Source organism: Tetrao urogallus, assembly GCF_951394365.1.
Source record: "Tetrao urogallus genome assembly, chromosome: 7".
Taxonomy (NCBI): Eukaryota; Metazoa; Chordata; class Aves; order Galliformes; family Phasianidae; genus Tetrao; species Tetrao urogallus.
Window position 1 is genome coordinate 22984737 of NC_136820.1, and position 70004 is coordinate 23054740.

Sequence of the window (70004 nt, forward strand, 5' to 3'; positions counted from 1 at the left end):
CTCCGTGCTCACTCCGCGCGGCGGCACCAAGAGGCCGGGCCGGGGCGGGCCCTCCCAGTACGAGGCCGTGGGGCCGCTCCTCCGCGGCGGGCGGCGGTTCGGCGAGATACCTGGGCGAGAGGCCTGCCTAGGCCTCGCAATGGGGGTGTGCCCGGCTGCCGGTTCCTGCTTCAGCCCCCGGCCGAGAGAGCGTGGGGCAAAGCGCTTCGAAGCCCTTCTGATCTCCCCGTCGTCAGTGGCTTTGCTTAGTGTTTTCTTTCTTCTTAAAGGGCTTTAGCCAAGCAGTTTTGCCTCTGCTGGGCGTAGGCATTTATAGAAGTGAGTTGCATCTCCCTGAGGGGGTCAGCCCTAAAACAGTGGGACTGACCCGAGGGGATGAGTCAAATGTGTGTCTGAGGGTCGGTGTGGATTGAGAGAGGCTGACTGTTGGAAAGTGGTCGGGGGAAGCTTGTGTGGTGTCAGCTGCGGTAGATGGGACTTTCCCCTGTACTTAGTTTTGTCTACACAGACTGATTGATTTTCTATTTTTAATGTGTCAACAAGGTGCCTGGCATACAGACACTTCGCAGACATGGTGATTATGTTACCTGCATTACGTGTTTTCAGTTTATCATTTTATCCAGCACTGAAGGTTATTTGTCCAAAGTTGAATTCTCTTAAGCCCTAAGAGTCTTAAGGGATGAAGACTTGCATTCTGGCACTTGAGAAATTCAGCTTTGCTTTCCTCAATGACAACTAAAAAGGTATACTGACACTTCTAATTTGCATCAAAGTTTCAGAGCATTAGACTAGTTATTCCGCAGTGTGCTGAGCTCCGAGATTCCCCCAGGAGGATAAAATTTGCTGAATGAGTTAAACATGTAAAAATACAGGACTTATTTTTGTACACAGGATGTTTATTGAGTGGTCAGCATTAATGATCTGCTTGAACTGTTGATAGGAGTTGATTAGCAGTGCTAATTTAGATTATTTTAAGGGTAGCATAGAATGTTCTGGGTCATTGCCTCATTCAACTGTTGGTTCTGTTTGGTGATGTCTGTGTGTGCCTTGACAAATGGCACTGGTATAGCAGCATGGATGATATTTCAGCCATTGACTTTAAGAGATAAAAGCTTGAGCTTATGCACATAATAACCAGTGGTAAATAACCTTGGTGTCTATTTGGAAGGCTAGATTCTGGTGTCCTTCTAGCTTCCATATATAAACTCATTGTAAACATGATGCTTTGAGATGAAGCATTCCATGCCTGGTATCTGCCCAGAAGACAAAGTTTTAAAATTTTGGGGTGTCCAGCAAAGTTGCAGGCTTTGATTGGCCAGAACGATAGTTGTGGGGAGGAGTTCTTTAAACAACCAGACAGCTGTGCAGTGGCAACAGCAGCGTTGGCAATTTAAAAATGAACAAGAAAAACCTTCTGACATATGAACTGGAAGGAATCATTCTCATCATGCTTTTTTTTTTTGGCTGTTCCAATTGTGACTTGGAATCAAAATCATCTTGTGAAAATTGTGTACATGCCTTCAAACTGTTTCACACTTCTCAGGAAAGTGCAGATTGTTTCAAGCCTACTAATGCATATACAGTATTCTGTGAATTCTTAAACTTTTTTTTTTTTTTTTTTTAATCACTTTATCAGTGAGAAATTAGGTGGAGTATATGGTCGGCTGTCAGGTAACACAATTGTGAGAACTGTGTGTGATTTGAGGCCAGATAAATTTGAATATCTGAATGCAGTACCTCCGAAAATAGAGACACTATGCTACTAACTTCAGGAAGGAGGAACACTGGACAGCCATTAAGTCTTTTATATTTTTATTTTTTCCTCTCTCTATCTAGTTATTTAAAAGCAATACACAGTAAAATATCAGAAAACCTAATTTGTGGACTTTGCTGCTTAAAATGACCAGGCTCATTTCTTTTCCACTTTCTCATTTCTTCACTAGGAACTTGGGAAGAAAATCCTGCGGTCAGTGACAGTTTTATAAAGTAAATATTTAGGAAAAAAAATATTAAGTCTGCGTTGTTGAGCCTGAAGAAGAGGCAGAATCTGGTTCTACATGTACTCTTATCACACAGTAAAAATGTAATGTAGTTTCTCAGAATCAATTTCCTACATCCTTGGACTGTTTCAACATATGCAGACTCCAGCAGATTCAGTCCAGTTCTGATACAATTGGGATATAATCAGTAATTTCAGGGGAAGATCGCAGTTCCTGTCCAGAAAAAGTACTGGGTTTTATTTTTTATTTTTGTTTTCATTTTTTTCCCCTTATGTACATCTTATTTCAGTTGCATCAGAGATCACACTGCTGGGTGCCAGACAAATATATTTATTTACCTACCTGAAGACCACTCCTCCCCTGTTTTTCATCTTGGCCACTGGAACTCAATTCTGCAGTCATATTAAATGCATTCTTTCTGTGGCGTTCAGAGTGCTTCTGCAGTGGCTGCTTCTCCAGTTGGCTGGAGTGTTGACCCTTGTGACTTTTCACTTGTTTCCTTCTTGCTTGTTCATCAGATGTCTTCTTTGCTTTTCAAGGCCTGCTGAATCTTGTTTCCACGTGACTTCCAACTTCAGCACTCAGTACTGGTTTTCTTTGAAGTCATGATGGACACAAGTTGCCCTCGTCCAGCTCTTGTGTCTTCACAGCTGTCTTCACCAATCTTGACTTCTGTGCAGTGACAGCTGTCCTGCTCTCACCACAGCATGGCAGCTGGTGTTCAACAATACTGACTGGTGCTGGTTAATGTTACCTTAAATTCAGACTGGGAAAAACATTAAATTGGATTTCAATGATACTTAGTTCACAAGATGTATTAAAATTAAAAATGGCAACTTGCAACCAAGCGGCAGTCAGTATTGCCTCTGGAAGCATAAGCTTTAGAAAAAAAACGAGGAGCATCTTCCTTGTCCAACTACTTATTAAACTGGCAATTACATCCTTCTGAGTTTGTCAGCATTTAGTTTAATTCTTAGCAAGCGAGTACTGTGTTGTAGTCACTGTCTAGTGACAGTTGAGGAGCTTTTGAAATTTGACCGAGTATGAAAACTTGGTTTTTCCTTCCTTGTCTACAACTGAAAATGAGCCCTTCAAAATGAACTCTGAGATGGTGGTATTTCTTGTTACTGCAGCCTGACGGATAACTCACCAGCAGCAAGTAGTACATTTTCTTTCAGTTAAACTGTATTTTATACGTAAAAGCTCTAGAGCAAACTTACTCTTGTTGAACTTTGATAGCTGCTAAGCCCTGAGAAATGTTTTCAAGGAAAACAGCAAATTAGTCTGACTTATAACAATAAAGATTGACCCAGCAGCTTGTTTTGACTTACTCCAGAATAATAATGAATTAGCCTTATTGAAACAGTAGCATGTTGTAATGTATATGTTCCTCCAGCCCTGAAAGAGGAAGCATGCAGTGAACTGTACTATAACATTGTTATTTTGTTGTTGTTCTCTGATAAATAGCTGTGGAAGGCTGCTCTAATGCTCTGTGTAGCTGAACTATGATTTGTTAGCAGGAGCAATTTGAAGTGTGCAGACAATTAACCAGGACGCAGAATTAAATTAGTTTTCTGTCCTTCTGTGAAACTTTTGTGTTGAAGTGCCTGTGGTTTGTGACACAATATCTATCTGGAGGATCAGTTGCAAACCTTTGGGAGGTAAAAATCCTGTCTTTCTTTCTTTTTGTTCTGTAAATGAAATCTTCCCAGTCCCTAATTGTTGTTATGACAACTGTTTTGATAACTGAATTCTGTGGGGCCACAGATAAAATTAGTTCAGGAATGGTAAAGTTGGGAAAGCTAACATTATAAAAAGAATGGCTGCTACGTGTTCCCAATATTTGTTTTTAAATGTTTTGTTAACTATTAGGGGATGATAATGTTTAAATTCTCAGAACTGTTCTTATTTAGGTGGCCACAAACCGCTTAGGTTGAATGCAGAGTTGTGCAGCAGTTCTAAAATGTCAGTCTGTACAATTCCCCAAAACAGTGTGGTAAAGGAAAAGTGTAAATTTCCTTAGTTCAGTAAAAATAGTAACAGCTTGTCTGCTTAGATAGCTGGAAGAGCTCATATGTTGGTAGTGCTCTCGGGGAATCAACTCTGGTTTAAATATGTTTGTTCCTTTATCTCCGCCCTAACAAAGATGACAAAGCATGTTTTCATTTGAACTAACATTAGGAGAATAGCTATTATTAGAAATGAGAAACTGGCAGTGTAATGTATAAGTTATTGGTAACACTTGAGAATTAATATTTTGAAGTCCCATTAACACTTCTCACTGTCACTTGGCCGAAAGCATCAAGGCTGAAATAATAGAAAAATCAATTGTAATTGGCACTTCCAGTTACATGAGAAACTTCAGGAAGCGCAAGACATCATGATCTTGGACTTAATTGCTTGTTCTCTCTTTAAAATTATTATTCCATAAATAATGTTTTTGATTTCTGAATTGGAGGAATGAGACATTATTTCATTATGTAAACATATGGGAATGTTTGACAGGAACACTCTAACCTTGTTTACATAAGTTCAGTAGTTTCACCTTAAAACGATGACAGTGTAATTATGATCATATTTATGAGCATTTATATGCATTTGCTTCTAATGTGAGTAAGTGTAGGTGGTGGGTATGTTCAGCTAGGGACTTCCTCTATTGCTGTCATTTATTTTGGATATATGTCAAATTCTATCCTCTTGGAGTTTGGAAATACCTGTCAAGCATTTTATTCTTGTTCAAAAGCAGAAATAGCTATAAAACCCTTGGAGAAAGAACGTAGATTTCTGATGACTTTGGTGTTGATTGGTTTGTTGAAGGAGATGTGTTGCAGAGCAAACACCATGAACCAAGTTTATCTGTGAATTTGTTTGGCATACAATAAACATTTTAAATGCCTGATGAATTTTTTGACTCATTTTGTTCAAGGGGGATTTTCTGAAAATGCAGGGACTTCCTACAGCAGAATATGGAATTTGACCTTAGTGGTTATTTCAATAATACATTAGTTTAAGGGACACTGATAAAATGGTTTCAAACATACTGAGTCTTGCAGTTGTGTGCATTTTCTCACACAGTGTACGTGAGATTTGTTAAGACTGATTTGAACCTCACTGGGTTGTCAGAAGGCTATCAGAGTCAGAGAAACCCTCCTCTGCTTGCTCACTTTCTATTGAAGTCTCACCTACACTAGATAGCACGGATGGCACACGCACTGCAGCTTGATGTGACTGGAAGAATTTTTGGTATATGGAACTATTAAATAGCAAGAACTTATTTTTGTTTCACGGATGGGAGGAATACGTACTTATTCGAGTGAGAGGTAATGCAGCCTAGCAAAAGTTGGCAGGTACCCGTTTTTGGGATCATTGATGTCAAAAATATTTAGTTTAGTATTGCTGATAGAGCTTTGGGTCAGAAGATGAACTAAATGCATTTTCTTTGTAAGAATGGTCACGAATTGGGACTTAGTAGAGAATGAGCTGCTGAAATGCAGTTGTACTCTTTCTACTGTGTGATTTATCATGATGCCCGTTCCTCTGCCTTTCTTGCTTTAATCTCATGTTTCTGGGAGGAATGGGGTGATCTGAATTGTTTCATCTGAATCTGCTTGTGTCACAGTGCTATTAGTATTAGTATTCCATAAATATTGCCATTTTAAGATCACCTATTTCTATTCTTCCATAAATGTTTGCAATCCTAAGAATTAATTTTACTCAGCACTTGTGCCTTATAAGGTGGTATGTTTTAGGCTGTCTCCAGCAATACAAGCAACTGGACTCGAGCAGGAAGTTTGCATTGCCACATATCTTGTAGGATGTTCTGCACTTCCACTTTTCCTGTTGACACTGTCAGACTGGAGTAAAGTAGAAAATACTCTAGAAGTTGACTGTGGATTTCTTCTTACAGCTAACTGATGATGAAACAGTGCTTTGGATTTGGGATACTGTCTGTCATAGCTCTTAATCAGTGCTGAAAGCTTGGAAAGAACGTGCCTGATATTCCTGGTCATCCTATAGTTAGAAACAGACATTCCAGACTGTGAGGATGAGTTAAAAATCTGGTGGCAGATGGGGCTGAAGAAATAAGTATCTGTCTTGTATAGCTGTAAAAAGAATGATTGTTTTGAAGCTTCGCTGTTCATAAAAATGATCTTTGACTTCAGGGTGTGATGAAACCTTGCTCGTTGCTATTCTAAGAACTGCAGCTGCAGGCTGAGGAGCAATGTCTGTGGTTAGTGCTGGATCTTCCTGGAGAAGCTGATACCTCTTCTTTCTGTTCTATTAAAATAACCCTTTGTCTATTTTCAGGGCTTTGCTCCATGTTGTAATATAATGTTACATATGCTTCAGAAAAAGACATTATATAATGATTTTTGTGATGTCTTGAAAATATTATGATCAATAATACTGAAATAGTTCTTCAAGGAGATATGTATTCCTCATCTACCTGCAACTGCTCCTGTATTTTGTGTGCAGTTTTTTCCCCAAATACCATGCAGAACATTTTTTCCAGCATACGTTGGTATGTTTGTCACTGGAACATAGCTTAGATTTTAATATTGAAATCTGCTTGTGGTGCCTAACCTCTTCACATAATTTGAAGAAGTGTGCTCTGTATAGTGTTTTGTATATTCCAGTTTGTATTTCTGATCACTGAAAATGAAATGTCCTCATCTTCTGTAAAATGTAGGCTATTAATATGGTGATATTCTATCTTGTGATTCAACACCTCAATTACAAATCTAATCCGATGATACATGCAGAACAACCAAAATGGAGTTACATTATGGTTCATTTACTTCTTCTCTTTAAGATTATTGGGGAAAATAAATGTTTTGAGATGTGTGTGTGAATGTGACTTTGATTGTTTTGATAAGAAGATATTTCTTTAAAAGGCTTCACTGCTGGAAGAATAAGGCTTTATTTTAAACTTTCACTCCCATTAGAAATTTCCCTTTCACAATCAAGATTCATTTTTCTAAACTGAGTTTAGTAGTTGTATTAAATAGTTACTGTGAGCGTACAGGTATTGAGTAGTGCCCTGTTTTGTGACAATATACTCTGCATTACCCCTCCTGTGTTTCTTGCTTGTGTTAATTTCACCTGCATGAGTAAAATTTATTTCAAAATTGTGTGTGTTCCTTTACACTATTTTTAAAGTTTGGACTTTGGATAGCATTGCTCTTCTGTCTTCAGTTGGCAGTTGTCCTACTACAGCTTCTTAAAGAATTCTTCAGAAGATTATGAGTTAGAAATAGAGACCAAAGGCAAAGTTAGTTTAAATAAATGTCCCTAAGTGCTTCTTTTACTTTACCGGGTATTTTCCTTTATTGAATTCTTCAATTAATGTTGGTTTGCGCTGGCCAGTCACTGTTTCTTTTAATTTTGCTTTATTTTACTGATGTTCTCTTTTCTTTTGTTTTCTATTTGAAATTGTTTTGTTTTAATAATCTCAACATGTTAACATTGGCTTGCGCTCTTCTTAATTTTTCTCGTGGCTTTTCAAGATTCACCCTTAACTGTGTTTTCCAGGGATCAAAGCAACCACACTGCTCTTGTATGGAACAATATGAGTTGGTCTTTTTTTCATACGAAGGCTTCCATCTTGCTGCATGGCACTTCATTTGTTTATTACTTGTCACTGACGTATGTTTCTTCTTCGTTTTTTCTACCTCAGGTATTTATCTTTGTGTTCTTGCAGGTGTTACTGAGTAAGCCATATATTTTTCTCTAGATGTGCTGCACGCCTAAAGAAATGTAAGATACTGAGTGTCATTTCCCATTAGACTTGCCTAGATCTGGTTTAGGCTGCTGCTCAAGGGACTGCTCCGTTCCCCTCGCTTCAACTGGCGTGACGCTGCTCCTTGTTTGGGGTCTGGCAGCTGAGCAGCAGCTCCATGAGGAGTGAGGTCTTCTGGAGAGGGATGAGGCAGGAACACAGAAGTTCCTGTCAATGGCTGCATGATCCAGTGGAAGTGCCCAGGGCCTGCCTGCATTTACTTCTATTTAGATTTAAACTAGAACTAAATCCCTAAAGAATTCCTGTGGTGTTTTGTTTTTTTTTTTTTTTTTTTTTTTTTGTAAGTGGAGATCATCCCTTTTCCTTCTGTGCTTCTGTACATCTAAAACTGTTACTTCCTGATCCACTTTGCTTAATATTTTCTTGTTCTTGATGTTGAACAAGTGACAGTGGCTGAGGTTTGTAGGTGCATTCTGTAAACTTGCACTGAGAGCTGAATACTCCAATAACTTCTTTTCATCTGTTGGATATATTCCATGCCCTGATGCTTATTTGAGAATGAAACGTTCTAGCAAGTTCACAGAATTGTCCCTCTGTGTGTGTTACTTGCAGATACTGTTACTTGCCGTCCTCTCCAGTACCACTGTATGTGCACCAGGGAGCCATCCAGGATGTAGCTGGCACAGAGACTCTGACCCACTGTGTGTGAGAAAGAAGCATGAGATTGAGGCTAAAAAACTCATCAGGTGCACAACAGGCTGTTTGTGGATACAGAGGCCAAGTGGACAGAGGCATGGGGCAAAAGAAATTGGAAGAAATTGTAGGAGGCATTTGTCTACTTGCACATAGATTTGTTTCTGAGCTACACACTGCAACCTGCTAGCATAGCAAATCATAACACATCACTTAGATAAACCTTGTGAAGCTTCAACATTTTGAAGGCAGTGAGCAAAATGGTTTTGCCAATGATGACATTCAGGAAGAAGTGAAAAGTGCACAGAATGTTGGGAAAGAGATGATCAGTGTGACCATGGTTTACCAAAAGGGTTGGTGAATCAAGTGCCACTTGGAATTAAAAAGGTAAAGCAGACAAGCCATAAGGACTGAAGAAGGATTGGAAAAGAGGATGTTAAACACATTGGGAAGAAAGATTAGGAATATTTCAAATCAGTATTTCCATTACGTAAATCCCACAGGAAAAAAAAGTCAATAATACTCAAAGGCTCTTTTCTCCTCCCCTCTGAAATAGGGACATTTTTGCCTTACCCTAGAAATGCTGCTTCCCCCCCATTTGGTCAGGCACTGTCCATTCTGCAAAGAATTAAGCATCAATTGATGCTTAATGAAATTGCAGTCTTCTTTTGATGTTGAAGAATTCTGAGTGATTTGGACACACGGGTCTAATTTTGTTTCTCTTTATGCAGCTGAATTATATCTTGTCCAGAAAAACAGTTGTAAGGAATTGAAATTTTGGACAATTGCTCTGGCTTTGTAATATGTTCTGTAAAGCATCACTTTACACAGCTATTTTGTCTTCATCCAGTAAGTGTCCTTCATATGAAGTTCGGTCTTGTAAGAGATCAGATGTAATCTCAGAGACTATTGGTAAATTGCAGTGTTTATATCTGTTTCTTTTTTGTAACTGGGCAAGAAAATTTAGGGCATTTAAAGAACTGCAGTAAGTTTAAGCTTAAGAAGGAAGGAGTGGTGTAACAGTAAATCTTTAGGGGATGGTTCTATTGGTCAGTGGATTTAAGCTGCTATTTAAAAATGCGCTGCAGTTGCAGCTGTTTGTTATTTTGTTTCTGGACACTGTATATTTGAAGTTCCTCTTTCTACATCAGTTTAATATTGCAGTTTAAGCTAATTATCCTAGTGTAAAAGCTTTAAAAAAAAAAGTTGGAAATTAGTACATCTTTGAGAAACAGTTTATGTTGGATGTTCAGAGGTTTTGTCAGATGATTTCTCTAGCTTGTCCCTCTGAACAGCAGCCCTGTCATCCAACTTGTTGTGCACTTACCTCCATTTGGTATTGCACAAGAACTTGCAACCTAGGTTGTAGGTACAGACGTTTAACAGCACTGGTCCTTGTACTGAACTCTGAAGGTCCCTGCCTATGTGCTGATTGCCTGTCTAGTTACTGGTGCTGGATGTTGCACCACTGATGACATCTTTGTGTCCCAAAATCTAGTCAGTTTTTTTCACCAAGTCTATTATCCACTTACCAGCCTGCAGCTGATTGGTTTGGTGATAAGAAGACTATGGGGGTATTCCGTTAAAGGCCTCGCCAAAAGAGAAGATATACGCAGCATGCGAGGCACTCTTGTCCTCAGCATCTCTAACCTCATCATAGAAAGCAGTGGGGTTGGTCAAGTACAATCTGTCCTTGCTAAATCTGTGCTGGTTATTTGCAGTTTAGCCAGAGCCTGAGATGAGTCTGACTGGCCTGTATCTTCCTTCCTGGCCCAGACTGTTCTTGAAGGTGCCTGTTTGCTGCCAGTATAATTTGAGAAATCATCTGTGTTGGCTTTCAGTCGAGCTTTGGCATTTCTGACTTCCTGTAGTCAAGTACAATTTGGCATTACAGCTCCAGCTCAGAGTTTTTCCAATCTGAACCATACATTACTGTTTATGGTTCACATCTTAGTCTTTTCTTTTTTTGGAGTGGTGGTGGATCTTTTAACCATATGATTTCCTTTAAGCAAACAAGTTCCACAAAGGTGTGACGTGAGTGATGGTAGTGGTAGCAGCTCTGCCCACCGGGGACAATATAGAAATTAATTCTTGGTCTCACTGTATCTATTTCTGGAAGAATCCTTCTGGCAATTAGAGTAGATAATGTGAATTATCTTCTTAACTTGTGTTCCTTCACATCCTTACCCTGACCTAATAAGGCCGTTAGCGTATCTCGTTATATTTAGCCAATCCTGAGATAAAATACTGTAAAGTTATGTTACTAATTTAATATTTTAAAGTAACTTTCTCATCTATATAAGGATTGTTGCTTATTTTGGAATGTTAGATTGCATTATGTAATTTTAAAATAAAATAACAATTAAAAAAAACACATCAAATACAACAGTACAGTACTATACTGTGTCCAAAACTGCTTCATCTCGAAATAAGTGTTGTACATGCATCTATTTTGGTGCACTGTCACGATTGTGCTGCTAATAGCACAGATATAGAATAATATTGCCAGATAAACAAAAAACTGCAGTGATTAATTTTATACCCAGGGTACTAATAACTGTACTGTTCTACAGTAAACAGAAAGAACTGGATTGTGCATGTTCCTATGTACACATTCAGTATTTACATATATGAAGAATATATATACAGTAGTTTAAACATCAAGAGACAGCCTACTTGCTCTCCGTTGGAATGAGACTAACGTAACAAATTTCTGTCAAGATATACATTGAGAATCACGAGTGGTAGAAATTGCACTCAAAGCAAAGTTGATGATTCTTTGAATTCATTAAGTGGGATCAGATTTCTTCCGTAAACAAAAGGGAACTTTCTAATAATTCCTTGCTCCAGTATTGGACAAGAAAGCAAAAAAGTAAAAAAGTATAAGCTGCTTGATCAGTAATCAGAACTGAGATGTACAGTAAGATAGTTTCTTGATGTGTCAGTTTACTGTTTTTAGCCACTTAGGACAACACTTTTCTTTACTTGATAGAGTCTGGGGCTTCCTCCTACTCTTCCTTCCCCAGAGTTTTGCACTAGCAATGTGTGGAATAGATGCAATTTTTTAGTCCAGAAGCTGAACACAGAACAGTGTAGATTATCTCATTGGCTTGAGTTCAAGCTTGAATTAGACAGATTACTTTTTCTTACTTTAGGTCAACTAAGATGATCCTGTCAAGAACAGACTTCTGTTTGTCTGCTCTTCTTTTGTCCCTGTTTTCTATCTGCTTGGCTAAACTAAGATATGAGTCAGTAAGAATTTATACATTTTTTACAGGAAGTTAAAAAGGAGTTTGAGAATGTCACTTCTTATTAGATTTAAGGAGATAGCTGAAAGTGGGCTAACAGCTTCTGTTTCCCATCAGCATCCAGCATGCTGAAGTGCCTCCTTTAAACATGAGCATGATTCCTGGTTCTTTTAATTAGAATACAGTATAGAATTGGGGTTTCAATGCAAGCATGCGATCAGAAAATATTTGTGTCTGTGAAGTTGGCCTCTTGTTTTTCCTACTTAGATAATATCTATTCCACTTTCAAGATCTGGTTGTGAAATATGACTTCCTAGCCATTGCAGTTAATTCTGATGTTAAATAAAATATCTGTTTAGTGTTGAGAATAAGTGTTAGAAGAATAAAGGTTGGCTCCTTTCAAATAAATGAATTTTAATCCAGATTTCACTTTGTTGTTAGGAATACTGACAGAACACGTGAGAGAAAACAAAACAGTAGAACCTGACTTTTCAGTCCAGGCTGTTTGACTGTGTTTTTTCACTTGAAAAGAAAATTTGCCATTGAAAATTCTTTTGCTTGTGACAGAAAGAATGAAAGTTAATCAAAATACTTATTTTTCTTCATTGACTTCAGTGCATAAAACACATCAAAATATAGCACATAATAGTACATATAGTGCATAATTTTGCCATTTTTCAGGGTAATATTGTGCAGTAAGGCAGTGGATTTTGTTGCTGATAAACTGAAATTGCAATGACATACAGAATAGCTTTTAAACTTTTTAATTACGGTCTAATTAAATTTTACTGTGCTATGTATTTTAAGAAAGTGCCAACATATATTTACATTTAAATGTTTGTACTTTTAAAAGTGAACTTCCTAAGTTAAGTGAAGAGGCAGGGCAGTAATTGTGACTTTAGAGTATAAATCAATACTTATCACCCATTCTGAGGAAGTTGATTAGACCAGCTTGTATAATGGAGCAGAGTAGGGGAAAGCATTACCCAAAATTCTTCTATCTCAAAGAGAGAGAAGCAGCAGGAAAATCTCAGCTAAGTAGGGTTAGGCATGATTGCTCTTAGATTCATCCAACTGTTAACCAATTAAACCTTTTGGCATACAAAGCATATCTTGAGCTGAGGGAACAAATGGGACCATAGTTAGCAGAGAAGAAGAATTTCCAGCTGTGTGACCAGGAAGAATCTGCAAGAATTCTGCACTTATCCAGAAGAAACTTAATGGGCCTAACTTTCGAGAACATTGCATAATATTCTGTATTTACAAGGTGATTTGTTTATGTCCTCTAATATTTTAGGCTTATTTTGGGAAAGAAAAACAAACTTATTGAACTTAGAACAATTAAAAGCAAAACAGACTACATTAAAGTCCTTCTCTTTAAGCCTTTTCCAAGAGTTTTCTTGTAAGTACTACAGCAGGCAAAAGAGTTGTTTTTCTTTTTTTTTTTTTTTTTTTTTTTAACATAGTCTGAGAGAGGAATGGATTGTTGAGTATTGCTTTATCTACCCAGTTGGGCTGAGGTGGGCAAAGGGCAAAAAGATAAGGTAGAAGGAGTTAGAAGACAGTAAGTGATAGGGGAAGTTTTTTCATAACTCCCTGTACCCTGTCTTTCGCTTGGATTGTTTAGATTTAGCATGTAGTAAGACTAACTACTATGATATCGGTGGTTTAATTTGTACTTTTTAAATATGAGATTGGTACTCCAGTTGATACTGCTTTCCCATCCTACTTGTCATGCTAGTGAGGGCACGGTAATTTGAATGCTAAAATAATGTTTTTAATCACTTGAGAAAAGTGACACTTGCCTTAATTATAGAAAGGTCTGTACGTGAACACATTCCATTTACACTTAAAATTGAAGTGAAAGCGCAGATGTGTAGAATTAACAGAAAATTAAACTTGACATCTACTCTCAGCAAATTTTTAATGTGAGCCCACAGATGACATTGAATACATTTAGCCAAACATCATATTAAGAAAATGAAGAGAAAAAAATAAATGTTAAAAGTGCCCAAAGAGCAAAAAGACTAGTTTGCTTATCAATGTCTGGCTAGGGACATAACAGCTGCTGCCATTTAAACACTGCTACCAGACAAATGCAGTTGGATATACACAGTAAAAGAACCATGAGTGAGGAAGTGCGATTTTCTTTATAGTCCACAATATTATGTGGCAAAACTTCAGTGTGAAAGCAGTCACAAAGGGTGGTCAGCAGCAGTGGGACAGCATCCAAAGCAGCTCTTTGAACACTGCAGCTGTAAGACTTCAGAGTTCTCTGCTGAAGCTTAAGATGCAGAAATAGATTATTTCTGAGTCCACCCTTTCTATCTTGCTATTCTTTCTTTCCCTCTGCCCTCTCCCCAGACTTCACAGCACAATTACAGTTATTCTGGGTCTGCAAGGCCAAGCATAAAGAATGAGGTGCTTGGGTTCCAGCAGGAATGAGAGGGCAGGAGTGCCTGGACCTGTGGGGATAGGAGTGTAGCTGCTTGGGGGGCAAGAAGAGAGCTGGGAGAAAAGAGCAGCTGTCAGGGGAGCACCTGGGGCTGTCTTGCACGAAAGGAGAAACACTTCACTACCTGTCAGTTGCTGTTTCAAACAAGAATTGGCAGCACCAGTTTTGAGTCCAAGCATAGCACAGCTGTACTTTCCTCACTGCATGTTTGCAGTAAAAGCTGTATCAGGGCTGAAGGTTTTGCTTAAAGCTGGGTTAGAGACAAAGCTCTGACAGCTTGTCTGCTGGAGTATGTGAAGGAGAAGCCTACTGAAACTACTTCAGAAAGGCAGTTAGTTATGGGAGTGGCTCATTGCTGTTACAGCTGGTACATTAAATCCTTGCCACGCTCCTGCTGACTTGCCTGCAAAATAATCTTGCTAATTCATGAGCAGTAAGCTATAATACCACGTCTGTCTAGGCAATAAACTGCACACAGCTTCAAGGTAGTGAATTCTGTGGATTTACTTAGGATCTTGTGTGAACGGTCAGCTCTGCTGTGTCAGCCAACAGCAACTTGCAACAGGAACCATCAGAATGTGGTGTTAATTAGTAGATAGCAAAAGCCAAAGAAAAGCAGAGCAGAAGAATGTAAGAAAGCAGATTTTTAATGTGTTTCTTTTAGTGTCTGTGTGTTTTGAAGAGGAAAAACAACCTACAGTGGGAAACATGAAACAGCCTACTGTACAATTAACAAATGTGCAGTTAGAGTGGCGCAGTTAGGATGGCATTTTACAGGTTTATAGTTAGAATGATTATCATGGTGGAAAGAGACAGTCAAAAATGAAATGCTCACCTGTCCTAGGCTTGCAGTAGAAAACTCCAAAAGGAACAATGTCCAGAAAGAGATCCTTCCTAGTGGCAGTCAGCCCTTAAACCTTAGACCTTAAAGGTCTAGGAGAGGTACAGCCAGGCTCCACCCCTTCCAGTTGCACAGCTGAATTGCCTTCACCTGTGCTTCCATGGCTGGCTCAGTTCTTGCCTCAGGTGATCAATCAGTGGTTCAGGCCATGACCCAACAGTTCCCATACACCTACTAAAAAAAGTAGGTATCATTAAGAGGTGATATCTCATTAATTCTGTCACCAGCATCTAATCACCCCTAGTGATTGATGCGGCTTTTCACTGTGCTGTTTCAGTTTACAGACAGCCCTATTCTGCAATTAATACATTGCTAAATCAATTCTATATCATGGAAAAAAGGCTACTGAATCTTATGTGGTGCTGCCTTAGCCCTTCATGTGTATGGCCTTACAAAGAAAGACTTCTGCAGTGTATTTGTAGGTCTTGAGGCTTCAAAAATGAGATGTAGTGATGGCAAGGTAAACATATGGCATCTGAAGTGAAAGTAAGCAAATGTGGGTAAAACTAATAAGGTGAAACCATTGCTTGTCTGGAATGCAGAGCCTTCATCTGTGTGCATGCATTGTATACATGTGTGCATCCTACAGGATTAAGGCCTGTATTAGTTCTATAGTGCTGAGTCACTGACCATAGTTGGTTGAAATTCAGTAACCAATACTTTGACAGTTCAGTTTAGAAGTTTGTCTTTTAAAAGGTTTGGGCAGCTGCTACTTAAATGCTGTTATGCCATCTCTACAGGCTTACACTTTCACCTAGGAGTGAGAAATATTCTCCCTACAATTAAATTCAGTAAGACTAGACAAAATGTCAGTAAATTTGTTAGTCTTTAAAATACAGCTTATTTGTAAAGAAGTTTGAAGTGGTGGGGTTTGATTTTTTTTTTTTAATACTCCTACTAGTTCCATATTCCTTCTTAGAAAGTACTAATTGGTAGTAGCTGCACAGAAATATTTAAGTAGTAGTTGGACTTTGTTTTTTTGTTTTTTTTTTTTTCCCCCTGATATAGCAAAGGAGACTTAGTTTTCAATTTTGCCCAGGAGTTGTACTGCTGGAAATTTTAAGAAGCATGAAGTTGCAGGAAGCCTTATTTACAGTCAGCCTGAATTGAACTGTTCTGATCATTCCATCCTTTTGAGTGTCTCAAAATCCTTAGATTATAAACCAAAAGTGTGTAAGAATTGGGCCAGTATCTGTTGTACTTACTGCAGTGTGCTGAGTTATCTGAGTTTTAAGAAATCCTATTAAAATACCAAATGAGATTTGAATCTCTGTAGCCATATGCTAAATTGCAGAGCTAGAGTGTAGGACAAAAGGTCACTGTTCTATCTGTTATGGAACTTTCTTTGTTAATTATGCATTCACCCATCTCTGAATATGCATCCCGCTATCTTGTTAATTAAGTTTTGTTAAGTCATTTAGAGTCCTTACCCCATATTTAGAACTTCAACTTTTTTCAAATTGTGCTATTAAATGTACTGATATTTTGGTATGATAAGATCACGATTAAAAGTTATGTTCTATGTGCATATCTTGTTGTTGTTTAGTACTCTGCAGAGGTTTCAAAATGTGTACATTTCTGAGGGCATGAATTTGAGGACTCATCTTTGTGTGTTAGAATGTAGACTATGAGAGCTCCTGCCACTTTCCTATTGTATGTAGCTGAATTAAATTACTTTTCATTGTTCATAGGATTCTTAAACTTTTTTTTGTCATTACGTAGTTTTTTCTGACTTCTGTGCCTCAGAGAAAGAGCTGAAATTTCCCTTCAGAGAAATAAGAAATGTAGGCAGGTGCCCCTCATCCCTCACATTAAAAACTAAAAAAGAACTCCCTGCAAGTATGGTGCTAGATCTTTGCTTGTTTTCTGAATGTCAAACTGAAAGACAAGTTTATTTAAATACTTTCTCAGTGTTACTTGTTAACATTGAGTTGTCTGTGTTTCTTTCAGGGTGTCATTTGATCAGTGGTAGGAAAGGTGTAAATTAGACAAAAAAAAAAAATAGAAAAGTTGAGAACCTTAGAGCTGGAACAGTTTTCGTGGCCTAAAAATTCTCATCAGCTTCAGTTTCACACTTTTGGGATTTGGCTGAAATGCACTTTCCTTATTGAACTATGGAATAGAATGAATTAACATTACATAATCTTTGTTGGCTGCATTGCAGCATTGTGAAAGTCCAAAACTGTGACAGTGCAGTCAGGTTGTCACTGTATTGCTTTTTTGTTACGTGTGCATGCATGCACACACAAACACCTATGTATGTGTGTACATATTTCTGTGTTAAGATTCTTGCATTGCAATGTATAACAGCGCATAAAGCTACATTCCCTTCAGGCTGTTTTATGGGTGAGTTATGTGACACACTAGTCCTAAAATCCACCAAACCCACAGCTGCTCTCACAGTTGACTTCAGCCATACGAAGTACTTTCAAAACAGCATTTTTCTTCCTTCCTATCTGTATAATCAATGAACTTACAGATGTTATAATTATGAAATATACCAGAAAGTTTTGGTAAGTAAATACTACACCAAAAGAGAATAATGAGAATAGAATGCATACCTGTGTCCTAGGCTCATTTTAAAACTCCAACGGAGGGATCTCCAGAAGAGATCTTTTCCCACTGGCAGTCAGCTCTTAAATGGGTCTAGGTGATAAAGGTGATAGTTGCATCTGTATTGAGAAATGGGAAACAGTAGTTAAAAGAAAAATGCTCTAACATTGGCTAAGGTGAACTGCTAGCTCACAGTGTAAATTGATAGCAAAATGCTTTTTTTATTGTAAAAGGTTTCTATTTCATCAAGAATACATCAATTTCCTGCCTAGTTAAAATTTATCAAGATTTTGAGTAATTATAAATATTGCTTTGGAGGTTTTCAAGCTGTGCATGTATTAATGACTCTTTTCCTATGTGTTCTTGTTTGCAGACCAGTCTTTCCATATGGGGATGGGGAAGTCTTGGTGTTGTGCTTTTCCTAATAACTTTTGGACCCTTTGCTATATTTTACTTTGCGTTTTATATCCTCTGCTTTGTGGGTGGGTAAGTATGCTACATACTGTTTGTATATAGTGGAGGTAGAATTTTAACATGCCTGTCAGCAATTTGCTCTGAAAATCTGAAATGACTTCTGTGTAATTGTGTGTGTTTAAGCAACTTCAATATGACCAAGTTATTTTTTCTTGAGATCTCAAGTTTATTAAAATTAGGATTTACATATATATATATTTATTTAAATGGTGCTTATACTATCTTTGCCAAGAGGAAAAAGATGACTGATTTTTAGTAAACAGATCTAAGTATTTTTAATAGCTACTAGTAGACAAATATTCACATTACACCAATGTTATCTTCAGTTCATTACTTTCTATTACTGTGTTGGTTCTTATCCCAGGTACTTAAGAAATCACGTCTTCCTTCCTTCTCGCTAGCTCATTTTCCTATGTAAGATGCTTCATTCATGAGGGAAGCAAACTGGTGTTTTTCTGTATGTATGGAAATGTTGTCTTGGTACGCCTTGAACAAGCGCATCAGTTTAGAATCTGTAGATATTTAATTTTGTAGACAGGAAGGATGTAATATAGTGCTAATAGAAGTAAAAATTATTACACTGTACATTGTAATGTCTGCCTTATAATCTTTATTTTTTGATGCCAGGCCTAAAAGCATTGGTAGGATAATCTTCCTTCCTCTTAATCATCCAAATGTTCTGCAGAGTAGTAACATTTCTTGGTTCTCCCACACCTGCTTGATTTCTAGTGAGGATTTTTGTCTTTTTTTTTTTTTTCCCCCCTCTGAAATACTGTTCTGACTTTCTTATTGGGTACAGTAAAGTATGTATGTCCTACTGAAAAGTACAATAGAGTTAAGTTGCTAGAACTGGAGATACTATTTGGGTTTAAACAATGTAAAACATAAAATCCTATCCATGAGAATTCAGAGTTATCAGTTTACAAGATTGATGAGTTAGTTAAAGGCATTTACTCAAAAATTAGCTTGTCTGTATGTTCAATGAACATTAAGATGTTATAATTACAAAATAAACAAAGAGAATATGACAAAGCAGATAATGATAACAAAAAGAGAATAGATAGAAAGCTTTCCCATATCCTGGGCTCACTTACAAAATGGCAGCAGAGCAGATCTCCAGAAGAGATCCTTCCCTACTGGTAGTCAGCTCTTAAATGGGTCTAGGAGAGGTGCAGCCAGGCTCCACCCCTTCCAGCAGAACAGGAGAATTGCCTTCACCTGTGCTTCCATGGCTGACTCAGTGCTCACCTCAGGTGATCAATCAGAGGTTCAGGCCATGACTCAGCAGTTCCCATACATTGTCTTATTGAATTTTGATACATATACGATCGGCATATTTTGCTGACTGTAGAACATCAGTGTACTTTGATTTGCTGTTGTAGCTAGTCAATGAACATTTACCATCCCAGATCTAAAGTCATCTTCTGGCAATGTTAAATTCAGTTAAAGCAGAATCTGTATCCATTTTCCTATTATTTGTTTACTTATCTGGATAGATATGAGGTCTTAGTTGTTCCAGTACAGTCTTTAGTTTAATATACGCATCTTCTTGGCTAAGTCTCTGCTCTGGCCCTTTATTACTCTGTTAATCTTATCAGATGTGTAATACTTAAGTTAAAGCCAGCATACAGCATACATTAGTTCTGAGTCGTTCAAATGGCTTTATTTCCAAAATTTTCCCGCATACTTTTCCTTTTTGAATTAATTCCTATGAGGCTGTGAAAAATGCTTGCTTCTGTTTTTCTTACCTTGATTAGAAATAATATAACATCAGTTTCATAAGTTCTGAAAATAATAATTTAATTTTGATTCATTTGTAAAAGCTCTTTTAACAATTACATTGCCCTTATTTGGAGCAGAGTAACAAATCTGAATCTGTTTTGTTATGCTAAAATTTTGAATTGTTAAACAATTTGGCATGCAGCTTTTTAGCTTTATTGCACTTGTTCATAAATGGTGGTTTATATCAATGGTTTGGGATTTCAACTAGCTGGCAGTCTGCTTCTGTCCCATTTTGCAGTTCAAACAGGAGAAAATGTTGAATTATAGTTGACTGCATCCTGAATATCAACTTGAATTTTTGTAGAGTATGCCAGTGAGTTGTGAAGAAAAATGCTGATGCTATAGCTGTATCAACATAATGTTTTTCTACCATTTTACTTCAGTTTTGTGGTATTTAGCTATTTTTTATATATTCTTAAATGTGCATTTCTTCCTACAAGCACAGCTAGCTTGTAGTGTGTTATTGTTATTTGCATGCATGAAACTGTTGCTGCATATGAATACAAGATTTAAACCAAAAATTGTCTTTGTTTAATTTTTTTTTTTTTTTAATCAGGACTCATTTCCAAAATATTAGGTTTTGTTCTTTGCATGTTTTCTAATACCTCTTCCTTCAACTTGGGATTTGAAAACTGATCACTTAGGAAATTCACTTAGCTCTTTCCACCAAACAAGAGGAGAGATTGTTTCTTTAACCTTTACAGCCAAGATGATTACAAGGCATTGAGCTTTACAACATTTTTTTTTTTTGCCTCTGCTTCAAGTATTGTTGCAATTCCATTCACCTTAGTCCTCAGCCTGTCTTTTACCTGTCCTCTCTTTGTATCATGTGTGTTTCTTGCTTTACCTTACTCTTTCTCCTTCTGTCATTGAATCTCAAAGCAGTGAAATAAGAAACAACGTTATTTGCGGTTCTGCCAGTAGCTGATGTTGCCAGAACTAAAATTTCTTAGACCCACAATCACTGACATATAAAGCAATTTGCTCTGTTAAAAAAGCATTATTATCGATGCTTAATCATATGCATGTGTATGTATTGCCTGCCTACACCTGTTAGTTCAATTCCAGGCCAGATTGAGAATGATGGTGAAGCTGCATTTTGACTTCCACAGAGCATTCTGCTGAGGTTGTTACTTTTCACACTTGATGGGAAAATGATAAATCTGTTGCCTTCGTCTTTCTGTCTTTCACCATTGTTCTAGTGTTAATCTGTCCTTGTGAGAAGCTGATCTTACAATATCTTTGGAAGAACTTCCAACTGGGAACTATGGTCTCATTCCAGTAATTTCTAGAAGACTAAAATGATTTTGCATTTACTGAATTTTATATCCTCTTGATTAATTGGATTAGCACTTGCGCTGGAAGCTTCTGATTAGCTAACAGCTATACCAAATAGTGAGGCTATGTATACTTCTCCAATATACTCAAGATTTTTAAGCTGAAGAAGAAAATGTATTAATTTCTGCTCTGGAGGCAGAATTTCTTAGCTTAACTAGCTTAAAAATGGAAATATATATAGGATGATGGACATACATTTCAACTACATTGGTAGCATATGAGTATTTCTGAATGAGTGTAGTTTTTGACACTTGAAACATGTCAAAATGTTTGAGAGAAAAAAGATTCATAATGTATAGCTTGTTACTTTCAAGGCTTCAATCCTTTTGAATTAACAGAATTATCTCACCCCTTCTTTCTCCTCCAAGTTGCTGATATTTGTTTGAAGTTAGAACTATTTCTTAGGGGAAAAAAAGAAAAAAAGGCGTTTTGAAAGTACTTTTTTTCTTTAAAAGTAGATGGAGATTTCTAGTAGAAAATTGATAGATAATAAATGAAGTATGTCTAAGTGATGAGTGAAAAAAAAATTACCGTTTTTAGCATAATGAAACAAATACTGGGAAGGTTTCTAAGCAAGTTTTTGTCCTTGAACTGAATTGAAATGATAATAGTGCTGTCGGTGCTATGATTTCAAAGCTATCTGGGAGCATCTAGAGCAGAAAAGCAATTAGAACTTCTAATTTTTTTTTTATTTATTGTCCTTCATTCATATGTAAAGAGTGTTTGTGATTGGCAGATAAAGAGGGTGCTCTAGGCCATAAGGAAACCAGAGTGTCAAGCGGAATATTCTTCTTTATGAAGTTACCCATAATAATTTTGTGTAGCTTTTTTTTTGGCCTTAACATATTAGAGTATAAATTACAACTCCCTACTTCTGAAGTACTAGCCACTAAAGAGCTTATGAAGAATGGTTCCCAGTTTATGGGTTAAAACCTTTAAATGTTTTATTTTTGTCTGCTTTAGATATGTTGGTTAGAAATTATATTCTAATCATACACGAAGAATGCTGTATAACAGGAAAAATCTATGCTAAAATAATGTTATTTCAGGACATTTCTAGGCTGGGACAGCTTTGTGAGATCGTACGGTCACAAGTGTTCATCTGCTGGCCTTTAAATTGAATAGTTAAAAAGCTATGCGTGTTCAGCCATCCCAAGGCTAGTCTTGAGCAGCAGTAACTTCTCAGTCTTCTTTATGCTTAACCTTTCAAAGGCTGCTTACTTCAGTTGTGCTATAATTGGCACAGCCTTTATGTTTTCAACTGTTCCTTATTAAAACAGGCTTTATGTTTTTGCACCCTGGTGTCATAAGCTGTAAATTATTCCTGTTGCAGAAAAATTGAATTTATTGTAATAGTTATTTTCTCTTGTGCATTCATTATATCACAAACAACAACAACAAAAAAATAAAAATAGTTGTTGTCCTGCTTAAGTCATGATTTAAATGTTATTGTGAAGTTGTGAGGGTGAAAAGATAATGAATTTCTAATATAAAATTTTAAAAAAATAAGTGGTCCAGGAGTATGCTTGTCTTTAGAGTTTATATGTTGACTTAATTAAACAAAACCAAAACCCCAAACCATTATGTTCAAATTATTTTTTCCTGTAGTCTTTTTTTCTTGTCTCTCTGTTCCTACGTGCCTTGGTGAGACTACTTGATTTTTTTTATCATTTCAGTTTAATGTATATTCTTATTCTTTCTACATTTGATATATCTATTTCTTCCCAGTGCTTTTGTGGTTCTTGTAAGGTTCTGGAACAGGTTGCCCAGAGAAGCTGTGGATGCCCCATCCCTGGAAGAGTTCAAGGCCAGGTTTAATGGGTAGCTGGGCAGCCTGATCTAGTGGGTGGCAAACTTGCCCATGGCTGGGGTTTGGAACTAAATGATCTTTGAGGGCCTTTCCAACCTAAGCCATTCTGTGCTTTTATGATAAGACTGGGAAACCTTTTGTTTAGTACTGTGTTGGTTATTTTGTGTAACAAGATGCATTGGAAGAGCCTTGCCCAATGATAACAGGTGAAAGTCACTATATACTGGTATTTCATAACTTGCTGTGTGATGTTTTCTAGTGGGGAGAGAAAAAAGACTGTTGTTCTATTTGGTGTTTCTTTTTCAATTTTAGGGGTTTTGTGGTTACTCTTTTATTTGGAAAAAGCAACTCAGAAAAGTACCTTGAGCAGTGTGAACATTCATTTCTTCCTTGTACATCAGTTGGTATCCCTAAGGTAAGGAGACTTTACTGTCCTTAATTTGTAGATCAGATTTTATAGCTCTAAAACTGTGAGTTCTAAGTTACTTAATTTTAGTCTAAAAATTATAAATGTACCAATTTTCCAAGAATAAATGATCCTGCCTTTTTGTTTTCAGTCAGCTGCAAAAGTATTTATGAAAGTACAATGCAAGATTTTTCCTTCTAGAAATACAAACAAATACAGCAGTTATGGGAAGTTTCTTTCAAGTATTGTTCCTAGCTTCATAATATCAAATGACTTATCTTTTGACTAACTTTAGGGCCAAAGAAAAATAATGGAAATGCATATATGAATGTGGAGGAGCAACGTGATCCCCTTTCCAACTTTGTTTCTGAAATTTTAACAGGCAGATCATCTTGGTTAGCAGTTCTAAATTCAGGCTTCCTAATTGCATAAATATGTGTCTGTTTAGAACAGGTTCGTAATAGCTAACTAAGATATGGAATTACTGTAAATTCCTAGTTTATGAACCTATGTGTCTTGACAGGTATATCTTGCCCTAATTGGTTTGAACTCCTCAGAATAGAAAAAATGCATGAACCTGAAGATTGCTAGTTATATTATGATGATTAATCTTCCATACGTTTCACCTGAGACATCCTTCAGCCATCAGATAGTCAATCATTATGATGTTTGTGATGAGGGGGTTTCAACTTTATTATCAGTAGCACATTTAAAGAAATGTGCATTGAGATTCAGCAGTACGTTTTCTAATTGAAGTTTTTTTGTGACTCATTCATAGCTCAGTTGGAAAGTTACCTTTTCTCTTAAGTCTCAGATGTATCTTAGAAACAAAAAACTCAAGTATATTCTAACCTGAGTGTAAATTCATTGGTCTAAATGAAAAGTTTAAGGCTTTATTGCCGCTTTTCGAAAAGGAGTAGGCAAATTAATGTTTCTACTTTCTGTTCTATTTAATGAAACTTCATTTTAGGGGACTAAAGTTCTTGGTGCTATATAGCTTTCAATGGTTATGTTGATTATGAAGTTCTGCTTATATCTCATTTGTTTTTTTATTTGAAGAGCAGACTTAGAAAAAGTGTTCTGTCTTTTTAAACTTATTTTATGTGTATGAGACGTTTTAATGTTCCTTCTTTGATCTCTATATGTGTCTATGCTCTAGTTGTTTTATAAATGATGTATTTTTTTTGTATGTAATCCTTGCAGTTTTTGTACTTCTGGTGTGAGGGTGGATTTTTAATGCATATATGCCATTTTTCTCAACTGACCAACCTCATCAGTTACTTTTTAAAGGGCTGTCTATCGAGTAGTGATGGTACAAAAGAGTAATTTCTCTATCAGCACATAATAATCAGAGAAAGATAAAGGAAGTGTGTAGGGGAACCTAAACTATCACCTGCATGAGGCTATAAAAAAGTTTTGTACATTTCAAGTATGGAAATAGAGTCTTACCCTCAAACTATCTTGTGCTGCTGTTCTCTCCCACCCTTTCACTGCTGTTTGAGTTTTATTTCCTTCTTACCTGTTATTTTAGTGAACTTGCTTTTTTACAGTAAACAAGAAATAATGTAGATCAATTTTTCACTGTTATTTACTATGTACCCTATTATTATTCTATATAGTACATACTATATCTATATAGTATTATTCTATATAGTACATAAGACATAAATGTAAGAAAAAAATTACATAAAGTTGCTACTGGAAAAAATGTACAAATATCACAAATAGCTATAGTTAAAAACCAGCTCTACTGGAAACTACAAAATTAAATTTTCTGATCTCTTTCAAGTGCATAGAAGAAATGAAACGTGAAGCCAGACCTATTAAGATTGACAGAAGATTGACAGGTGCAAATATAATTGATGAGCCTTTGCAACAGGTAAGTTCTAACCAGTACTATTTAATTTGTTTTTCCAAGTATTGAGTCTGTAATATTGAAATAGTTGTGAGGCAAATAGCAGTTGAGACTGGCAAGCAGAAAAAAAAATCAGGGATGGGCCAGGATATCGGGCAATATTTTGACTGTTTTTTATATATTGCAATTTTTCAGCATAGCAGTGGGAATGTATGTGAATCAGCAAGAGAGTTTTCAGCATTTATTTTTTCACTCACGTTTTTATAATGGTAGATAAGTTAATTAATGAACCTTTTAAGCAGATTGATATTGCCTTATCAGGCACATATTTTTTGCCCTGTTTTGTTTATTATTTCATTTTTCTTTTTCCCTTTCCAATTTCAGGTGATCCAGTTTTCCCTGAGAGACTATGTGCAGTACTGGTATTACACACTAAGTGATGATGAATCGTTTCTCCTGGAAATCAGGCAAGCTCTTCAGTACGCACTTGTTCAGTTTTCTGCCAGGTAAGATTATTTTATCAAGCAATTGGACAAATATCTGTGTGAAATTATTTTTAACAAATTATTTTAACAATTTAATAAATTATTTTTAGTTTATCTGTTGGCAGAGTTCACTATATTATACAGAAAGAACATTTAACATATTTTAAGATCATAATCTGAAAGAAGTACAGCCTTGCTGATCCCGTAAGCAATGAGAGGAAGTGATGCTTGTTGCCACAGTCTTTTCCAGATTTTGATTAATGCCTAAAATTACTGAACAGCTATTTTTCTGTAACTTAGACTCTGAGCAGTATGAATCCTCATTTTCTTGCATGCAAGTCAGGTTCGCATAAACAGCAGGGCTGTTCCCAAGATGAGTCTGTCTGAAAACCTTAATTTAAAATACTTGTATCAGCTTAGATAAGTCTTAAAATTGGGTCTTTCTGTTCAGTATGTATAAACAATGAGTAATTTCAAAAGGGTTGTAATGTGATGTATCATTTCTTTTTACAGATGTAATTTTGTCTTAAAGATACTTGCTTATTACTTAGTTTATGAAAACTGATGGTTTATTAGTTGTCCCTTGTTTTTCTGTTCGTAATCAAGAAGCAGAAAATCAGGGAGTGAACGAGTAGGAAATTGTTTATCTTTAGTATGGCTGAAGCCGCCTTTATTTATGTCTGTGTAAACTTCAATACTACTTTATTAAGTAATGATTTCAAGCATTTCTCTCACTGCAGTAATTATCTGTTTTCTCTTTAGTAAGAATTTGTGGGTCACCTAAGTATAAGAAAATTCTCAGCAATTTTTAAGGCTTTGTTGACCTCTATTGAAAATGCAGGTCAGAGCACTATTCTGGCAAGATGGAGAGCTAGGTTTAATACTGGGAAAAGTTCATGATAATAAAATCACATTGATCATGAAATAATGGAAACCATAGGAAACAGGTTTGAAAATTGTGAAACTAGGCTAAATAAGCAGTACCTTATGGGAAACAATCCTGTTCTTACATATGAAGTGGATTTGACTACTCCAGTGATTTTGACTATTGGATGAAGTTACTTCATTGGGTGATATTGAGCTTTGACTTTGTGTCAAAGCACGTCAGCTTGTAACTACCTTAATTTTTCCTCCTATACTATTGCATTTCTTCAAAAATAGCATTTACTCCTGTACAATTTTCTTTTTCCTGTACATTTCCGATCGTTTTCCTAGGGCTGCAGCAATTTATTATTATCAGGAGAAAATGATCTAGTGTATTTATAACAACTGCAGTCAGTTACAGCCATAGCAGTCTTAGGTTAGTTCCATAAACTTTAATTTCCTATACACTATGAATTTCTGGAGAGAATGAGTACAGCAGACCTTCCCCCCCTTTTCCCCCCCCCCTTTCAAAACAGTGCTGCGAAGCTGCCACCTAGTGGTTTTGTATGAGTTGATTGTACGGATGATGGAGCTGGATTATCAATGGTTTTGATTAACTTCCCTTTGAGACCCCTCCAGCACCTTACCACCTTGTCAGTGAAGAACTTCCCTGACATTTAATCTGAATCTTCCATCCTATAGTTTAAAGCCATTTCCCCTTGTCCTGTCATTACCTACCTGTGTAAAAAGTTGACTTCTCTCCTGTTTATAACCTCCCTTTAAATATTGGAAGGTTATAATGAGGTTTTCCTGCCACTTTCTCTTCTCCAGACTGAATAACTCCAGCTCCTTCATCCTGTCTTCATAGGAGATGTGCTCCAGCCCTCTGATCATCTTCATGACTCTCCTCTGGACACTCTGCAAATGTGACATTTTTTCTATTTTTTCTATCTTGAGGGCCCCAGACCTGAATGCAGTACTGCAGGTTGGGCTTCAGAAGAGTAGGGTAGAGAGGGACAATCACCTTGCTTACCCTGCTGGCCACCCTTCTTCTGATGCAGCTCAGGATACCATTGGCCTTCTGTGCTGCAAGCGCATGCTGCTGGCTTGTGCTAAGTTTTTTTATCTGCCAGGACCTCTAAGTTGTTCTCAGCAGGGCTACTCTCAAGGAGTTCTTCTCTGAGTCTGTATACATATCTGGGATTACCCTGACTTAAGTGTAAAACCTTGTACTTTGCCTTGTTGAAGCTTCACGTGGGCCCATCTTTTGAGTTTATCAAGGTCCCTCTGGATGGCATCCCTTTCTTTTGCTGTATCAACTGTGTCACTTAGCTTGGTGTCATCAACAGACTTACTTGAGGGTACGCACAATCCCATCATTTGTGTCATTGGTGAAGATGTTATAGAGCACCAGTCCCAAGACAGACTCCTGGGGGACACTGTTTCTCACTGGCTTCTGGCTGGTTATGGAGCCATTGACTGTAGCCCTCTGGCTGTGACCTTCTACCCAATTCCTCATTCACCAAGTAGCCCACTCTTCAGGACCATATCTCTCCAATTTAGAGATAAGAATGTAGTGGAGGACCATGTGAGAAGCCTAGAAGAAGTCTGGGTAGGTGACATCAGTTGCCTTCCCTTTGTCCACTAGTGCTGTTACTCCATCATAGAAGGCCACCGCTTCGGTCAGATATGAACTTCCCTTGGTGAAGCTGTGCTGGATCACCCACTCAATCTTCATGTGCCTTAGCATGTCTTCTGGGAGGATCTGTTCCATGACCTTCCTGGGCACAGATTTGTGGCTCACTGGCCTGTAGTTCCCTAGGTCCTCCTTCTTCTGATGTGATGTTTCCCATTTTCCTGGGGTCTTCTGACAGCCATGGCTTTTCACACATGATGACAAGCAGCTTGGCAACCCTGTCAGCCAGCTCCCTTAGGTCCCTGGGATGCATGTCATCTGTCTACCCATAGATTGGTACACATTCAATCTCATGAGATGATCTTGGACTTGCTCTGCTCTTACATTGCAAGGGAGTTGGCTCCCTTACATCCTACCAAGAGATTCAGGGATGTGAGGTTCATGGATGCGACAAATGTGAGAAAGAAGTAAAGGGGAGAAAACAAACAAACAAAAAAATCAACCCTGAGCAGTATTTTAGTTTTAAGTTGTAGATACTTGTAGATGGTTTGCATTAGGGTTTTTTGGCAGATATTTTAAGGTATTGCGAATCAGAACACTACTCTAGGTATCGGTGTTCACTTGAAAGTAATTCAAGCAAAAATAGTAATTTGTAGATATAAGAACAATATTTTACAATGTTTTCTTTGGTTTCAGTGAACAGGAGATGAGGAGGCTTTTTTATTTCTTCACTCTGCTATCACTGACTTGGCAGGGAGGAATGAGAAGTAGAAATTTATAAATGCTCTTTATATTCAGGGTAAACTAATTAATTTTCATGGGTCACTTTGATAGGTCAAAGGAAACAGACTGGCAGCCTTACTTCACTACAAAACTTGTTGATGACTTCGGCACTCATCTTCGAGTTTTCAGAAAAGCTCAGCAAAGAATAGCAGAGAAAGGTGATCAGATGAAAGGTAATATAATGACTGAAGCATTTTTTGAGTCTTGAGTTAGCAAGTGTTTTACGTGTGAAATATAGTTAACTTTATAATTCAAATTTGCTCTCAAGTTTCTGATCTTTACAGAAAAGTATATTTGCTTTTATTTTCTTTTGTATAGACCAAGCTGAGGAACTTGTAGATACATTCTTTGAGGTTGAAGTTGAAATGGAAAAAGAAGTCTGTCGTGACCTAGTCTGCACTTCTCCCAAAGATGAAGAAGGTCTCTCAATATTCTTCTGAAGCTATTGTAGTTTAGCAGACTAAATTTAAATGCTACCAATTGATTTTAAAATATATACTGAAACCTTAGCCTGTGACTTTCAAAGCATGATTATCTACAACACATATATATTTCCTCTAATTTATACTTATTAATATTATGAAAGTGTATGTATGTCTCTATTTCTCTTTTCATTGGGAAAAAAAAAAAAATTAGAAATGCTCTCTAGCACAGAGGGAGCAGCTTTGCAGGTGATAATTGTTTTTTATTAGATCTATTGTCCTTACCACTACTGAATAGTCTTCATTTAATAAAAGAAATCACTGTTTGAGGAAAGTATGTAGGAGGAAAAACGTTATATATTAAAGAAAATTAATTAGAGCTACTTGTTTGATTTTTTTGAATTTGGCTTTCTTAGGACTTTGGCTTTGGAACTGTAGTTAACTCAGTTGGATTGTGTGTCAACGCTGCTTATATTCATTCTGAAAGCCGTTACTATGGTGCTTAAAACTGTAAGAATATATATTACTCTCTGTTTTAATTTTATTTTAAGGATTTATCTGTTGGTTTTTATGATACCAGGTAAAATGAGAAACAAAATAATAGAAAACTGTGCTGAGGGTTCTTTTCATTTTGTTCTCTCTCCATAGGATTCCTAAGGGATCTGTGTGAGGTCTTACTGTATATATTGCTACCTCCTGGAGACTTCCAGAACAAGATCATGCGATACTTTGTCAGGGTAAATGCTGACTCTGAAAGTCATCCTAATTCTGTGGTTTAATACCTCATAAATTTTTAGAACGGTCTTTTTTCTTTAATTCTGTTTTAGAAAATCAATTTAACTTTGCATTGAATTATTTAAAATGAAATACAATCCTTAAAAGTATTTAATAGAATAATTTGGTTTTTATGAAATGCTCAAGGGCTTTTTTTTTTAACCTCTAGCAATATTAAGAAAGTGTGATGAAATGAATATTGTTTTCTGTGATACATCAATATCTTCTGATGTTAATTGGAAAGGTAGTGTGCTGGAGTCTGCTGAATGATAACTATTCTTACATGTTTTCTTTAACATGTATGCAGTGTTACTGAAATTATCACACTTATTTTATGAATAACTACTTGAAAATGATGTATCTTATTTTTTTAGGAAATCCTCTCCCGAGGAATTCTTCTTCCATTAATAAACCAACTCAGTGATCCTGATTATATTAATCAGTATGTCATATGGATGGTAAGATTTATAATCATTTTGTTTTTATATGCCTTCGCTTGTGTTCCCTTGTTTTCATGGCAAAATGTATCGAGTAGAAAAGTTAACCAATGGTAATATTGACAGGAATAACTTTGGCTGGCATGTGTGTATATGTTTATGCACATGTGTATATGCTGTCTTTATTACCTGTAACCTGTGTTGTGGTTCTTTGGCAAAAATTGGCTGGCTGTTCAGGAAGTATGGTGGTAACCTTGAAAGTTATTTTTTTCTTAACTCTTTTTTAATAAGTGTACTCTAAAGCTTAAGAGACCTGCAGATTGACAGGTAATAAAGTGGTTTTGTGTGTGTGTGCATTTGCTTCTGCTTAGAAATCTCAGGATTTGTTTTAAGGGTATTTGTGGTGATCCTTAATAATTTAACCAAATGGGAAGAAACAAAATCTTTACTTTGATGTCTCTCTAATGCAAGAGTAACCTGCAAAAAAACCCTCCATAAAGTAATAGTATGTACAAAAAGCATACATGGAACATTTTCATTTTAATTAATGTTATTGTCTGATAGTCCAAGTTAAAACTTAAGTTTATTGCTTTTTCCTTGTGGGCCATGAGTCACATCTATTTTTGTCTTCTCCAAGTTTTCTCTACTGTCAAGTGTACATTTTAATCTTGGAGTGCATGTTCCAGGACTATGCTGAAAACCTTGGATTTTTTTTTTTAATGTATGAAATTGCTTCAGGTGTACATAATATTTTGTTTCCTTTAATCTCCATTTTATGTAAAAGTTTGCAAGGCTTTTCTAAAGGAACTTCAGTATGAAAAATTATTGCTGCTTCTGCGTACTAAGGATTTCAATTTTTGTTTCCCTTTTCCTCCTACGCATCTGCTGCTTTTAGTAACTTGGCCTCTTTATTTACTGAGCACTGCCCCCGACTGCATCCAAAGATAGAATTCTGAGGCTTTTATAAAGCTTTCTGTTATGATGATGTCCCAATTGTTAATTTCATAATTTCTTTGAGATGAAGAAGTAAAGATTCTGGGGGAAAATAAGGCTAACATATAACAGTAAATGCTTTCAAAAATTTAATACAAGTCTTACAAATGAAAGCTCTTGTAGAAATTAAGGTTAAAAGAAGATAGGGCAAATTTTGATTTCTTTTCTTTAATGGGAATCTTTGATATAAAATCAGATTCAAAGAGAAAAAAATTGATTCTTTTGAATGAGAAGTTCAATACTGTGTTTCTTGACATATGGTAGACTGTTACTAATTGTTTTATATTGAATCGTTTTGTTTTAAAATTAGAAGTTAATCAAAGCTTGTCTTTTTGCCATAAAATTCATTTTTTAATAAAATGTTTAGAATTGAACTATTTCTTGTACTGTTACATGGAAAAAAAAGCTTATGGTAGTACAATACAATAGCTTGGGCTGGAAGGAACCTGAACATCTGATTGCAACTTCTAAGAAATATATTTTAAAATTAACTATGGTTAAAGGTATGCACGCTTTGTAGTCTCTTTTCTGTGCAGCTCATGCCAGTGTGCTTTGGCTGTGCAGACCAACTGCTATGTTTCCATGTGATAGTGAGTTTTTATGATAGACATGAGTGATGTGGTTTTCTCTCCACCCTTGCTTTGGATATAAAGACAGCTTTATAGGACTCAGCTGTCTGCACCTGCATGCATATGCTGTAAAGCTGCCAACATTCCTGAGATCCCATGCTGCATTCATAATGCAGTTTCCAATGATCTCAACAATGCAGCAGGCTTCCCTTACTTGGATAAATTCCTTAATGTCCTTATAGCAGACTGCATTCATCTTATAACAATATTAGGACAGCAAGCCTTGGGATAATAGTATATATTGAAACAGCTCAGTAGGTCTTACAGAAGTCTCAAGAATTAGATTTTTGCAGGTAATGTTACTTCAGACATTTCCTAGTTCTTATTGCACTAGGTCATGGATATGTTACAGAATGCTTCATTTCTTTTCTTAATTCTGAATCTTTAAACACCATTAGTTTGGGAATATGTAGATGTATGTAGTACAGGAAGGAATCATCAGGCAGTGCTGGCTCAAGCTTAGAGACAGGTTGATATGTTTGACAGACAAGGCAGTGAGGTGGAATGTTACCATTGGCCCACAGAAATAGAAAGTACAAATAGAAGCTGGACATGAGCCAGCGGTGTGTGCTTGCAGCCCGGAAGGCCAGCTGGGTTCTGGGGTGCATTAGAAAAGGGGTGGCCAGCAGGGAGAGGAGCTTGTGGATGCCTCATCCGTGGAGGCATTCAAGGCCAGGCTGGATGTGGCTCCGGGCAGCCTGGTCTAGTGGTTGACGACCCTGGCACATAGTAGGGCGGTTGAAACAAGATGATCATTGCGATCCTTTTCAACCCAGGCCATTCTATGATTTTATAACATATGGATGACTTAAGATGACCAGTTTCATTTATCATTTGGATTTCTGAAAATTTTATGCTTCCCTCACAGTATAAAATTTTAGCATTAAAAGAAGACCTAGAAGTATCAAAATGTTTTCAAAATGCTATTTTGCATCGAAGTAATTCATAATGATTCAGGTCTTGCTTTTATCTGTTTTATATTGTTCATGCTGTAAAATTTTGTTTCAGATTCGTGATTCCAACTGTAACTATGAGGCCTTTATGAATATTATTAAATTAAGTGATAATATAGGAGAGTTGGAAGCAGTCAAAGATAAAGCAAGCGAAGAACTGCAATATCTTCGATCTCTAGATACAGCAGGAGATGGTTAGTACTGTGTTATTCTACAAAATATGAAACGTGGTTACCAGCATGATCACTGGAGAACATTCCAAAAATTCAGGAAATGTAAACTGATATAACTTAGTATAAAAACATTTTCTTCTTAACAAAAATAAAAAAGTAAAGTGCTGAAACTTGGATGATCTTCTGTGCTTAAAAGCAAATCACTTTAACCATCTGTATTTTCTTTGTGTGTGTCTTACCTAGGACCTGTGCTTTTTGTTTTGCCTGGTTTTGTTTTCATTTTTGTTTTTTTTGGGGGGGGAGGACAGGGGAGTGTTCTTTGTTTGTTTTTCTTCTCTTTTTAGTTCAGAAAATTGATTAGATATGTATACTTCCAGTGATTTGAAACTTACCTGGCAGCCGGTTCTGAATTTCAGTAATACTTTAGATGTTAATGAGAAGTCAGCTAACAGTCTGAAAGCAGAGAGAAATTCTTCTCATTGATTTCTATCAGTGAAGTATTTAAACTGTAAACCTCTGCAAATCTGACGAGTTTGTTATGTAATATTTCCCTTCTTTGTTTGACGTGTTCTTAAAGTATGTCTCGTATTTCAGGACAAGAGTTTATTTGCTCATCTGCATTACTTAATCCTCTTTTTTTTTTCCTTACTTTCAGATATCAACACTATAAAAAATCAAATAAACAGTTTATTATATGTTATTAAAGTATGTGATTCAAGAATTCAGAGGTTGCAGTCAGGAAAAGTAAGTATTTTAGAAAGATTTTTCATTCTGAGAGAGTGAAGTGAAAAGCTTAATAGTTCAGTCTAACTTCTTAATTTTTGCTTTTTGAAACAAATTTGAAGTGTGCAATTATAGGAATACATAAAATTCAACTTAGTCTCTAATTTACATGATTGGAGAGTATTAAAATCTGTCTTTAGTAGTTTAGATAGGTTGTTACACCTCAACCTGTAGGTTCAGTATAAAGGATAAACTGAAATGATGTGTAGGTAATATTTACATCTTTGCATTTATGCACCTGGATTCAGATCAGGTTTTTGTTTATTTTTGCTGCTCCAGTACATACCTTTGGCATTTTAAGTTTAGTCTTTGGCGAAATTCTCCTAGTCTTGTTAAGGCACCACTTGATTATTTTATGTGCCTTATGGACACTCCCTGTATTGTATATTGTCAGATATTTTGCTGCTTTAGTTCATAAAAAACCTGAAGCAGACTGGATGTTAAATTTGAGAACTTAACATTATTCTGTTGTCTTGTATGTTTTGATTTATATTTATACAGAGTTAGTATGTTTACTTTGTTTTATGACTCTCTTAATTGGACTTCAGTGTGTCTCTGTAATAATGTAACCTTGTGCATACTGACTGTTAAAATGTTAAAAAAAATTCTGTGTCTGGATCCTGAAGCACTGCAGTAATACCAATTAATTCATTTTAACAGAATACAGTTGAGCAGACATAAATTTAAGTTGTAATGATCTGCACCCCATAGAAATCTGAAATTACTTTATCTTCATCCTATTGTAAGCAGTTAAGAGAGATTTGGTGTTATTTTGACTTATATAGCATGATGTGAATGACAGAGCTAAAAGCAACTCTTCGTATAGTAGCAAATAGTTGAAACCAAATATTTATGAGAAAATGACCTTATTATCTTGGTCTTATTAGTGACTGTAAAAATAATTATCCATAGAAAAGCAGGTTTATTGTCTATAATATGTTTTCTTTGTGTTTTTTTTTTTTTAATTATTATTTTTAATTATGATGCCTACTTTATGGTAAGGGGAAATTCTTAAAAAATTTAAGAAAAATGAACATTGAACTATGTCTTATAGGAAATAGATACTGTGAAACTGGCAGCAAACTTTGGAAAACTTTGCACAGTCCCTCTGGACCATATCCTGGTAGACAATGTTGCACTACAGTTTTTTATGGGTAAGTATCAGTTTATCTTCTGTTTCTATTTAGAAGCAATATGCTGACTCACAGCACTGTATAATTGTACCTAAATATAAGTATTTACTGAGAGTTAAATATGTCCTTGCCAGAGGTGACCAGAACCTTTTTTTGCAAATGAAATTAATTATCTTTTCAGAATACCATGCTCAGCACTTCTAAATACCTGTATTAATTTTGTTTCAGTGCTGATCTCTCTATAAGATGCATTCTTTCTTTGTATGTCACCGAAGAAATTTTGTTTGTTTAGAAAAGAATTGCTTAGAATTTTGTAATTGATGTAACTCTGAAACTTAATCATTATTATTTGTCTTTTGCTGGCCTCACTGAAGCTAATGGAGCTAATGGCTGTAGATGTTAGATTGATCTTTCAAGTATTATGGATCTTCTGAAGGTTCTCCGAGAACTTAAAATGCAACAGGAATCTATGTATCATTTTAGGTTTACTATATAATCAAGAATTTGGTAGATTAGATCTTGAGTAATTCATATTTATCATTTTCTGGTGCTTGTTGCTGTTCTGTAAATAAATAATGCTCCTGATGATCATCACTAAGAGTATCCATTTTTTTTTAATTATGTTGCTGTTTTTGATACTTTTTTTAATGCAGTACATGCATATGATTCATTAGAATTCCAGTTTGAACTTCCTCTCTGCTTGTATCGTGCTATACAACTCTGTTGCTTCCACACAGTAATGATTGATTCAGTTTTTACATGTGCATTTTAAGATTAGCAGCCTAGTTCTTTATTGTCTGTTTTGTTTACTGATTATACCAATACATATATAGCCCTCTTTATTTTTTTCACCCTGGATAATTGTTCCAGATATTTAACATATTCTGGAGTTCAAATTTTAGCTAACATTTTAGAGAATTCTTACTTTAAGATGAAATAACTGTGCTTGTTTGCTTGATATTTTCTGTTTGTTTTTTTGTAGATTACATGCAGCAGACTGGTGGCCAAGCACATCTGTTTTTCTGGATGACAGTGGAAGGATACAGGGTTACAGCACAGCAACAGCTGGAGGTACTTCAAAGCCGGCAAAGAGATGGAAAACATCAGACTAATCAGACCAAGGGTCTATTAAGAGCAGCTGCAGTTGGAGTTTATGAGCAATATTTATCAGAAAAGGTAGGAATAATGTACTTCTGAATTGTTTGAAATGTACTGTTTTTATAGATGGTTGTCTGGTAGTTATGACTACAGTAATATGAAGTTGATTTGATACAGCACAAGTTGTTTACAGGCTAACATTAGGGTACTACCTGCGTGTCTTCTCTCCTTATGTCTAGCGGTAAGAAAATTTCTTCAGTTTCTTTGACTGTCTTACCAAAAGCATTGAAAATGTGACCTTCCGATGCTTTCTTTCTATAATAGTATATAGAAAAACTGGAGAAAATGTTAAGATATAATAAGGAATTACTTCCTGCAGTGCATGAGTGCCCAACCTTTCAGCTTGCCTGGGCTGCACTGAGTGAACAGGAATTGTCTTAGGGCATGTATATGTAGGATGCTCTGAAAGTAATGCCTCCTGTTTATTTCTATGCAAACTACAGCCCATACAGAGAGCATAGTAATGCTACCTGCTAGAGCAAATTCTCATCTACAAAACGCTGTTTTTCTAACATGGTCACTACTGTTAGCTGTGCATTTTCACCAGCCATGAATAAGAGCCTGAATGCCATGCTTGCAAAAATTTGCATCAGCAGAAGTAACCCATGTTCTGCAGCTTCTGTATCCACATAGTTGCTGAGATGTACCACTCACTGCATCACTGCACTCATATCCACAGTTTGGTCTCCGTAAACATTCAGAAAGTGTCAGTGAATGTCAATGGATGCCACTATTTCTGCTTGGAGGAATTCAGTAGCTTACCTTTGCTTCATATGCACGTCTGTGTCAGACTCCATTCCGTCAGACTGCCCCTTTGCTGCCATTTGTCATACGCAAACAAAATGTCATGGAATATTGATGGGAAGGTTCGATCTTCACTGTCATACCACCAACATCCACATCTGACATTTTGGGCTGACATAATGAAATAGGAGGCATTGCTTTTGGAGCAGACCTCATCAAAGATAAGCTGCAGTTATAGTATTTAAGTAGCAAAACTTTTTTGTTGTTGTTTATATTTTTATAAAAACATGAAAAAGAGGACAACAAAAGCATAAAACTATCAAACAGCCCATGTTTGACCCCATTTATTGTGAAACCAGTGCGTCACTCTAGATGGATGGAAGCAGTTGCAATTCTTAATGAGTTCTCATGGGTTTCTTCTGAGATTTTTTAATGAAATTTTACTCATTGTGTGCTTCATCCTTGAAAAATGTTGCTCACAAAAGTGCATGCTGCCAAAAAGCCATGACATGAATAAGGTTTAATTGTGAAGCGAAGGTATTTCTCTCTGTTAAGACAGGGTTTATGTAAGTCCAGTAGAGTGACGTGCTCCAATGTTTAAGTTGAATTTCTGATTGCAACTCTGTAAATTCCATTTGAAAATTTGCAGGTCATGTATTAATTTTGATTGAAAGAGAAATCACAAGTAAACAAAAAAAAATTGGTGATTTTCTGGCAATCTTGACCCCTGTTTTCAGACTTGTGAACGAAGCACCTTTGTTCTGAATTTGCGTATGCGTAAAAATCACCTTTCAGCTTACTCAAAAGCTTCCCTCAAGAAATTTTTCCTCAAATCTATTCCAGTGTTTCTGCATTATTTCTTTCATTTTGTATTTTCACCTGAGAAGCATATCAGCAGGGTTTCTTCAGACTATCCAGATCTTGCTCTGCTGACTGAACACTCACCAGTTTACACAGGAGCCCTGTAATCCCAGAGCTATTCCAAAGCCAACCAACTCAGCCTGTCAGCTGTGCTAAATAGATCAGTTGAGCAGCTGTGTTGGGTCTGCTTTAGTGCTGGTTCCTGTGTCTGTTGCTGAAAATGGGAAATTATGTGAGCTTAGGCCTACATAAAAAAAAAAACAAGTGTTTAACTGGCAGCATTTTGAAATACCTCATATCAAGGGAGGACTGAGAATCTGATGGCTGTCTTTTCTGGTGGTTGTAATACTGTCAGTGTAAGAAGCTACTGTGCTTACAGCTCATGATAGCCTGCAGAAATTAGTAGAACTGACAAGCTGTTAGGTTTTTGATGTTTGTTTGTTTTTTTTTTTTGCCTTTTTTTCTTTTATGTGAGTTTTTCTTTATTTCTGAATCTGAGTCTTTCTATTCATAAATAAAACTATGCTTGAGTCTGAGTAATTTTCTGGATGGTGTATTGCTTCATATTAATGTGCTTAAATTGTGTTTTGAGGTACTTTCTGGTATTCTGAAATTTCTGAGCTTTAATACTCTGAATTTCATCATAGATTTTTTTTTTTTCCCTTTTTTCTGTCCTAGGCAGATTTAGATCTAGAAATACTCATCACAAACCTATATATTTTGCTCAGATACTTGCAGAATTGTATTAGATTTTATTTGTGAAAATAAAAGTTTTTTATTCTTATGCTGCAAAAGTTGATTTAGATCTCTGTGACAGGCATCTCCAAGAGTTAATATTGATGACAACTTGGTAGCAAAACTGGCAGAAGCACTGAACCATGAGGATCCAACACCTGAAATCTTCGATGACATTCAAAGAAAGGTATACTTTGTTCTTGCTGTATTTCATTGGCATTTTTATGGCAGCGGAGTATTAAACTTCACTGCAGCCAGAGGAGGAAGAAAATCAAGTATGGAAACCTGAAACCTGTTTTACTATTTTCCTTTTCTATAATTTCCTTTTCTGTAAAAATCTTATTCTACCTTGCCACCTTCTGCTTAGCCATATGTAGTTCATAATTGTCAAATGGGCAGAAAGAGATGGTGACCTGAGTGAAATTAATTATGAAGTGTGGATAAAGATTATGTGATTATTATTTGTTTGTGCACCAATCTCAGAAAATGTGCCTATGCAAGTAACGTGTAGGTGGTATGATTTTCATCTGTCATTGGCTCTCTATTTTCAGTTATGTGTAAGTGTATTACTGTATGAAATTTTATTTCTTTCAGGAAGTTAATTGGCCAACTCTGTTCCTGTAGGACTGCACAGAAAGCAGCAAATAGCAAAGATGAAACTATCTTTTCAGTACCTGAGTACTTAGCCTCTATCACTCGAGCCTAATTTTTTTTTTCAAAATATGAGTCAGTAAATTACATATCCAGTCTGAGAGAGTTCTGTGTTTTCAGTCACTAAATGTTCTCATTTGTACTAAAAATTAATGATATGAGCTGCAGAGTTTGGAATCACTCTGTTGTACGTGAGGACTGCATTTAAGACCAATAAAAGCATGTTATAAAACCTGCATTGCTCTAAGTAGGTTACAAGGGCCTTGCATTCTTGTTGAAGAGAGCATGAAATTCTCGTGTGTTATGAAAGAAGTTGACTTCCTGAGAATGGCACAAATTTCTGGGGACCGTTCTTTCCAGGTGATAGCACTTGTACAGATTCTTTCACAATACATAAAAATATATACGAATATTTGTCTGTGCGTATATACAAGTGGATTGCTAGTGAGTACTGATTAAAAAACAATGAATGAAAATCTTGCTCTCCTAAGGAAATTTTGTAGGGGATTAAAATGCCATACATTGTGTGTTCTTCTTTTTAAAAACCCTTATCTACTTAAATTACTAGTTACCTTCATGATAAAATTTGTGTACATGGATGAGTAGATGGTGGTTTGGGTGTGATGGTACCGAGGAGTATGTTAGTATAACAGGAAAGTGATATGTCAATTGTTCAGGCTACGTGGACAAATTTTTGAGATGATGTGATTAATTCTATGTGATGTAAGATGGTACCGTTCTGGCTGAATTGAAAATCTTCAAGAAAATAGTATGTGGAGTCTTCCTCCCTTTCCTTTCTCTCTTGCACCTCTTCCTGTAGGTTTTTTCAAGTTTATGCTTAGAGTTTAAGACAGAGAAATGACCTCTCATGAAATTGATGAGTGCTGCTGGGATAGTTAAGAGGAAAGGAAGAAAGCGTTCACAGTTAATTCACTAATTTTCTTCCTATATGTACATACATCATTAGTAAGTGAAAGAGTTTCTGTTAATTCTGTAATATGCTGCTAACAAAATTAATTCTCTTAACTTTTTTGTTAAGAGTAAGCATAAATTGAAATTTCTCAGGCTTACAGTAGAGTTTTAAAAGCAACTCAGACAGTCATACAGTATGGTGATATGTGTTGTTCAAATAGAATTTTTGAAAGCTTGTCTAGTGAAAAAATCATAACATTAATATTTCTAATGTTGGGATTTTTACTTCAATAAGGTGTATGAATTGATGCTGCGAGATGAAAGATTCTACCCTTCGTTCAAACAGAACGTATTGTATGTCCGCATGTTAGCTGAGCTAGATATGCTGAAAGACCCCAGTTTCCGAGGATCAGATGATGGTGAGGGAGGTGAGCTCTTTACTTGTTTGGGAGATTTTCTGGAAATATTCTTTTTTTTTTTTTTTCTGCCTTCAAATCAATTAAAAATTCAAATTTAGTGTTTTCTGTTTCTGTTTTCCTGTAAATTGTTTGGTGATGCAGAAAGGTTTTTCTGTAGTAACTTTATTAGCTTCATGTAGGATGTAATACATACCCTTGTTATTCACATAATAGAAAACAAAAGTACATAGATATGGTTTTCTTAAGCTTTCTGAAAAATCTCTTTCACTTCCTTACAATTTTATGTGAATACTTAGATTAAGAGCAATTGAAGATGGAAAGAGAGCTGTGTTTTTTACTACCCTCTAGTGATGTATTTTGTTAATGCCTGAAGAATCTTAAGACAATCAGCTTCGTTCTTCCCACTTAACTGCCTCCCATATCTGCAGATCTTACATGACTGTACAGACTACCTAATAACACTTCTACCTCCCTTTTTTTGTGTTCCCAAGCTAATCAGATCTACTTGTTCTTTTGTCTGTTCTTTGTTTAGTGGTTTTATCCTTTGTATTATTAGTTATATTCACAAAAGTTGGTCTAAATAATATTTGTGTATTTTCATTTTATAACATTTAATTTCTTCGCTTAACGTTTTCTCATTTTATTTTATTATGGCCTTGTAAATTCTTTAACAAATCCAAGGGAATCCTGAGAATATTTATTTTGGGTCAGATACATTTTAGGTCATTCTATAATTAACATATTTGAATTTGTAAATGTAACAAAGCCATTAGCATGTTGGATGTAGTCCTACCACTAGAAGTTATGTAAATTGAATAACATAATAATTTAATTTAATCTTAGATTGAATAAAGATGAAAGCGAGTCATCAGTGAGCATGGACATTTATTTGTTTAAGTATTTTGGATATTAAGCAGACTTCATGCTGTAGGGCTGCCTTCTGGTATTTTGTAATTTCCTGATAGCATTTGGTGTTTACCAGCATTTGGTTGTTTGCTAGTAAGCTAAAGTGCACCGCTGACAACTCAAGCTACTTTTGAGTAGCTATTTTTAGTTGTGCTAGTGTGAGAATGACAGGAATACTAGCTTTATTTCACTTTGAGAATGTTAATGTTGCTTTCCTTTCTATCCACATTATTGTGGAGGGGGAGGAGGTTTTTTTCTCTGTACTTTTTCTTGTGTTGTTGTATCCTCATTGTACTGAATTTTCTTAAATGTTGCTTTGTCATCTGAAGTAGTATCGTATCTGTTTTTATTGTTAGACGTATTAGATGGGCCATAAAAATGAATTCTTTTTGAGGAAATTATATCCTGAACTTATCTTAATTTAAATTGTTTACATATGATGTGAGAGTTAGGTAACTGTTCTATCTTGTCCTTTTTTATTCTGTTTCTTTAACTACTCTCAAGTCTTAGCATCTTTTCTTATGAATGCTTTTGGGTCAAAGGGTTAGCTGCTTACAGTTCTATTGATTGAGATTACAGTAATTTTTTTTATTTAAAAATCTGCTGAAGTAAAACACTTTAATATTCGATATGAATACATACTTATATGGTATTTATACTCTAATACAGAATGAATGCATAGATATATGATAAATATATTCTAATTAGATATATATGTATTAAATATTTACATGTTTAAATACTTAATAATATTTAAATCTGATTTCTAACACAGTGAAGTTCCTTCCCAGAGGAAGTTTGCAACTGAATAATTTTCCTTAACTTTATCTCAAATCTATTGGAAATTATTCAACTATTAAATTGACTCGTTAGTGAAGCAATTTCATGTGGTATGAGCTTAAAATAAAAACACATTCTTTGGAGTATTTACTTTGTATTTATCGCTGTGGAAACATACATTTTCATTTAGATGCTGTTTTGGTAACTGGAAGTATTTATGCATTGTGTACAAATGTTTCTCAATACCATGATAACAGTTTTTCACAGAAATGAAACTACAAAAACTTACAAAGACTGCTATTTCTTCTGTGTGGCCCTACATTGGAGGAAATCTAACTTTTTTTTTCTTTTCCCAATCCTCACTGATGCCAGAATCTTTTAATGGGTCTCCTACTAGTAGCATAAATCTGGTAAGTGCTCTTTTTTCCTCTCTCCGCAACAGTAGAGAGTATTGTAAATTAGTTTCAATTATGTACATCTTAGAGGGGTTAATTCATTGCAGTTTAATTTCTGAAAAAGTCTGTTATGCTGTTGAAACTTACTGAAAGATGCATTAAGGCTCAATTAGTCTGTAAGTCTTTTTTGTACTTTGCCTGAGTCCAATGAATTGCTTACATAGTTTCTCATGAAAAGTGTATTAGTGCACTGCAGTTAATTTATGAAAAACATACATCTTTATACCTGTTCCTTATGTCAAAATAGACATAAATTCTAAGTTTGAGTAATAATAGGTGAAATGCTTTGAAACTGAAATCTCAAGCTGCAAAACAAAGCATTTGATTTTAACGCAGTGGGGTTTTTTTAGAACTTGGTTTAGAAACATACACAGAATCGTGGAATCATAGAATGGCTACAATCACAAATTTGCAAAAAGTAAAAAGTAAGAACAATTTCGATGCATTTTCTCCCCTCCCTGTAACTTGTTTTCTTCAAATTATATCTAACTGAACAAGATAAGAAGACTCAGAAGTTTGTTGGAGGGTATTTTGGGTGTCTAGTTTTAGAAAAGTTTGCAATCAGCTTGTGCCTTCCTGGCTTATGTGACTCACAGCCCTTTGTAATTCCTTGTTGGAGGATTCCGCACCTCTGTCTGAGTTCCAGTGCATTAGAACATGCTCAGCATGCGGAGGAGTAGAATTTACTCGTTAAAAGAATACTTTTACAGTAAATGTTAACAAGCTTCCATGTTGGTTTTTTTTTTTTTTTGTTGTTGTGATTTCTATTGTTTTCATCTTGTTTATATTTTGAAATATGATGAGAGGGTTCAGCAGGTGGAACTTGCACAAAATCTTGTTAGATACAGAAGTAAAACATAGGGTTTGTTATATTTTTCGATTTGCATGCAATGCTGATGAAGTGTTATAGGAGATTATTGTAATTGGCATTTCTTTAAAGAGACCTTTCAAATATCACAAGTATTCTTGTAAACATAACCTGATGTATCAGAATTGCACAGAATTGGGTAGGGGTTTCTCTTTGTTATAGAGCATCTGGTGGATGTTTAGCGCTACTTACTTTCATGTGACTTTTCCTAGCTAAGCTAGAAAATCTTAAAGCCTTTATTAAGCATTGTTGCATATTAATTAATAAGAATTTAACATATATTATTTTCATGAAGAATGAAAAACATTTATACAGAATGTTTAATTAAACAGAAATATTTAATAAAACCCTTAGGCAGAAGAAATTTTACTTTCTATATTCCTTATTCTTCAGGGTTGTTTGGGGCTTTCAGTGCTTTTACAGGTGTTTGAGTACTGGTAGATTAGTTTTTCCTGGCTGAATTCCATGGCAAGAATACATTTCTGTACAAATAGTATTGCTCCCTTGTGCTAGTTTGTTGCTTGAAGTAAAATAGACCTTGGTAAGGTTACTTTAAAGGTCATGGAATTTCTGTACTTTTAGTTAATGACAGTGCATTAAGAAAGATTAGGTTGTGGCATGATAGTTTTGCTTAAGTTTAATTAACTTGTGTTATTTTCTTTTAAGATTATTTGAAACTTTTAAGGAAAAGTTATCCTTGTCTTCTCAATTCCTGTCTCTAATTTAACACCTTCATCTACTACACTAAACAGTAGGGTGCATTTTTGCAGTATAAAACAACTGTGGAATATATAGGCTCTTGCAGATGTCATCTAACTTGTTCCATGATCTGAACTTTCTGTATTTTTTTTGCACTGAGTAAAATAGAGGAAGTTACAAAGGTAATACATATCCAAGACCTTAAATAGCAGCAGAAATACCTGAGTTATCTTCTGAATGTCATTAATATATATTAGTCTGAACTCTGTGCAGATATAAGAAAAAAGGACAAAGTCAGGTAGGTGATTTAGGGACTGGTAAAAATAAGTAATGATGCTTTAAAAAAAAAATACAACAGTAGTTTGATGTCAGGATTGCATAGTATGTGAAGTATTGGAGTTGCCTAAATTAGCTAGGATCCAAAAGCCTATAAATTCTGTTTCAGTAGCTCTGTCTTTGGCATAAATAACTTAAAAAAAAAAAAAAAAAAAAGCATCACATCAAAGCATCTTTCAAACATCTATTAAGCTTCTTTTGATCCCAAATTATTACTGAACAGGGAGATAGAATTAGCCTAAGGATTCATGTGTTCATATTTTATAAGGGAGAACGTGTCTGAGAAAATTGCTCACGGTTTTTTACATAGAGTGGAGAAATTATTCAACTTTTACTGTGCTATATCTTTGCCTAGTTGGCAGTCAGTTGAAAGAAACAAACAGTATAAAGATTTAAGTAATAGTAAGTAAAACCTCAGTTACACCACAACTGTATCTCCATAGCTGTACTGCTGTTCTTTTTCAAATGCTCAGTGAAAGACTATTTGTGCCTGTAATTCTATTACGTTGAGATATCAAATGAAAGTGGTACAGAGAAAGAAATACATTTGAGTGGTCACAAAAGTATGTGAAACTGTATGTTTTGGGGGGAATTACTCTAGTAACCAGGTAATAAGAACATAATTTTGTGCATTAAGTTATCTTAATAGTATAGTGAACTAGAACTTGAAAATGAACTAGATTAATGAAAAAGTATCTTGCAAATGAGACATGTCTGTGATTTTATTCTCTATTGCTCATTTCTTCCTTCTGCCCGCTCTCTCCCCCTGCAGTCCTTAGATGACCTTTCAAATGTCCCTTCTGATGAAACAGTTCAACTCCATGCATATATCTCGGATACTGGTAAGTTAATCTGTTACAACAACTGCTTACTTTTTTTTCCCAACTTTTGAGTGTTTTTTTTTTTGTTTTTTTTTTTTAATATGACAGGCCCATGAATTCCTAATCCTTTCCATCCTTTCCTTTTTTTTTTTTTTTTTTTTTTTTTTTTAATATCATAAAACATTGAATTCGTACTCCTAGTGAAGTCCTCGTAATGGAACTTGATACAGCTACAGTTGCTGTAGCTCGAGACTATATATGTACCTAAAATGAAATACAAATCTTGCTGTTTATAGCACTGTTATTTTTTCTTTCTATGGATGACGGAAAAAGTTAATGAACTATTGTTCATTAAGTTTAATATTGAGTATTTATTTTGACAACTATTTAAAGAACAATTTCTGAAAACCAACTTTCTTTCTAGTCAGACAAGTTGTATTCTTAAACGTTCACTTCCCTTGCAACAATATAATCCCCTCTTTTCTGTGCTTCCTGATTGGCTTAGCTCAATTTAAGGTAGTGAATTTCGTTTTTACAGTGGTGGAATTCTCGTTTATTTTAGCAAACTTCTGTTTATTAATAAGCTACAAAAATATATGATAGGATAGCAAATAATAAAGCTCAGGTACTATTTGCAAATACTCTAGTTACAAGACAGGATTCCACTGGAAAATGATTTTGTCAGCGAGTCTTTGGGTAGAGTTTACTATGACTTTTAAACTATGTACTTATATAGCACAGATGAAAGCTGTGAGCAGAAATTAAAATGTCAATTAGCTCAATTAAATTTATGGCAACCCAGCATGGTACAATCCAATAGTCTCTATGTTGTGAGCCTTCAGAGAAGGAGAAAAATAATCTTAACAGTTAAGAATCACAATTTTTCTTGTACTAAAATTGTGGGTGTTACTTGCTTTCTGAATTAAATTTAAAGTTTCATTGTTTTAATCTCTAAGGAAAATAAAACTCTGAAACTCTTGTGAATTATGTTAAATTTATAGTCTGATGCCAGCAAGTCCTGATTACTATCACCTTGACTCCATCATTCCATAGTAATTCATATGAAACAAGGAATATGCACATGTTCATACTGTAAGAATTAAAGTAGCCGTCTTCTTTTTCTTTACCTTGTATTGGAGCAAGATATAGAAGTCTTGCTGCCTTCTGGGTGCTGCAGGCAGCATGCACATGGTGCATCTGTGTGCAGGCTACTTTCCTGAGCTGTCTATTGCCCTTTACTGTGCTGGGGGGGGGGGGGGGGGGGGAGGGGGTTTACAAAGTCTTTTCTATAAAAGTTAAGAATTCAGCTTCCTTTGTGTTGCAAAATGTGTTTGTTATAATAAGATACAATGTAAAGCATGGTGGGAGCTGCTTCTTTCTTTTTCTATTGCTCCTGGCTGGCAGTGGTCCTACTAGAGGACCATGGGTTGTGGTACAGTGGCTGCATGGCAGAGTGGTCAGTGTGAGTTTAGAGGATACGTTTTGTGCACACCCATGGGGCAATGGCTTGCTGTCTCTTTACTCTTGGATTCAGCACTCGTCATTCTTCTAAAGGATTGATGCTGAAGAAGATTGGTGATGCTCCATTCCCACTGTTTTACTAGTGGGGAAATTCTTACCTTGTTAGCCCCTGTCCTTGAGCTCGCTTTGCAGCTTAGATATATCAGCCTTGTTCTTATGAAATACCAAGAGGTTAGAGCTGATGATTTGGCAGAGAAGTGTATTTGTATTTCATGGAGCAGAAACACATTAAGAAATTCATAAAACTTAAGTATTTTCATCTAGCTAAGAGCTGTTGGCTCAGTATTTGGAGTTTAGAGCATGTTAAGAGTATAAATGTATGCAGTGTATACAATGCTGGTTTTACAATGTTCTGTGGTTTAGATGGGAGTTTTTGAAACATTTTTCTTATAGGGATGGAAAAAATGCAGAAGAAAATTTAAAAATTTCTTTTCAAGATAGCCATCTGTGTTCTTTCCATTTATGAATTGGCATCTCCATAAAATCTGTGTATACATACATAGAATTATGTATACATGTGCACACGCACAGAATACATGCATTTGTGTGTCTATGTGTACATAATTTCTCTCGACTGAGAAATACTGTGGGGGTTGTTTTTTATCTTGTAGCCAGTAACTGCTAATGCTAAAGAAAGAAATGATGCTTATGATGTTATGCTTTCTGTTGTATTTGTAAACTTTCTAAAATACGACTAGAAGGTACTTTGGAGACTGGAATTTCTTCTGGTTTCACAGTTGTTTTTCACCTCTATCTTGAATTCCTTAGCTTGAATTTATTTTTTAAAAGATCTATTCTCTAGTCATTAAAGTTGGAACCTTTCCTTTTTTTTTTAATTTGTTTTTATTTTTATTTTTTTTATGTTTTGCATGTGAGTAAACTAGCCTATCTTTAAGGCTACTTAATCTCTGTGAATTAAATTTATGTTCAAACACTTCTAGTGTTTTGGATAAACGGATGACTTACTCTTCTGCTTGCATGTCCATTTTAGTTTCTCAAGTCTGTCATTTCAGACATTTCTTCACTTCACGTTTGTGTCCTCTCGTCTTCCTTCTTTCTGTTTGTTCCTTTTTTTATTTTTGTTTTTAAACTACTAGTATATGCTGACTATGACCCATATGCTGTGGCAGGAGTGTGTAATGACCATGGCAAGACATACGCGCTGTATGCTATCACAGTCCATCGGAGAAATGCAAACAGCGAGGAAACATGGAAGACATATCGGCGCTACAGTGACTTCCATGACTTTCACATGAGGATCACTGAGCAGGTAATTCATTCCATTGAAGTCTTTTTAGAACTCTATGAAAGAGGGTGGGTTTTTTTCTTATTCTTTTTTTTTTTTTCTGTGAGATGGTGTGGCACATTGGCTTTCTCAAAGTGGGTTAAGTTGTGGAGTAATAGCACTGTATTTTGCATTAATGTGTACTTTTCCTCCATTAATGTAATAATTTGTATTGAGCTGCTTACAGGTGCAGCTGTTCAGTACATGATGTCTGTGTAATTCCTGTAATAACAGGATATGTACTGCTAGACTGCACTTTTATTGCTATACTTGTATGCTCAGATTCTTAAACCTCCTAAAACAAAAGAGAGAAAATGAGTGGGACACTTGTAATTCACTGAAGTAAATTGTACAATCTCCTGACATCAAAAAGTCAGTGGTCGTAACAGTAGTGGCCTTAAGAGAGTAAAAAAGTCAGATTTTACTGCATCACCTCAGTAATCAAGAATTAGATTTCTCAAATGCCCAACAACGTTGTTTTATTTTGGAAGTAAAATTAACATTCCTGCTGAGTTTACAGGCATGAGAATATCACTGGTACACTGAAACCTTTTTTGTGTTCATGTCTGATGTTGTTATTGACATCACACCTTATCTTACAGGTGAAAGTTTGAATCTTTTATTTCAAATTAATAGGAGGGGTAAGGATTTGGTGTGTTCCAGTATCTGTATGGACTTTAAAGAAAAGTGCTGAATTGATTCACATCCAGTTTCTTCAGTTAGTAGAGTAATATTATTCAAAGTATTGTGTTGCTTTTTATATCTATAAAATAGAAACTGTTCTTTGCTTACATGCTTCTGTTTTGATGCAGTTATCTAAATAAAAAATAGACCACATTCTGTTCAGTTCTTTCCTTGGCACTTTGCAAGTGAATGAGATATGTAACATGGGTAAGATGTGTTATGTATGATGATTTCTGTAGGCCATATACGTTATACAACCTTTGTGTCCTTCCAAGGTTAATGATGTCTTCACAAAAAGTCCACATGCAGGAACTGAAATGGAACAAAACCCTCATTAAATCTGTAATTTTATGATCTTCTCTAATGAGGAAAGTTTACAACCTGTTAGAGACCAGTACTAAATACTGTCTTTATGCCTTAAAAAATTATTTAAGATTTAGAAAAGTTTCTGGATTCTGTCTATGAATAATCTTGATACTTCAAGTTCACTTCAAGTTCACGACAGTTCACTGTTGTGAACTGTAGCAAAATTGTTCAACATTCTGATATGTTAGAGTCTCATCTTTCTATACTGTTTCACTGAAACAGCTGTTCTTGGTGTAAAACTGGAACAGTGGGAGAAGTCAGCTGGTGCCTGTCATCGTGATAACCTGTATAAACAGGGTGCTGCCATACACTGTAGTGATTAAAAATTTAATTTCTTCTTCAGTAAGTTTGTAGGAAGTATGAGAAGAAAGGGTAGATGTTTTAGAAAGATGTGCAAGTTCTCTTGATGTATTGTCATAACCCTACTGACTTCTGCCTAAATAATAATGATAAATCTTGTACCTAAGCTTTTTGAGCAGATGTGAGGACATGAATAATTTGCATTTGCAGAGTATACTAATATAAATCTGTATTCCAAAACTCAGTATTGCTTGATGTGTTCTGAATTTAAATTTTGCCCTTGACTGTCTCCTGGGAGTTGGCATGCACTCGTTCTTTACAGCCTACCTTTTGGCTTCTCCAGGGTGTCTGATTTCTGAGCTTGATGCAGAAATTGTCAGGTCTGATATGGTACATGAGAAGGCAATATAATGACATCTATCATTTCTGAGGTTACTTGGTGAGTTGAACCTCCATTGAACACAGAGCAAAAAATCTTTTTTTCCTAGTTTGAAAATCTGGCAAACATACTGAAACTTCCTGGCAAAAAGACATTTAACAATATGGACAGAGAATTCTTGGAGAAGAGGAAAAAAGATTTAAATGCATATTTGCAGGTAAGCTGTTATGTCTTCTGTTTGATTTTATTTTTTTTCCCAATGTGGAAAATTTGCCTGTAGTTTTTGTTGATGCTTTAAGAAAAGAACAAAACAACATGTTGTGAGTGTCCCAGCAGAAGTTAAGTGCCAAGTTTAATTTTGAATAATGTGAGTAAATAGAAATGGCATAGGTCTGTCATCAGTACGTCCCGATGTTAATGTGGGAAGTGCGAGTGCTCATTTTCTGAGATCGTTACTCAAATTGCAAACAGAATCCATCCAAATAATATGCCAAAACTTAAAACATTATATTATCTACTTATTTCACCTTTTCTGCGCTGTTTAGTTTTATTCTCTGCCATTTCTGCCCTTGCTTCTTTGAGCTAGTGAGATTCCAATTGTTGCTTTATCTATCTATCTGTTTATTTATTTATTTGGAGCACTACACCACTAAACTTTCTTTAAACATTTTTTCCATTACACTCATTTTTGTCGTTACTTTCTCCTGTGCTGTTGCATAAGGATTGGCGTGGCACCCACTCTGCTGAATACCACAACAGCACAGCTTCCCCATTCAGATGAGAACTGTGTTTTATTTCGCAGGGACTTCCCTGTCACTTATCACCAAAGTATGTTGACTGACTTGATGGGTGTTTTAACAATAATGAAAATGTATTTAATGTATTTTTCTGTGAGATACTATAGTTAATGTACTAGTTAAGAATTACAGAAATTACCTATTTGCAGATTGTTTCCATCATTAGAATAGTGTTATGTTGGAATAAAATTTAGAGGATGCATGAAAAAAATACATTGCAAAACATGCTGACTTTCACTAAACTGCATGGCCCTTTTCAAAATTACTTTAACAGTTTCTTTCAAAAAATATTTTACTCAGCTCCTGTTAAATCCTGAAATGATGAAAGCTTCTCCAGCTCTAGCCCATTATGTGTACGACTTCTTGGAAAATAAGGCCTACAGCAAAGGGAAGGGGGATTTTGCACGAAAGGTAAGAATTATTTTCAACATCAATGAAACTTTAGTAGAGCATTTGTTAGTGTGAAGGCTGCATTAAACAAAGATATTGATCTGATATTAAGCAGCTATTTCATATATAGTATGTTTGAATATGTGATATTCAGTTTAATATGAGATATAATATTTCATATATACAATATTTCATATATTAAGCCATGCTTTCAAAACACTTTACTAAGAATCTGAGGGAATATAGAACCATGGATTGCACTAAGAATCTTTTTAAATTGTGCTTGTTGCAAATTACTTTGTCAGAGACATCTCTGATTTTTTTTTACTCATTTCTTATATCTTTTTTCAGTTCTTTACTCTGTATTTGCTGCTGTTACATACTGTCCACCTTTCAGCTCAAAAAATGAAATACATTTCCCTTCAAAAGCAGCTGCTGTGTGTTTTAGTTGTAAGCAGTGCCAATGATCAAATTCAGAGCTCTGAACTGTGCATTTATTTTATTAAGCCACCAGAACTCTCTTCAGAGCAATGATTCTTTGTTCAATTGACCAGTGTGTGAGTGCTGCTTTACAAATATAAGTATTTCTAAGTTTCTGTTGACTTTTTCATATAAAAAGCATCTAAAACTGTAAGCTCAAGCTTCTTTATTTCTAAAGTACTTAACACCAGAGCATAGTAAAACACTTCTTGTAAGTTTATCATTATTTATGTGATGACTGAGTAAGATTTGCTTTAACTTAGAAATCTCCCACAATCTTTTGAGCATCACATTAGTGTTCGTACCTCTGGGCTGAATATAAGGTATATGTGAAAGCCATGTTTCAAAGATGGTCAGCTGAAAGCAGAAGGGAAACGCTTTTGGAAGCAGGAGTCTCAGAGCAAAGAAATGGCATTAAATGGACAAGAAAAGGAAAGCAAATACAAGGAAAGAAAAGCTAAAGAATAGTTAAGTGGAAACGACTCAGGAAGATCAATTGAAAGATGTGAAGACTTGCAGCAGGGATGTAAGGACTGAGAAATAAATGAAAAAGAAATTAAAACTTTTTGCTGCAGTATGTAATGAGCTTAAGCAATTACAGTCGTCCTTCTTGTAATTGTTCACACAGAATAGCATGATATACTTCTCATAGTACATTAATTTACTAGTGTCCTCATAGATCATACAATTCTGGTTCAACATCTTCCCCTTTAGATGGACACATTTGTAAACCCACTGCGTAACTCTATGAGAAATGTATCAAATGCAGTCAAGTCTCTCCCTGACAGCCTCGCAGAGGGAATGACTAAAATGTCAGACAACATGGGTAAAATGTCAGAGAGACTGGGACAAGACATAAAGCAATCATTTTTCAAGGTAAGAAAAAGTTTGGTAGTCAATGTGTACTGGTCAATTAATAGGAGACTGTCAAGTCATTTTAATTTATGTATTATAATGAAGAGTTAGGTCCTTGGATAGGAGAGCAGTCTGGTTTTATTTCTGTACCCTTCTTTAGAAGTTCAGCAGTCATTATACTGCAAATGTGGAGTTCTCTTTGATGTTATGTAACACATTAGAAGATGGAATTTATGCAGGGATCCATCTTCAATTCACTGCAGCCACTTGAGAACAATGTGGGGGTGTAATCGATTTTACCTTCCATTCTCATAAAGTTAGCTTCCTGCAGTCACTGCATTTGTTGGACAAAGAGTGCATGTATTGAAACTTACTAAGGAGATAATGTCTTCTCTGCTTATTCCTTGTTGAATTCTGTCTTTAATGCCATGTACTACCATTATCTTTTCTCATCTGATGTATTCCTAAAATACAACACCTTAAAGGTATAGAGTAGCAAGGCATGCTATCTTCCTATATACTAGAAATCTTCCTGGTGTGCCTGCCTTACCTTCCTTTCCCTTGCTTTTCTACTTCTGTGTCTTACTGTAAAGTCCTTTGGCTAGAGACCATTCCATTTTATACTAACGAAACAGTTGTTTATAGTAGATGTAGAACAGTAACCCAGATGAACTAAACGTAAAAGGGAATAATAAATCTATGGTTTGGGTTTGGTTGTTTTTGTTGTTGTTGTTGTAAGGAGTGTGATTTTTATGTAATTTTTACATTCTTGGGTGAGAATTACTGCCTGTGGACTTTCTCTTTGCTGGCAGCTTCTCTCGTGTGTGACTAGCAAAATATATGCAGTTACACTCACTAGGAAGACTTACAAAGTGAAAGTTGAGATAAAGGGAAAATAACTTAAGAGGTATCATGGTTTTTCAGCTAAAGCACTGGGCACTTGAGAAAATGTACGTGATCATACAAGACCTGATTTGCTGGAATATGAAATTCTGCTGTAGTATGCAACTGACTTTTGACCAAATGTTTAGTTTCTGTTTTCATAATCATCTTGGGTATGAAAATGAATCTAATTTATTGGAGTTCTACAGTATTGTCCTTCATAAAGCTTACCTTTCCTTGAATTGCAGGTGCCTCCTTTGATCCAGAAAACCTATTCAGATCCTGACCATTGCCGTGTTGCAGCAACAATTGATGACAGTGTGAGTCTGACACTGATAAATAAACGAGGCACTTAGAAGCAGGTGTTTAAGGCGCTTAAATTTCTTTTAAAAAAATGATGTTTCCTTCTAAAATTAACTTCTTTTGTAGTACGAAGATGGCCAGGTAGTGCATTAAAGTTCACATGATAATATTTTGGTGTTTGGGATATTTACTTTTTTACGATTTGATTGAAGTTTTTTTTTTTCTATCTTCTATTTCTTTCTATTCAAAGAAAATGTGATACCAAACTGTCAGCATAATTTCAGTTACAACTGATTTCTGAGAACATTTCAGGAGGCCTTCATCTAATGGATCATAAGTAGTGTTTAGCACATTTCTTTTAGACAAAGAAAAAAAGTTCATATAGTCCTGAGTAATAAACTTTCACTGTGTGGATACCAAAAATAAATGAAGTAGTAATATTAAGAAACTTAACAGTGAAGTTGAAATTGTCATGATGTATGGTATTTTGGTGTTGTTTTAGTTGAAACATTGATCATGTACATGGAAATAAAACAAAACAAAACAAAAAAAAACAACAAAAAGAAAGAAACAACTTTCATGCTTAAGTAGGACAGAAATGCCGTGAGATTATCAGTGATTATATGCAGTTTACCACGGTCATAAGTCTGCACCTGTTTTGCCTTTCACATTTTAGGTTTTAGAACACATCAAAGCATTCCTGTTTGTCTTCTTGTGCATAATTGCAGTGATGTCTTGGTAGATGTATTTTTTACTCAAATAACAAACTTGAACCCCTCTGGGTTTTCCTTTTCCTTCATTGTTTTTCATTCTATCAGACTGTATCTGTAAATTTGTAATTACAAACATATACCTTCCATCACTCTTGAGGCTGATATTTTTGCACAGGCAATACTAAATTATATAGTCCAAATATATGAGCAGCTTCTTTGCAAAAATTTCATTGATCTTCTGTAAATTGTATAGAAGCTACAATTTCTGTTAGCTTCTAAGATAATTTTAGCTTGCTGTTCTATGAAGTATTAATAATGAATTTAATATTTAAGCAACAACTCAGTCAAAAAATGCATTTGTTGCATTTGTGGTAAATAACTGTGTTCTCTTGTGTAATACAACTGTAACTCCAAATAACTCCATCTTTTATGCAATAGTTTAACAATGTATTGGCTTAAATTTTGGCATATACCAAAAAGAAGGCCATGAGAAGCTGATGTCATGTCTATAGGGGATAAAAAAAAGATGAAAAATGAATACTCTTACTAGAATTCAGTAAACTCTTCCTCAAATTTAATACTTTTCAGTGATTCTGAATTTGTCTACTAAGAAAAAGCAAAGGCACAAGTTCTCTCCGGTTCACGCATACTTGTATTAAGTTTGTTCCACTTGAGTACAGTAACAATTCCTTTTCTCTTATGTTTAAAAAAAAAAAAAAAGTGTAAGATTATTTTATCCTTATTTTTCAATTTTTATGCTGTTGTTGGTCATGTTATAGATTTATGGAAGATTTCATATTATAATAAATAATAGATCAAAGAGTTCTGACCCTGTTGTGTTTATACAGAAGCATTTGGCCTGTGAATTGTGCCTGTTGTGAACTGAAATATGTTTACTGATTCTATCTTTACCACTTGATCAGGTGGATGACAATATTCCTCTTCGAGTAATGCTCCTCCTAATGGATGAAGTCTTTGATTTAAAGGAAAGAAATCAATGGTTAAGAAGAAATATAAAGAATCTTCTTCAACAGCTTATTAGAGCAACATATGGTGACACAATTAATAGGTACTGCTTTTCTTATATAGAGTTGTTGTGTGAGTGAAATTATGGAGACTGACTAGAAATCCTTTCTGACATTGCTAAATTGATACATGCTTTCCCCTTTAAAGAGAATGAAGAGAAACCAAGTGCAAATTTGATGTAAATGTACACTGTCAGAGAACTGCTTTCCCAGAGCCAGAAGTGTTCATGCTTTTATGAATGTAACTTAATACTGGCTTTGTATATGCTTTTTAACTTATGTTTTACATTGTATTTTTTGCTGTTAATACTATTTTTTTCTGCCCAATTTCTGGTTTCATCTCTGTAGTGTTACAAATGATACATGAGCACTATCAAATTAGGTGAATCGTAATTATAATTGGCTCCTTAATTGTCAATTTGGCATAGTGCTGTGGATCAGGAACTTTATTTCTGCCAGGTGAGAAGTAGCTTGCCATTACTCTTCCGGAAATTTCCTCACTGTACTTTTTAACCTTCATGTGTACACTTATAATGTTTTCATCATCAGTATTTCAAATATAGGTGGTTCTTGTGGTATCAGTAGTGATGCTTCTTTATAATAGGAATAGCACTGGGTTCTTTTGAAATTATTCCTAGTGGCCAGATGAGAATTATCTTGAAGTCATCATAATGTCAACTTTGATTAGTCAGTATTATGTTCAAGATTACCAGGTAACCTCATAAATAAGTGCAATAAGTTTTAAGTAGGTTCTTTGCTTACATAAACGGAATTTGAACAGTGCTTCATGAATAGGAGAGCTGTGCAAGCACAACATTTATATCATGTTGGAAGGAGATGTAATGTCATCTTTCCTACCTGCTTGGTCATCATATGTTTACTGAAGTGGAAAAATGCTTTAGCTTCAGCAGTACTCAGAGAGCAATAAGGGACTTCAAATTTTTGTCCTGAGAATCAGTCTTTGTTTTCATAGTGTGCCATTTTATAGAACCTACTTAATAGCATTGGACAAGAACTGAAGTTGCACTTTGCACAACAATACTCTTTAAAATGGTTTACTTATTTTTCCTTTCCTTCGTTGAAATAACAAAATAAGAGTCTTGTTGCTTTGATTTTAGGAAAATAGTTGATCATGTTGACTGGATGACATCTCCTGAACAAGTAGCAGATGCTGTGAAACGCTTCAGGTATGTCTTTCGTGATATATGTTAAATGCAGAGTACCTGTCAATCGATGTCTAATACATATACATCCTTCCTCTTCTTTCTGTGTGAGGAAATTTTTAAAGTACAGGAGTCCAGTTTGACCAGGCCCAGCTTTTTAGTTGTGTTAAGTGAGAGAAAGTATCTGTCACATAAAGAAAACTATTTTGGAATTTTCTCCTCTTCATTAACATGTACTTTTTTAACTGGTCCTGAAGAGCTGTGGTATTTGGAATTCATCGTATTACTGGATGAAGTGTCTTGTTTACCTTGATGAAGACATGTGTGCATCCAATCTTAAAAAGCAAACAGTTGTTATTATTAAAAATCCTAGCTCCGTGCCAGTACATGTTCTATACAAGGTCGAACAATTGTACTGAATTCTGAGTTTGAAATTGTCAGACCCTTTTTTAGAAAAATCTGTTTCATCATTCTGTTTTTTAAAAATCTCAATGACTTCAGAAGTATTTGTTGAATAAAACACCCCCTCACAACTTTTGTTTTTTATTTGCATGGAGGAAAAGATATAAAGTAGAATAACCTATTAGCCAAAGGATTATACTTTAGAGATACTCTATTATTCTTTAATAGAGTCATAGAGTCACCAAGGTTGAAAAAGACCTAAAAGATCATCCAGTCCAACCATTCACCTATTCCCAATAGCTCCCACTAAACCATGCCCCTCAACACAACATCCAGTCTTTCCTTGAACACCCCCAGGCTCGGTGACTCCACCACCTCCCTGGGCAGTCCATTCCAGTGCCTGACCACCCTTTCTGAAAAGTAATACTTCCTCATGTCCAGCCTGAATCTCCCCTGCCGTAGCTTGAAGCCATTCCCTCTGGTCCTATCACTAATGACACGAGAGAAGAGGCCGACCCCCAGCTCACTACAACCTCCCTTCAGGAAGTTATAGAGAGCAATGAGGTCTCCCCTGAGCCTCCTCTTCTCCAGGCTGAACATTCCCAGCTCCTTCAGCCTCTCCTCATATGGCCTGTGTTCCAGACCCCTCACCAGCTTTGTTGCTCTCCTTTGAACACGTTCCAGGGCCTCAGTGTCTTTCTTGCAGTGAGGGGCCCAAAACTGGACACAGTACTCGAGGTGCGGCCTCACGAGTGCTGAATATAGGGGAACAATCACCTCTCTGCTCCTGCTTGCAACACTGTTTTTGATGCAAGCCAGGATGCCATTGGCCTTCTTGGCCACCTGGGCACACTGTCGGCTCATGTTCAGCCGAGCATCAATACCCCCAGGTCCATTTCCTCTACGCAGTCCTCCAGCCACACCGCCCCAAGCCTGTAGCATCGCCTGGGGTTGTTGTAGCCGAAGTGCAGGACCCGGCATTTGGCTTTGTTGAAACTCATCCCATTGGCTTCAGCCCAGCTCTCTAGCCTGTCCAGATCCCTCTGTAGGGCCTCACTACCCCCAGGCAGATCCACGCTTCCAGCCAATTTGGTGTCATCTGCGAATTTACTGAGGGTGCACTCGATGCCTTCATCGAGGTCATCAATAAAGATATTGAAGAGGACAGGCCCCAGCACCGACCCCTGGGGAACACCACTCACGACCGGTCGCCAGCTGGATTTGACTCCATTCACCACCACTCTCTGAGCCTGGCCCTCCAGCCAGCTCCTCATCCAGCCAAGAGTGTACCCATCCAAGCCTCGGGCTGCCAGCTTCTGCAGGAGAATGCTGTGGGAGATAGTGTCAAAGGCTTTGCTGAAGTCTAGGTAGACCACATCAATAAAATGAGTTTAGAACGTACGTGTCTTAATCAGAAAACAAATGTGTCATACACTGATGAAAAACAGCTTTTCACACTGAGATTTGTGTTTTGCATGGGGCATTTCAATAGACTAAAGTGTCTTCATCTCACCTCTATCTTATAAGTAGTTCTACCTCTGTCAAAGATCCACTGAAACAATTAGATCAAAGTCTGTCAGTGACAGTAAAGACTGAAGCGATATGTGATATTTGAATGGTTTTGCTGTGTAAAATTTTTCTTTCAACTGATTCCATTCTAAGTAGCACGAAGCAACTGTGAATAGATCTAGTGCATCGTAGATCTTTCTTCTGAATATTCCACTTTTCCCTTTCTTTTCCCTTCTCTAATAATTAAAGTATGTGTTAGGTTCTGTACAAGTTGCTTGCATGTATTTATCTTATGAGAAAATTTGGAGAGATTAAATATAACCTTCCATTTGATTAAAATTTTAATGTATTTTGACAGATTTGCTTTTGTTACAGAGATGCCTTTTGGCCCAATGGCATTTTAGCAGAGACCGTTCCACGGAGAGACAAAGCTATTAGAATGAGAACAAGAGTAGCAGGGAAGACCAAATTGCTAGAGATAATGCCAGGTAAGGGGATTTGAGATTGAAGCTAAATAATCCTTACTGTATGTTGGTGCTGGAGTTAATGTTGATTTGTTGAAAAAATGAAAAGAAATGCTGACTTTTGAACTGTATTCAAATAAAAAGGTTTTAATTATTAAAGCACTGAAAATTTTCTCGTGTGGTGACCGTTGCAACTTTAGTTCTTAGAACCAATCCTGTATTTAGTTTCACTAGAGGATTTAAGTTGAGTACATGAAATTCATATATTCCAGTACAGCATGAGGCCCCACCTGGAGTATTGCATTCAGATCTGGGGCTCCTTTGCACAAGGAAGATATGGAGCTGTTGGAGTGAGTCCAGAGGAGTGAGGAGCTGGACTTGTTCAGCCCGGAAGAAGAGGGTGCTCTGGAAGGACCTCATTGTGGCCTTCAAGTATTTAAAAAGAGCTTTTAAACAAATCGACTTTGTATATGGTGTGAAGGTGATATGGCAATGGAGAACAGTTTAAAATTCAAGAAAAAGGAGGGTTAGGGAGACTTAGACGTAGGAAGAGAATTATTTTCTCAGAGGATGTCACGGTGCTGGCACAGGCTGCCCAGAAAAGCTGTGGATGCCCTGTCCCTGGAGGAGTTTGAGGCTAGTTTAGATGCAGCCCTGTGCAGCCTGGTCAAGTGAGGGGCAATCCTGTTCATGGCGGAGGGTTGGAAACAGATGATCCTTAAGGTGCTTTCAAACCCAAGCTGTTCTGTGATTCTATATACAGTGTAGAATAGATGTAATTTTCAGAGATCGTTTCTACTCTTGAGAGAACGTTTAGATTAATCAAGCTATATGTAATAGAGGCACTGTTACTTCAAATTTCAAGCTGCATAATTTCTGAGAGGAAGTATGGACAAATTGCTCGATATACTTAATATTCAATGTATTATTAACTGAGATATAGAATTAAATTTAACCTTCCATGTACTTTTCATTTTTGTAGATGAATTGAAGCACATCATAGGTGCTGAGACAACACGAAAAGGTATTCTTCGGGTCTTTGAGATGTTCCAGCATACTCAACTGAATAAGAGAATGGTATATGTCTTTCTGGAGAGATTTCTAGAAACCTTGTTTCCACAAAATAAGTTCCATGAGCTCTTCAACAAACTGCATTCACGGTCAAAGCAGATGCAGAGGTATAAACAGAGACTACATTCTACTCAAGCGCCTTCCTTGCAGAAAAGGTGACACTTTAAACCTATTAAGCTGGTGTATGTTTGTCCAGGACTTATTACTTGGGCAGATTCTCTGGGGCTTCAAACTCACATGCTGTTATTTCTGCACCAGTCTTTTAGTGTCACATAGTAGATTATTAATGCATCTGTAAGACCTGTGGATCTTCTCATCTTCACTTGTAATTCAACCACTACCAGAAGCGTTCGTGTGTCTTAAATGATTTGGTGCGTCTTCATGCAACATTGAGAAGAAAACTGGCCCACTATATAAGAATGCTGATTCCTTCCGTTCCTGAGGCGATGTTTGCCAGCAATGAAAAGTGCCAGACTGAATGAAGCGTAACGGTGAAGGAAAAGAATGATACGGTGGAGGAAAAGAACGTTTTGGCACTGGGAGATAGTGCAATGTGTGAGAATCAGGTGGAATTTTTCTACATTATGTCTGTTGAGGCTCTATAGGGCTTATTTAACATTCCTGTAAAGGCTGAGCTAACAGGAAAAGCAATCTCTGGAACAGCAGATTTATAGAGGAGGGGAGAAATAGTTAATACCCCCATCATAAAAGTATATTTATTAAAGTAAAGTTGAGGAAATGTGATTTTTATGCCACACAAACTTCACCTTTTATGTTTTGAAAAATAAACTAACATTAGATCTGTTGGGGGTTTTAGTAAAGATGCAGTAGAAATAAAACCTTTATTCTGATTATTCTGTAGCTCTAAGGGCTATCTTCTGCTCTTATGGCACCTGGCATACATTTTGCATGTAACTTCAGTGAAGAAGGGGCATCATATTTATGTTCAATTGGTGTATTTGAACATATGTCAAGATCATAATTGCAGAAGGAAGGGGGTACATGTTTCAAAGAGAACAGACATCGTATTAGGAGATGAGGAAACTGCACTAAGAAACAATTCTCACACTATTCCCCACTAAAATCTGAAGCTTTTTAGGGTGCAAAAGATTGTGTCCTACGTAACTGAAAGATTCCTTTACCTTTGAATGTGTAAGGTTCATGGAAAAAAAAAAAGTTAGAATTAGTTGGTTCCTTACAGATAAAAATATTTCATTAGTCATATGCAAACATTTGGGAATTCCTGAACGCATCTTAGTGTATATATGAAAATAAAAAGGAGATAAAATTACAATATTTTTTTAAATAATTTTTTTATTTTTTGCATAGTGTAAAATTTTAATAGAAATTTGACATCAAGGCCCCACATCCATCTGTTTAGTTCCATCAAATAATTTATGTCCAATTAAGAATAAAATAACAAATAATACTTTCAGGCCACAGCATACCTCAGTTTGTCTTTTCTTTTTCATAGTCCCCTACTGTTTATGAGCACTACTATCTGAGTGAATAGAAAGCAATTTTGCTGAGTCCATATTTCTTCAGAACGCTTAACACGGGATATGATACAACTGTCGATTAAGGATCCTTACAGCAATTTGTGTTTAAATGGGAACAAATCCTTCTATGTGGGAGAGGAACACAGACCTTTTATTAAAGCGTTCTCAGAGAAGATAGAAGGCTCTCAAAAGACCTAGTTAATTTGACTGAAGCATCTATATAAATCATTTTTCTTATGGACTCTACTCACGCAATGTAGCCTTTTATCATACTAGTTAACGATGACCATATTGTACTGTTAATGTTTTCATACAGTATGCATGGGCTCAAGTGCACTTGTTTTTTTTCCCCCTTATTGCAGAATTAAATTCTCTAAGTTAAATCCCTTTCTTTTATAATTACCAAGAAGACAAGTTGGAAAATGTGTAACAACCCTTCCCCCTTCTTCTCTGCAGATTTTGTGGAAGTGTGATTAAGTGCTGTTGAATTTAACAAAATTGTTGAGTTCCTGTGTGGAGTAGTCAGCATAGCCAGCTACTATTGTTTACATGCCTTTATCTTCCTCTGATGTCAGTCTACACTCTAGCATACCTGACATCTAGCTGATGAAAGATCGTTCAGCAATTGTTCTTGGTGATATAGTAGTTACATCATTGATACTACCAAACCTAATTTATGTCTTTTTAAATCGCTGAATTTGTTTTGCAGTATGAAAATGGGAAGTTTAAATGCTGTTTTGTCAAATCTGTGGAACCTCTTATCTATCTGCAGGTACCATGAAAAAATTCAAGAGAATGGTGATTGTGTGCAAATTGGGATTTTCTTAATTATCTGGTACATTTCTGTAAAAAATAAATAAATAAAAATAATATCTCTAGGAATGTGAACTGAACATAATACACCATGTTCATTAGTCATTTTACTTATTGGAATTTATTACATATATATATATATATATATATACTTACACACTTATGGGTGTGCATATGTATATATATACTAAACTTTTGTCTTCTGTATTTAGCTACAGAATGTGGCTCCCTAATTCAATTGTGCCTGTTCGCTGCCAAGATTGATCAGAAATTAATACTTTTGGTTTAAAAGTTTGTACCTATCTTTACAATGGTTTTCCTTTTGTCAATTCAAAATACCTGCCCTATCAACCATGCAGCCTGTTGTCCTATGAAATCTCCAAAACTGAATGTTAACATACAGCACTTAAGTGTATCTTCTGGCCTTTGGGTGCTGTGACTGGCCATTGAAGATTGTGCCATTGTCAACAAATGCACTTGTTTTAGCCTTAATTATTTTTAAGTGAAAATGAGCAATTGAGTTTTTCATTTGGTTCCTTCTCAAGCTTGTGCTGCTGGTGTTTGCTAGAACTAAACAGTAAATTTTAAGTGCTACAGAATGTGTACCAAAATAAAAATATATGAAATCCAGAATCTAAATTTTAATTTTGTGCAATATTTTCATTTAATGCATGTGTATTTGAGTAACTGTAAAATAAATGAATTTTTAACATTTTAAACTCTAGGTTAAAAATGTCTTTTCAGCTGAACAATTTTGCATTCTGTTATTGGATTAGTTTATTTAAGGACTTGTTTTAAAAGTCTTATTTGTTACTCCGCCGTTAATTCCCTTGTTCTTAATGGTCCTTGCTCGTGGGAGCATAGCTCATACATTACAAGGGGAAAATCTAAAGAGCTCATCTCATGAATATAGCCGTTATGGATTACTTGTGCATATCATTGTACAGTAAGTGTCAGCTGTGTGCCTAATTGTTCTGTTGATGCTTTTTCCTTCCCTTCCCCATCCTTTCGTTTCCGTAACAAAGAGTGAACGTGAAACAGACTGCCAGGGTCACTTCTACTGGATGGCAGAGGACTCTGAATTTTTTTTTTTCTTTTTTTTTTTGAAGTTTGCATTTATGTTCTGTCCAATAGAAAGGTAAAAAATAAAAAAATTTAAAAAAAATACACTAATAAAGTATTAACAGGATTATTATGAGTCTGTAACATTTATTTTTAAAATAACTTTCTCACTAGCAGGTATGAATGTTTCTGTGTCTGAAAAAAAATTGCTGAGGATGACGGTTGGTGTTAAGTGCAACTTTAAAAACAGAGAAAATCACTGCTTGATTTTTAAGTGCTTTGTGAACTAGGTTTGCTTTTAACAAATGACATTGCTACAGTGATTTTCAATCAGTGTTGTTGCTGTTCTATACTCTAAAAAGATATAAGCAGAAACTATATATAGCGTATGCCTCTTTTTATTGTTTTTTTTTTTTTTTTACTTCACTTTTTTCCTGAGTTCATTTTGCAGCAGCTGGATCTACCATGGGAGCACAATTATTACCCTTGATATATTTATTCCAGCTGTTTCACATTCATCAAAAAGATGTCCTGAGTTACAGAGATGTTAGTTTTTTGACCTAGGCGTAATGTGTTTACTGTTCTCACCAACTTGCACACTTCTGCTACAGGGTGTAGACACATCAGAAATTTCATTACTGTCTCCAAAGACATGTTTGTTGAAGCTGTTATCCTAGAGTAATTTTATGGCAGGAAATTCACTCTGTTATAATTTCTCTTTAATGAATTCTTATAAGTATCTGTCATTTGTTAAATGATGTTCGTATGTGCCTGTGACTTAACTGTCTATTTAACAGTCAACTGCATTATCTGGTTCAAACTTTTTGATGTTTAGTGGATGTATGAGGGTTACTGACATTCTTCTGATGTTCAGTAATTAGCATCATTCTACATGTGATTTATTTAACTACAGATTTCATGTTCTATCTATTGGATGAAATAAGTTTGTTTTAGTAAAGGATTTTAAAAAAAAGTTTTCTTTTCATGAACAATTTGAAACATCTATGCCTATGCACTTCTACTACTGTGGATCTCAAATAACTTTCCCATGCTGTGGTTCTTTGGATTACTATGGCATGTTGGGGTTGGGATACAGAAAATGTGCATGTGTCAGTTAAATTGTTTGACATCTAGTTGGAAGGGGCTAACTGGAATTTTTAATTGACATTTCATAATTGAACTGGTACACCTAAGTTAATTCTGAGATTAGGTTTTAAGTACAGAACTAGACTACGTTTATTAGCAATCAAGAGCTATTTATTGGGAGTAAGGAATATAGCTTTTTTAAAATAAACTGTCTTAGCAATTTAAAAGCAAATTCCAAGTAATCTTTTGAGTCTTTCTATTCTATATGTTTCTCAGCTTGGTCTAGAAATGTGCTTGTTCTGAGTTAAGAGGTACAGAATTTTCGAATAGCAACTACTACTGGAATCTTAAGTAAGAGCTTCTGGTAAAACTGTGGGAATTGAGAACACCTGTTCATTGAGAATATGCAGAATATTGTGTGAGTGATCCAATTATTACATATATAAAAGAGCCAGAAATTGAAGGAAACTTTGTTGTTGTTCCTTTAACCAGTACTTGGGTAGGTGCAAAGCATTCTTTGCACAAGACGTGCGCTAACCTCATGTTAACAAGCTGCAGGTTTCTTATTTTTCAGTTTGAAAGTGAAGTTCAAGTTTATGAAAGACAACATTTTCTGTCTTGTTTTTAAAGACTTCATACAACATATTGCTTGAAAGTCTTCAAAAAATAAATAACAGGTCAGCTTCATATCTTACTCTCACAATTTTGGTTTTCTATGCTAATTTAAATTACTGGATTTTAATTGTGAAAAAAGTGGCATAAATGAGATGTTTTTTTTCAATGACACTGAGTTTTCAGAGACTCAGACAAATATCAGTAAGTTGCTCCTGAAAAATGGACTGTGCAAACACCTTTATGTTTAAGTGGTGTCATGGATCCATCCATTTCTCCAACATCATTGGATTGGCTGTAAAGACGGGGAGTTTGTGTCTCTTGGAAGGTGTGAGCAAAATGTTAGGTGGCTGTGGGAAATTCTGGGCCTGGAATAATTTAATTCAAAATAATCATTTTTGCTACCAACAGTTCTATATGCAAGATAAATTCCATTGCTTAATTTTGATAGTCTGCTGCAACTTTTAGGTCATCTTAATTCACAAAACCTAAGATTGAAATATTGCAAGTATAATTACTTGGTATTTTCTTCTTATTCTGAAGTATAGCTTCTTATTAAAACAAAACAACAAAAAAAAATTGCCCAGAGAAGCTGTGGATGCCCCATCCCTGGATGCGTTCAAGGCCTGGTTAGATGGGGGCCCTGGGCAGCCTGATCCTAGTGAGTGGCAATGCTGCCCAAGGCAGGGGGTTGGAGATAGATGGTCTTTAAAGGTCCCTTCAACCCATATCATACTGTGATTCAAAGATATGACTAGAATGTGCTCTTTTTCAGATATATGGTTTATATTTAACCTTTTGAGGTAATTTCTTACAAGCACAATGGCGATAGTATTCTTCTAAAAGCAAATTTATTTTGGAGGAGATTGTGTACTGCAGGTATAGGGGCTTTTTTTGATGAGATATGTGTGATAAGGTACCCAGGGACAGGCAGTGAAGTACTGAGAGCAGTGAGGAAGAACTGAGAGAGAGGAACTGAATATCCAAATGCATTCCTCCCTTTTCCTCCCCTCCAGTTTAAGAAAGCTGGGGAGAGTGTAACAAAGAAGCAGGGCCATAATCCTGTATCTACACACTCCCGTCTGTCCTCTTCACTCCCTGCAGAAAATTATGGTTTATGACTTCAAAATTCAAAGAGCAAATCTATTGGCTTGGTTTTGCTGCTGATGTTTCACAAGAAGAGTTGGCGGTAAGAGATGAAAACAAATACCTCAGAAATATTTAGGAGTTTTGACCCAAAACTCAATGACAGTGAGTTCCAGAACTGTGTTCTCATCTAATCTAACCCTGAGCCACATCCCTGGGCTACATTCCTCTCTCTTTACAAAGTACTTTTTGTACTTCATTTTCTATTGATGTGATGGGCCAGCAGTGCTGAGGATCTGTTTGGTGTAAGGAAGGTGATTGTGTCAGTCTGAGCAGTGCCTGTGGTGGTGTAGCTGCAGTAATGGAAAATTGACATGCAGCAGGTGTGCAGGGAATAAGCAAAAAACATTTTATTATGATAATGATCATGAAATTGAAGGCCAGAGAATGTGAACTATTTCTAAGGCCTCTGACACTTATATCCAGTGGTCTTATTGTACGTGCTTGCCATCATGTGGTCAGCCATGGGGAGTGTAGAGGCAAAGATGTTATTGCAACACTTGTGCATTTCAGAGTCACAAAAATTCATGTTATCATGTAAAAGCTTCAAAAGGAGTGGAAGGAGTAGCTTGAAGAATTTTTACCTGAAGCAACTGGGATCTGTGCATCACTGCATGTTTGAGGTTGTGGGGGTGATAGCCAAGAGTGATACCTGGGTGGTGTATCTTTACGTTGCTGATGGAAAGCAGCAATGACAGCATTTTTTTTCTGACAATTCTAGTGGTTTGGGGAATGAGGGGAATTTCTGCTTTGCAAGTTGCTCTGTGGTCACAAACCCTACCTACCAGACCTGTAGATGCCTTTGTTTCAAAGGGGACTTTTCTGAAATTATTGTGGCTGAGGTATGCAAGGAGTTTGTCCCAACTGTAGCAAGTGGACCTGGTACATCTCTATAGCATTGCTGTCCCAGGAGGGTTTGCCATGCTGGGGACTTCCTTGTCACCTGAACCAGGCCACTAGGGAATGGTGGTTTGCCTGTAAGTCCATTGGCTTTTCAGAGGTCCTGTGTGAACACAATGCTGAGGGATTTTATCCCCACTATACTTGGACTTTTAGGTTCTACTAAATATTTGCCAACCTTCCATTCCATCTGAAGTTTGATATATGTCATTTATCTTTTTTATCTCAAGCCTTTGACTTTTCACCTTACGCAAAGATTTAGTAATGACTCCTTAGGGAAGGACAGTTGGCAGATTTTACTCTTAATTTATCAGCTCAGTAGTATTTGGACACTTTTACCCTCTTGAAAAAAAAAAAAAAAAAAAAAACTCTCTAGCTACAGGTGTTTTTCTTTTTCTATATGGAGATTCTGGAAGGTCACAGAAGCATGAAATCTATCCTAATTCAGCTTAGCTGCTAATCACATATAGAGAAAGGAAAGTGTGACTGAGTACTGAGTAAATGTCACTTGGCACCTGTTTTCACAATCTCAATTTGTTTTTCTTCTCACAGCATATTACACCTCCTAATTTAATTTGTGGCTGGCCTTTCCTCCTCCCAGCTGTCTGGGGCCGTGCCACATACGTTCCAGCTGCTGTTAGCAGGGCTTAGCAGGGCTGAGGACCAAGCTGAGCAAATTGCCAGGCCTGGAGACGGGTGGATCTCAGTACTCTTGCTGCCTCATCTCCCTTATGGGCTGGTAATTTGATTCTCAGGACCTGAAATGGGGTATGCGTATTTCAAATTCCTTTAAAAAGTCTTTCCCATCCTAACTATGTTGTTTAGAGATTAAAACAGACTTTGGTAACAGAGTGGCCCATTCAGCAGCTTCACAATAATTACAATGCTGATGTTGATTTATGTTAGTTTTTTGAGCAAATTGTTTCTAATGGTATTTGCAGCAGGGCAGGGTGTCTGGCACCCTGTGAGCACATCACATGCCAGTGCTTCATTCTCTTTCCCTCCCGTGTGCAGGCACAGAAAAAGCACTGGCTTTGTAGAAATGCAACTTCCCCACCCCTGTGCCCCAGAAAAGTTTAAGGCAGTCCCCAAGTGACGTCCAGAGAAGTAGCAAATTTAATTTCTTGGGCTTCAGGCTGTGATAGCTTAATCCGTTCTCCCTGTAAGAGCTATCTTCAAAAATAAGATGCATGGCTGTCTGGCACAGTTAACAGGCAGACGGGAAGATGATGAATTTGCAAGATACAGAAGCAAGTGTTATCTCTAGTGCTCCCTCAGAGAGGATTTAGGCGTTCCAGGTCAAGAAAGAAGAAAATTGCCCAGCTCAGTTCTCCCTGAACAAATGTTTCATTTCTTCTGTCAGCTCTGTGAATTTCTAAAAGTGACAGATTTGATATGTGGTGGTACGTATTGTGAAATAGGCTGTAATTTGTTCTACAGAAGCTTATCTAAATTATCAGCTCTTAGTACCACAGAAACCTGTTAGCTCAGAGACTTTCCATCCTACAAGCTCACTGATCAGCATCACTATTGCTAGTTCACTATTCTGTACAGTAGTATATTCCCTTTATTAAATTATCGTTTACCTTTCTCTGTAAAATGATTCAGAGACTGAATATTAGCAGTTGTCTGAGTAGTAAATCAGATTGAAAACACATTTCTGAAAATGGATCTTGAACGGAGGAGATTTTATTTGTTCATTTATTTTTGTGTGCATGAGTTCATGGGAAAACATTTTCCTTGAAAAACATTAAATTCAGAAGGAAGTCTGGGCAGGGTACTCTGTTGGTTTCTGATGGCGTCAGGTTCAGGATCCTGTGGATGGGAAATGCAAATTCTCAGCTGGAACCTGTGGCTGAACTGTCAGTCCTGCCAGGTCATGGTGGCTGTAGGAAAGGCAAGCTCTAGAAACCCCCTTTTCACCCCGAAACAATTGCCTTGTTGGCAATAGTAATGACTCAATGTCCTATTTATGTGCAGTGAGTTGTTCACTCTTGTTTTTCTTTATCTGTTTCTTGATTCCATCTGTGCTGTTTCTTGATTCCTGCTGTGCTAGAGAGCCTGTATGTATTAAAATATTTTTCTCTCACTACATGTACTTTGTGTATGGGGGTCTGATATTTGAAGAGAAACAGACATTTAGTCTTCAGATTTTGATTTGTTGTTGGTCTCTGCTTTCACATGATGACTAAAGAGGAATTTTTAGAAAAGTCAGTCCTGTCACAGCCAGTTACTGCTCCGAGTTTGAACCTTAGTTCACATCAAGGCTATCATCATAGAGTTTATTGTGGCTTGCTTTTCCCGCTGGCTTTGACAAGTGCAATCTTATCTCTTCAGAGTGCTGTCACAAAGATCATATTTTTAACTTAGGCCATTATCATTCTACTCTCATATTGTAGCTGCTTTTGCAGTGCTTCGTTTTATAGTCTCCCAAACCTGTAGAAACATTAATTGTGGCAGGAAAAATGATGGCAGAACAAAGTCTGCAAGGCCACCTTTGCCAGCTTATTCTTTTATTAAAAAGAACCACATGCGCATTTTGATTTGCAGGAGACTTTTTCAAGGATTTCTCCCAGCTCTACTTCCTAGTACTCCTCTTGGTTCTTCTTTTCCCCCAGCAGGGTCTGGGGTG

At 36.1% G+C, this 70004-nt stretch overlaps 1 protein-coding gene across 2 annotated transcripts; it reads left to right on the forward strand.

The window, feature by feature from the left end:
* Positions 1 to 17969: 17969 nt before the first annotated feature.
* On the forward strand, positions 17970 to 60413 carry SNX13 (sorting nexin 13; the record flags this gene model as incomplete). 2 transcript variants are annotated; one of them, XM_079538521.1, is made up of 25 exons in its annotated part: positions 17970 to 18076; positions 23307 to 23409; positions 25190 to 25279; positions 25640 to 25761; positions 29075 to 29196; positions 29342 to 29443; positions 30094 to 30182; positions 30594 to 30677; positions 33287 to 33425; positions 34060 to 34148; positions 35242 to 35341; positions 36303 to 36496; positions 38901 to 39005; positions 40677 to 40809; positions 42859 to 42896; positions 45617 to 45686; positions 48284 to 48456; positions 50310 to 50417; positions 51298 to 51408; positions 52582 to 52743; positions 53853 to 53924; positions 55544 to 55689; positions 56764 to 56832; positions 59095 to 59207; positions 60166 to 60413. In XM_079538521.1, the coding sequence occupies exons 3-25, from the start codon at positions 25202 to 25204 to the stop codon at positions 60411 to 60413; spliced, it is 2667 nt and encodes an 888-aa protein (XP_079394647.1). In that variant the 5' UTR covers positions 17970 to 18076; positions 23307 to 23409; positions 25190 to 25201. The 2 variants fall into 2 exon arrangements, with proteins under 2 accessions (XP_079394647.1, XP_079394648.1); XM_079538522.1 differs by having other exon boundaries at positions 48317 to 48456.
* Between the last annotated feature and the right edge of the window lie 9591 nt (positions 60414 to 70004).